This window comes from Xenopus tropicalis, chromosome 7 (genome assembly GCF_000004195.4).
Source record: "Xenopus tropicalis strain Nigerian chromosome 7, UCB_Xtro_10.0, whole genome shotgun sequence".
NCBI lineage: Eukaryota > Metazoa > Chordata > Amphibia > Anura > Pipidae > Xenopus > Xenopus tropicalis.
The window spans coordinates 111,645,289-111,717,377 of record NC_030683.2 but is presented as its reverse complement, the minus strand read 5'-3'; the positions used below and the strand labels follow the sequence as shown (position 1 = coordinate 111,717,377).

At 42.1% G+C, this 72,089-nt stretch overlaps 3 protein-coding genes and 1 pseudogene across 3 annotated transcripts; all 4 read left to right on the top strand.

The window, feature by feature from the left end:
• The first annotated feature begins 25,415 nt into the window (after positions 1 to 25,415).
• LOC100497569 (galactoside 2-alpha-L-fucosyltransferase 2) lies at positions 25,416 to 31,121 on the top strand. Its single transcript, XM_002944973.3, has 2 exons — positions 25,416 to 25,432; positions 30,269 to 31,121. The coding sequence occupies exon 2, from the start codon at positions 30,276 to 30,278 to the stop codon at positions 31,119 to 31,121; it is 846 nt and encodes a 281-aa protein (XP_002945019.2). The 5' UTR covers positions 25,416 to 25,432; positions 30,269 to 30,275.
• Positions 31,122 to 47,195: 16,074 nt separating this feature from the next.
• On the top strand, positions 47,196 to 48,108 carry LOC100487974 (annotated as a pseudogene).
• An 8,915-nt stretch (positions 48,109 to 57,023) lies between these two features.
• On the top strand, positions 57,024 to 62,259 carry leng8 (leukocyte receptor cluster (LRC) member 8). The gene is made up of 7 exons (XM_031906443.1): positions 57,024 to 57,332; positions 57,439 to 57,715; positions 58,660 to 58,761; positions 58,847 to 58,915; positions 59,393 to 59,522; positions 59,606 to 59,813; positions 61,962 to 62,259. The coding sequence occupies exons 1-7, from the start codon at positions 57,316 to 57,318 to the stop codon at positions 62,122 to 62,124; spliced, it is 966 nt and encodes a 321-aa protein (XP_031762303.1). The 5' UTR covers positions 57,024 to 57,315; the 3' UTR covers positions 62,125 to 62,259.
• A 4,759-nt stretch (positions 62,260 to 67,018) lies between these two features.
• On the top strand, positions 67,019 to 69,026 carry LOC100498019 (prolactin). Its single transcript, XM_031906542.1, has 3 exons — positions 67,019 to 67,080; positions 67,483 to 67,693; positions 68,724 to 69,026. Exons 1-3 carry the CDS (start codon positions 67,019 to 67,021, stop codon positions 68,910 to 68,912), a joined length of 462 nt encoding a protein of 153 aa, XP_031762402.1. The 3' UTR covers positions 68,913 to 69,026.
• Positions 69,027 to 72,089: the final 3,063 nt, after the last annotated feature.

The window sequence follows — 72,089 nt, the reverse complement described above, 5'->3', positions numbered from 1 at the left end:
CACTCTACTGTGCATGCGCGCGCGAGCGAATACAGAAGGAGGAAGCGCTCACTACAGGTACCCCGGGCTGGTGCTGTTTTTTCAGGGGCACCAGCCCGGGGTACAAGGTAAGCGATTAAAGTCACTTGGGGGTGCCTAACATTTTGGCACCCCCAAGTGACTTTGCCTTTCCTTCTCCTTTAAGGGTGTGTCTTAATATGACATAATAAACTTATGAATGAAGGGTGATATGACTGCAGTGAGCACCAACCATTCGGGGTTTTGGTGTTCTACTACCATGAATATGGGTACGGTAAATCATCCAGGGATGGAGGTTCCGAAAACTCTGTTAATATAAAACATTTGCTTCTTATGTGGATGCATCATGTGACATTCATTTGTATTTGGTACAGGGTAAGTAGATAATCTCAGTAATTAAAAGGATTCTGTGGGGGAAAACAAGTTTTTTACAAATTGCACCAATTAATTGCACATGGGGCTAGTCATATTCTTACTTTGCCAGGGTGCCACAGCTATGTGATAAACTTCAGTCACACTTTGCTGCTGCGCTGCAAGTTGGAGTGATATCACCCCACCCCCGAGCAGCCAATCAGCAGAACAATGGGAAGGGAACAAGATAGCAGCTCCCAGTAGATATCAGAATAGCACTCAATAGTAAGAAATCCAATCGGGCTTGGGACTCCTCCAGTTACATGGGAGTAGGAGAAACAATAGGTTAGCTGAAAGCAGTTCTAATGTGTAGCGCTGGCTGAAAGCTCAGACTCAGGCACAATGCACTGAGATGGCGCCTACACACCAATATTACAACTACAAATACATTTGTTGGTTCATAAATAAAATATTAAATGGTAGAGTGAATTAATTGCAATGTGAACAGTGTAATATAGTAATACAAACAATACCATGCAAATCATGACAGAATCTCTTTAACTCATATGTGGCAGCCATATCTGGATCTCAGCATTTGTGCCCCGGAGAAGTGGATGCGCGGGTACCTGCATGATTGGTGCTCAGTTATACATATATGCCCTTGAGAGAGCCAGAAGGGCCATGCAGGGTATGCACATATTAATATCATGTACTACACATACAGATACAGCCAATCAGCAAGGCTACTTTGTAGAATAGGATTGCACCATTCTTATGGGAGGCTCCTTGTAGAAATGCCTAGGGACAAATGAACACAGTAATGTGCACGTTTACATGAAGTCACTGTAATTGTGGTGCCATTGTTTTAAGCTGTTAATTGGTAATACCAGAAACATACCATTGCCAGTGAATTGATAGAAGTTGTGCTGGCGCTTGTTCCATCCTAAAGATGTGCTGGTGTTGCTCAGAGTAGAGGAAACAGACTGTTACAGACTGAGGCCATTGTATTAGTGCCCAGTCCCACCCTCTGTAGCTAATGGCCCATCAGTGTCTCCGTTGGTGTTGGGAAAGTCACAACTAAAGTTCTGATTCTTTACCTATTCCTGTCAGTGGGGGGGAGGGGGGGGGAGGGGGCAAGTGTGTCCAGTGGGTCCTTCTGGTTCAGTTACACCCCCTGCAAAAAAAGTGTGTGTTCACATTTATATACCCACCAGACCTACCATAAGGGCAATGGCACAAGGGGAGATTAGTCGCCTGCGGTTAACTCTCATTACCACTGGTGACTAATCTCTCCGAAATGCCTAACTAATTCTTCACATATCTTAATCTACATTGTATACAGGCTGGGATAATCAACCCCCCCCCCTGCACTGGGCCCCACACACACATGTATATGGCTTTATAGGGGTACCAGAAACAGCTCTGTTCATTTAGTTCTCATTTAAATTCCCACAATTCAATTAAATTCAATTTTATCCTTTTAATTTTAAGACTAGATTAAAGGGGTCGTTTACAAACCATTTTGCCACAAGTCAGAAACTCCTGACAATATACTATACTGATATACTGATAATACACATATATATATATATAATTGAAACCAGCCCTCTATACATTTTTATCACTCCTAAGTAGGCCAAGCAAGTATTTTGCCTGGAGCCATCATAATGCCCTGCTGTGTAATGTTATAATGGAGCCTGCTCATGTGCATATCCCAGAAATGTACCATCACACTCTTTAGATATAAACGTGCATGGGGTGCATTATGTCTCCACATCATGGCTTGCAGTGGCTTCAGACACTGTATGGTCACTGTATGGTCACTCCATACTCACTACTTATAAAGCCAAAGATGGTTTTTAAAAAGATATTACTCTGTAATTGGACAATTTATTTATTGTGACTCTAAACTATCTTTTACTTCATGACATTACATCACTATTGTAATTATACAGTGAATAATGTACCCCCTACTGTACCCCCTGAGGAGTTCCATGCCCATATAAAAGCACGAGGCCAACAGAACTCCAAGGTGACTTCTAATATCTTCATATATTACAACAGGGGATGCATTATTATTTATTATCATATACAAGTTTCAGTGATTCATGTGACAGAAGTTACATCACCAGATACTGATTATAACTGATGACATCACTAAGCACTGTTTATAAGGATAGAATTTACATTATATTCATGGCTAGTGTGTATTATATGCATATAATATGAGATCAGACCCAAACTCTATTGTACTGATACAAGTCTAGTACTAGTTCTAGTGCAGGTCTTGCCTTTTAAAAGCAACTTTGGCTATTTGGGTTTCCCATATCCACGTGCCTTACCGGACTGCCTGCAAAGCATCTGGCGGCAGTGGTGTGTGTGGCCCCTACACCATTTATGGTTTTTACAGATGGGAGAGGGAGGTTAGTTAAGATTAAACTGTTAGTTTAAGAGGTTTCAGCTGGCCCAGCCCTTTGGGGGTGATGGCGATTCACTCGTGAATGTGAGTCCCAGGTTTGCCCTGTTGGTGTGGGCTTAGCAGACATCTCTTCAGTGGGAGATGTTTAGTTAGAGGCCTACGCCTTATAACCTCCTTTTCTGTTTCTTCTAATATGGGGCCAATGTTCCCTCTAATTTCTTTTTGGCTGTATGTGCAAAAAATTTCATTTGTGCACACTATAAAAAACTGGTGTGCGTAGTACAAAATGATGTGTTTTCACACAAAATGTATTTGTGTGCTGGTCTTGAAATTTGTGTGCGCACGTGCGAGCGCAAAGCTTAGAGGGAACATTGTCTGGGGGCATATTTTTTTTTTTCTTTTATGGAGGAATTTAGGTTGCACAAGTCTTTCCCAGGGTTGAGGTAATTTACATTGAAAAAAACCAACCTTTGCTGTTAATTGGCTACCTCAGAGGTAACGCTCAAGAGGGCTGATTCACTAAAGTGCGTTAATTTTTATCGCACGCTTTTTTGCGCTAAAATTGACTCGAAAATGCGCGATTCACTACAGTATTACCGCATGCGTTCATTTGCGCGCAGAAATAACACTAACGCATGATTCACAAACACTTAGAAGCACTAAATATCGCATTTGTCTGTGCGAAAATTAACACCTACTTGGGGCAGGTGGTAATTATAGAAAAGTACAGTTAATGAGCTTTTGGCAACACAATAAGGACTTTGCAGTGGGATTTATTAAGTCTGTGTTGGCCCCAGAGTGATGCAGCCGCCAGTTTGCAGGGAAATGGGCATTTTCAGTACAGTAATTTTCCAAAAGTAATGCCGCTCGTGTCCCCTTTGCCTCTCCCCCTACCAGCACCGCTCGTGTCCCCTTTGCCTCTCCCCCTACCGGCACCGCTCGTGTCCCCCTTGCCTCTCCCCCCTACCAGCACCGCTCGTGTCCCCCTTGCCTCTCCCCCCTACCGGCACCGCTCGTGTCCCCCTTGCCTCTCCCCCCTACCAGCACCGCCGCTTGAATCCCTGTTGCCTCTCCCCCCTACCAGCACCGCTCGTGTCCCCCTTGCCTCTCCCCCCTACCAGCACCGCCGCTTGCATCCCCGTTGCCTCTCCCCCCTACCAGCACCGCTTGTGTCCCCCTTGCCTCCCCCCTTTCCTTCTCCTTTAAGACTAAAACATTTCACCACTCATCTGAGTGGCTTCTTCAGTGCAAATTAGCGGTAGGGAATTCCCCAGCATTTAAACCCTTGAGGGTAGTTCAGTCACTGACATCCAATCACAATGGTTCCATTGAACTTATTCAGTTAGGGGTTGGCTGAAACTCTAAGGAAAGTGTGATCCACAATGGTACCATGATTCTCATTGATGCAGGTGTTACTCTTCCAAAGTACATGGCTGGAAGTGTGAACTGTTGTGAAACTGCCGGGGTAGGGATGTCAAAGCGGCATTGTATGTTGCTAACAAGCCGTGTCACAGGCGACCTCCTCTGTTCTCCTCTCCTTCTCAATCTGAAATAAACACGTTACTGTCCTCAAAGGAGGTTCCTTGAGGTGCAGATAGGTGTAGAGACATATTGAAAACCTATATTGTGCCAATGGATTTTACTCATCCAAATATAGAAGGAATGCGCTTTAAAAAGTAGTGTTTTGGGCTGATTTATTGAAAATTTCTCCAAAAACCCTACTAGTCCCACCCATCTGTTCCACTTCCTGCTGCCTCCACTCACAGGGTGTGCAGGGGGGCTGGCGGCACTCAGATATTCTTATTTTTATCTTCCAGGAGCAGTGGTGCTTCAGAGCCAGTGTAGCTCAGTATGTTTGCAAATACATCTTGGTTTGTCCATGTAGCAGGGTAATGAATAACACGGTTATTTATCATCAATAAGGATAACAATCTAACTTCAGATACTGAGGTTCACATTTTTGTCTCTTTACTCCAGGGTGCGCAGTGGTTTTAATATCCTTTTATATGTGTCAATGCAAATGTAGTTATCTGGGTATGTTCTGGGGTCATCACTGGTGCATTATAGGGCCTTGCTTTTTGGTAAGCCTATAGCTCAGGTCTGGACAGTTTTTCTCATGTTTAGTATGTGGCCAGTCAGCTATATATATATATATATATATGCTCTGGGGCCATATCTTGTTAAATTATTGTCCTATATTGCAGTCTATCAGTGCACGCTATCAGCAGGACAATGCGACTGTAGCTAAAGTGGCAGATCCATCCAGAGAGACTGCACATGTAACACCTCAGTCTTCATCCAGATTTTGTGTTTGCTTTTGCTTCCTCATGATAAAATCAGATGTTACTACTGTGGTTGCGTAACCCTTATTACTGACAATGATATTGACCTGAGACATTAAAATTATGGCACGCCACTGGATTTTAGCGTGTGTGCTACTTGAATGTATTTGAGTTTGCTGTTTATACCGCTAGAGTACTACTTGCTAGTTGTTGTTTGTCAGGCCATGGGTTGATTTCATGGCAGTATCTTTGAGTGAATGTCGTCTTAATGAAAATTTTTGCACCAAGTTTTTAGTTCTTGCCTTTTAGGAAAGTCCGGCTTATGACATTGCTGCCTATGGGCTTGTGCTTTGTGGTAGTAGGGGTCTGTTCCTCTCTGAAGCAATAGATGGATGGCTTTATATCCTCCTACCTAGATTTAATACTTTACTTATCTTAGATACTTGTTAAAGAATCATTGTACTTAGTGGATGCTATTGGTTATTGTTTAGGGATGGAGCCCTGGGTTAAGGGGGTCACCCAGACATAAAAAGCTGTATAATAAAAAATCCTTTTCAAATTAAACATGAAACCCAAATCCTTTTGTTAATTAAAACTACAGGTATGGGATCTGCTACCCAGAATTCTCGGGACCTGGGCTCTTCCGGATAAGGGATCTTTCCATAGTTTGGATCTCCAATGAGGATTAATTACATCTTAATTTGGATCAAGTACAAGGTACTGTTTTAATATTACAGAGAAAAGGGAATAATCTCTAAAAATTAGAATCGTTTGTTGAAAATGGAGTCTATGGGAGATGGCCTTTCCGTAATTTGGAACTTTCTGGATAACAGGTTTTCGGATAAGGGATCCTATACCTGTACTATAACTGTTATAAAGGTATTTAAAAATCTCAGCTGCCAATCATACATTGCTTGCCCCGCTTCTGTGCCTTAGGCATATAGGTGGGGCAGGCAGATAGTTTCACTTTCCATTCAGCACTTCAGGTGTCACTGACCTCCTAATTCCCACTCCCTCTGGTACATAACATTTTAGATTAATGCAAAGCTTGTCTTTACAAAATGGCACCTGCCTGCTTGCTGTGATTGTAAAATCTGAGACTTAAGGAAACAAGATTTATAACATTTACAACTCATAAGTGACGTTTAAGGAGGTATAAGATAAGATATAGATATGTAGGGACCCATAGGGTTAAGCTCCCTATGGTGTTATACCTTATTCTTATCTTATCTGTATTGTTATAGGGCAGAGCCCTCTGATATCAGGTTACTGTTATTAGGCTGCCCTCTATAGGTTTAGCCCAGGTTGACCACTCCCCTTGGCAGACTATATAGTGTCTTGCACAAGGAAGTGGCTTCCTCTTTTGGCTGCATGCTGTGTTCTGGACAGATCCCAACTGAGCCTGGACCAGAACATAGGCCCAGAAGCCATTTGTACCCTAGGGGACCACCTACCCTAGTGCTAAGTCGGGGACAGGGCCCCGTGAACGAGGTAAAGCCAGCACAGACAGATTTGTTAATAGCACCCTCTAGGAGTGGTGATCGTAGTCAGTCTATTTAGTAAGGGCAGTCTATAGCCCCAACCAGGAGTTGTAACAAAGGGTTTAGTCCACCCCGGCTCTGTAGTCGTTCTTTAGGGACCGGTTTTATTAGACGCCAGGTACCAGTGTTAGGAGCTCTCCCCTGGACCACAGTCGGCCGGAACACTCCCTTCTGAAAGGTCTATATCTCAGGTGTTAACTAATCCTCTGTGCATCCTCCAAGTGGGTTATTCTGTGCCTAAAGTGTCACATCTGCTGTACTATCTGTGACCATCATACACTGCTGTGTCTGTGAGTATAACCCTGCTGCACTATTTGGTTGTGCTTTGAATAAACTTGTACTATAGTTGATCAGCAAGAATCCTCTGGTGTCCATCTTTTACCACTTGCACACCACACCTCAGCTAGTTGTAGTTCCACTACACCCTCGCTCCATCCTGATTCTCCCATATAGCGGAGGCTCACCCCTTTGTATTAAATGTCGCAAATGTAACCCATGCTCTCTATTCACTACTAGCCTGGGTTTATTCTAAATTGGGTCAGAAAAGCGTTACAGATAAGTTATACTTCTTGGCGTAATTTGTGTTATATGCTCTGAGATACCTCGCAGGCCTTACAACATATGTTCGTTGTGGCTGTAGTCAGTCTATGTGAGGTGGCTGAACTGATGGATAAAATGAGGTTGGGCGACTGGGCACGCTGTAGGGTTTGGGTGCAGGGTACCATTTCAGACTTGGCACGAGTGTGTAGGAGTCACTGATGGTATGGTTTGCCCAGATATTGAACTCCCTTGTGCTGTCCTGTTTGTCTAGTTTCTATTCCATGTTAGTCCCAGGTAGGCCCATTTTGACTCCAAATTATATTGTTTTGATGGTGATGAACATTTTTTTTTTTTTTTTGCCAGGGGCTTGATTTTTTTTCGCGAAACTGGTGCAAAAATTTGCCATGACAAAAAAAAGTTCTGCAGTAGCTGCATTCAGTGAATTTTCCTGCTGTTTCGCAAATTTTTCAGCAGTTTTGTGAATTTTGCTGCAAACAAAAACGGGACAGATTCGCTTATCACTATTGTTTGGCTGTCCAGCAAGGTATTTTTTGGCCAGTTGCTCTTTAATTCCCCCGTGGTATTCTTGTTTAGGATCCCGAGCAGGGGAGATAAGTGAATTCTGTATCCACATGCTTTCTTGCATGGTGCAAGGCTTTATGGTCCAGGAAAGATGTCTGTATTTATTTGGGGGACTTTTTCACTATGCAGATGCATATGTGTTGGTATGTGGGGATAGGATGGCTATCTGCAATTTATTATACAGGTCTTGTAATGTAGAATGTTAGTGATGGTATGTATCCCTGCTAAGTCTTCTCTTGCACGTTCCCCACTACTGGAGCTATTTCAATATTGCTCTTTCGGGGGGAACACAGTTGTTACAGGTGTGCTGGTACGTAGCGGGAGTGAGAAGCTGATTCTCTGTATTACTATCCTCTCCTCTTTCATTGGAGTTAACAGTTCTCTTCCTTCAGGTGAGAGTACCAGGCATGTTTAACACTCAGGGGTGAATTTATGAACATTGGAATGGACAGGGACATGAAATTGGACAGGAAAAGGGAAAATTATCATATTTTCCATGTCTGCAGTTTCCCAGCCCTTTTTCGGTGGTGTCTAGAAGCTTGTCACTAGACACCAGATTGGGCCGAGATCAGGTCTAGGCTGCCAGGGTGCACGAGAGCCAAGGGCCCACCGGGTGCCCCGGCGGCTCAGACCGACTGTGCCCCTATGATGCAAGTTCATTTAATAAAAATGTTTTTAGGGGTAACTCACAGAGGGGAAAAAGAACAAGTTGCCCTGTGCTTGTGGACATAAATTACCCCTGACTCCTTGGAGATAACACCAATGGTAGAATTGAACTTAAGTCCCCAAAGACCTCAGTGGTCTGCCCACTGCAAAGCAGATTTCTACTGTGCTGCCCTAGAGAGCAATGGAGATCTGCAGTAGCATTGCAAGGCAGGACAAGTTGGCTGTAAGGGGACACATTTTAGCATGGATGGGCTTCACGTCAACACTTTTTGAAATTTTGTCTTATGTACCAATATCTGAGCCCCCTGGGCAGGCAAAATTGATAAAGAGGACCTGGTTACACTGGTTAAGGGGGATGAAAAGGCAAGGTTGGTGGTCATTTAGTTGTAAGGGGCCCTTCAGCATTGAACACTTCTGTGGGGAAATTGTATACAAATTCCTTTCCCTACACTCTCTGCCTGTGAAAATAATCACTACCGGTGCTCAGGGACAGAGCTGGATTGGGGGCCCACCGGAATTCCAATTTTAAGGGCTCTCCATACAAACTAAAGTGCTATCCCCTGGCACCCAAGCTCACACTGCTACCCCAATGCTTGATTGCGGCAGCACATACTTCCCTCCTCCCCCTTAATTATGCACTGTGAATGGGTCCGGGTGGCAGAGGGGGCCTGGGTCAGTGGGGGCCCATGAAGGCCAGGGACCAGCTAAATGTGGAGTAGCTGAAAACCCTGAAGTTATAGAAATAGTAGAGGAGAGGTCCAGTGAAAGACAACGGAACCTTTGAAGTGGAATTTATTGTACTGTTTCAGCTATAAAATGGTATTCAGACTAAACTTTTTATAGCAAAGGATGCACCTTTATGATGCATATATTTTCCTCCTTGCTTTGGTGCAAAGTCTGCAGCACAAACAGAAGGTCATAGTGCCCCCCCAGCCTCCATCTATTCAGCCCTACTCTAATGAATTGCTGTATAATATGGCTGAAATGTATCTTCCTTTTGCTGGAAGTAATGTACAGTAACTAACATTATATTTTTGCTAGACTAATAGTTAGGTGCCTTAGGGGCACATTTACTAATCCATGAACGTCCGAAAAGCATCCGAATGCGTTTTTTTCGTAATGATCAGTATTTTGCGTTTTTTTCGTAAATTTTCGCGACTTTTTCGTAGTGTTATGACTTGCGCGAATTGTCACAACTTTTTCATAGCCATCGCGCCGAGTACGAACGTTTCAGATTCATTCAAGCTTCAGTATCGTGACTTTCCTTGGGCCAGACTGGAGCTGCAGAGTGCCATTGAGCCCTATGGGTGACTTTCCTTGGGCCGGGTTGGAGCTGCAGAGTGCCATTGAGCCCTATGGGAGACTTTCCTTGGGCCGGGTTGGAGCTGCAGAGTGCCATTGAGCCCTATGGGAGACTTTCCTTGGGCCGGGTTGGAGCTGCAGAGTGCCATTGAGCCCTATGGGTGACTTTCCTTGGGCCGGGTTGGAGCTGCAGAGTGCCATTGAGCCCTATGGGAGACTTTCCTTGGGCCGGGTTGGAGCTGCAGAGTGCCATTGAGCCCTATGGGAGACTTTCCTTGGGCCGGGTTGGAGCTGCAGAGTGCCATTGAGCCCTATGGGAGACTTTCCTTGGGCCGGGTTGGAGCTGCAGAGTGCCATTGAGCCCTATGGGAGACTTTCCTTGGGCCGGGTTGGAGCTGCAGAGTGCCATTGAGCCCTATGGGAGGCTTTCCTTTGGCCGGGTTGGAGCTGCAGAGTGCCATTGAGCCCTATGGGAGGCTTTCCTTGGGCCGGGTTGGAGCTGCAGAGTGCCATTGAGCCCTATGGGAGACTTTCCTTGGGCCGGGTTGGAGCTGCAGAGTGCCATTGAGCCCTATGGGAGACTTTCCTTGGGCCGGGTTGGAGCTGCAGAGTGCCATTGAGCCCTATGGGAGACTTTCCTTGGGCCGGGTTGGAGCTGCAGAGTGCCGTTGAGCCCTATGGGAGACTTTCCTTGGGCCAGGTTGGAGCTGCAGAGTGCCATTGAGCCCTATGGGAGGCTTTCCTTGGGCCGGGTTGGAGCTGCAGAGTGCCATTGAGCCCTATGGGAGACTTTCCTTAGGCCGGGTTGGAGCTGCAGAGTGCCATTGAACCCTATGGGAGGCTTTCCTTGGGCCGGGTTGGAGCTGCAGAGTGCCATTGAGCCCTATGGGAGACTTTCCTTGGGCCAGGTTGGAGCTGCAGAGTGCCATTGAGCCCTATGGGAGACTTTCCTTGGGCCGGGTTGGAGCTGCAGAGTGCCATTGAGCCCTATGGGAGACTTTCCTTGGGCCGGGTTGGAGCTGCAGAGTGCCATTGAGCCCTATGGGAGACTTTCCTTGGGCCGGGTTGGAGCTGCAGAGTGCCATTGAGCCCTATGGGAGACTTTCCTTGGGCCGGGTTGGAGCTGCAGAGTGCCATTGAGCCCTATGGGAGACTTTCCTTGGGCCGGGTTGGAGCTGCAGAGTGCCATTGAGCCCTATGGGAGACTTTCCTTGGGCCGGGTTGGAGCTGCAGAGTGCCATTGAGCCCTATGGGAGACTTTCCTTGGGCCGGGTTGGAGCTGCAGAGTGCCATTGAGCCCTATGGGAGACTTTCCTTGGGCCGGGTTGGAGCTGCAGAGCGCCATTGAGCCCTATGGGAGACTTTCCTTGGGCCGGGTTGGAGCTGCAGAGTGCCATTGAGCCCTATGGGAGACTTTCCTTGGGCCGGGTTGGAGCTGCAGAGTGCCATTGAGCCCTATGGGAGACATTCCTTGGGCCGGGTTGGAGCTGCAGAGTGCCATTGAGCCCTATGGGAGGCTTTCCTTGGGCCGGGTTGGAGCTGCAGAGTTCCATTGAGCCCTATGGGAGACTTTCCTCGGGCCAGGTTGGAGCTGCAGAGTGCCATTGAGCCCTATGGGAGGCTTTCCTTGGGCCGGGTTGGAGCTGCAGAGTGCCATTGAGCCCTATGGGAGACTTTCCTTGCTGCCTCCACTCACAGGGTGTGCAGGGGGGCTGGCGGCACTCAGATATTCTTATTTTTATCCTCCAGGAGCAGTGGTGCTTCAGAGCCAGTGTAGCTCAGTATGTTTGCAAATACATCTTGGTTTGTCCATGTAGCAGGGTAATGAATAACACGGTTATTTATCATCAATAAGGATAACAATCTAACTTCAGATACTGAGGTTCACATTTTTGTCTCTTTACTCCAGGGTGCGCAGTGGTTTTAATATCCTTTTATATGTGTCAATGCAAATGTAGTTATCTGGGTATGTTCTGGGGTCATCACTGGTGCATTATAGGGCCTTGCTTTTTGGTAAGCCTATAGCTCAGGTCTGGACAGTTTTTCACATGTTTAGTATGTGGCCAGTCAGCTATATATATATATATATATATGCTCTGGGGCCATATCTTGTTAAATTATTGTCCTATATTGCAGTCTATCAGTGCACGCTATCAGCAGGACAATGCGACTGTAGCTAAAGTGGCAGATCCATCCAGAGAGACTGCACATGTAACACCTCAGTCTTCATCCAGATTTTGTTTGCTTTTGCTTCCTCATGATAAAATCAGATGTTACTACTGTGGTTGCGTAACCCTTATTACTGACAATGATATTGACCTGAGACATTAAAATTATGGCACGCCACTGGATTTTAGCGTGTGTGCTACTTGAATGTATTTGAGTTTGCTGTTTATACCGCTAGAGTACTACTTGCTAGTTGTTGTTTGTCAGGCCATGGGTTGATTTCATGGCAGTATCTTTGAGTGAATGTCGTCTTAATGAAAATTTTTGCACCAAGTTTTTAGTTCTTGCCTTTTAGGAAAGTCCGGCTTATGACATTGCTGCCTATGGGCTTGTGCTTTGTGGTAGTAGGGGTCTGTTCCTCTCTGAAGCAATAGATGGATGGCTTTATATTATGAGAACATAATTTTGCCCCTTTATAGGTCCCTGGTAAGGCCTCACCTTGAGTATGCAGTGCAGTTTTGGGCTCCAGTCCTTAAGAAGGATATTAATGAGCTGGAGAAAGTGCAGAGACGTGCAACTAAACTGGTTAAGGGGATGGAAGATTTAAACTATGAGGTGAGACTGTCGAGGTTGGGGTTCTTTTCTCTGGAAAAGAGGCGCTTGCGAGGGGACATGATTACTCTGTACAAGTACATTAGAGGGGATTATAGGCAGATGGGGGATGTTCTTTTTTCCCATAAAAACAATCAACGCACCAGAGGTCACCCCTTTATATTAGAGGAAAGGAGCTTCCATTTGAAGCAGCGTAGGTGGTTTTTCACGGTGAGGGCAGTGAGGTTGTGGAATGCCCTTCCTAGTGATGTGGTAATGGCAGGTTCTGTTAATGCCTATAAGAGGGGCCTGGAAGAGTTCTTGATCAATCAGAATATCCAAGGCTATTGTGATACTAATATCTACAGTTAGTACTAGTGGTTGTATTTATAGTTTATGTATGTGAGTGTATAGATTGGTAGGTGTGGGTTAGGTGTGCTGGTTTTACTTGGATGGGTTGAACTTGATGGACACTGGTCTTTTTTCAACCCTATGTAACTATGTAACTATATCCTCCTACCTAGATTTAATACTTTACTTATCTTAGATACTTGTTAAAGAATCATTGTACTTAGTGGATGCTATTAGTTTTTGTTTAGGGAGGGAACCCTGGGTTAAGGGGGTCACCCAGACATAAAAAGCTGTATAATAAAAAATCCTTTTCAAATTAAACATGAAACCCAAATCCTTTTGTTAATTAAAACTACAGGTATGGGATCTGCTACCCAGAATTCTCGGGACCTGGGCTCTTCCGGATAAGGGATCTTTCCATAGTTTGGATCTCCAATGAGGATTAATTACATCTTAATTTGGATCAAGTACAAGGTACTGTTTTAATATTACAGAGAAAAGGGAATAATCTCTAAAAATTAGAATCGTTTGTTGAAAATGGAGTCTATGGGAGATGGCCTTTCCGTAATTTGGAACTTTCTGGATAACAGGTTTTCGGATAAGGGATCCTATACCTGTACTATAACTGTTATAAAGGTATTTAAAAATCTAAGCTGCCAATCATACATTGCTTGCCCCGCTTCTGTGCCTTAGGCATATAGGTGGGGCAGGCAGATAGTTTCACTTTCCATTCAGCACTTCAGGTGTCACTGACCTCCTAATTCCCACTCCCTCTGGTACATAACATTTTAGATTAATGCAAAGCTTGTCTTTACAAAATGGCACCTGCCTGCTTGCTGTGATTGTAAAATCTGAGACTTAAGGAAACAAGATTTATAACATTTACAACTCATAAGTGACGTTTAAGGAGGTATAAGATAAGATATAGATAAGTTATACTTCTTGGCGTAATTTGTGTTATATGCTCTGAGATACCTCGCAGGCCTTACAACATATGTTCGTTGTGGCTGTAGTCAGTCTATGTGAGGTGGCTGAACTGATGGATAAAATGAGGTTGGGCGACTGGGCACGCTGTAGGGTTTGGGTGCAGGGTACCATTTCAGACTTGGCACGAGTGTGTAGGAGTCACTGATGGTATGGTTTGCCCAGATATTGAACTCCCTTGTGCTGTCCTGTTTGTCTAGTTTCTATTCCATGTTAGTCCCAGGTAGGCCCATTTTGACTCCAAATTATATTGTTTTGGTAGTGATGAACATTTTTTTTTTTTTTTTGCCAGGGGCTTGATTTTTTTTCGCGAAACTGGTGCAAAAATTTGCCATGAAAAAAAAGGAAAATCTTGCAGTCGCATCAAAAAAGTTCTGCAGTAGCTGCATTCAGTGAATTTTCCTGCTGTTTCGCAAATTTTTCAGCAGTTTTGTGAATTTTGCTGCAAACAAAAACGGGACAGATTCGCTTATCACTATTGTTTGGCTGTCCAGCAAGGTATTTTTTGGCCAGTTGCTCTTTAATTCCCCCGTGGTATTCTTGTTTAGGATCCCGAGCAGGGGAGATAAGTGAATTCTGTATCCACATGCTTTCTTGCATGGTGCAAGGCTTTATGGTCCAGGAAAGATGTCTGTATTTATTTGGGGGACTTTTTCACTATGCAGATGCATATGTGTTGGTATGTGGGGATAGGATGGCTATCTGCAATTTATTATACAGGTCTTGTAATGTAGAATGTTAGTGATGGTATGTATCCCTGCTAAGTCTTCTCTTGCACGTTCCCCACTACTGGAGCTATTTCAATATTGCTCTTTCGGGGGGAACACAGTTGTTACAGGTGTGCTGGTACGTAGCGGGAGTGAGAAGCTGATTCTCTGTATTACTATCCTCTCCTCTTTCATTGGAGTTAACAGTTCTCTTCCTTCAGGTGAGAGTACCAGGCATGTTTAACACTCAGGGGTGAATTTATGAACATTGGAATGGACAGGGACATGAAATTGGACAGGAAAAGGGAAAATTATCATATTTTCCATGTCTGCAGTTTCCCAGCCCTTTTTCGGTGGTGTCTAGAAGCTTGTCACTAGACACCAGATTGGGCCGAGATCAGGTCTAGGCTGCCAGGGTGCACGAGAGCCAAGGGCCCACCGGGTTTTTTCCTGGTGCCCCGGCGGCTCAGACCGACTGTGCCCCTATGATGCAAGTTCATTTAATAAAAATGTTTTTAGGGGTAACTCACAGAGGGGAAAAAGAACAAGTTGCCCTGTGCTTGTGGACATAAATTACCCCTGACTCCTTGGAGATAACACCAATGGTAGAATTGAACTTAAGTCCCCAAAGACCTCAGTGGTCTGCCCACTGCAAAGCAGATTTCTACTGTGCTGCCCTAGAGAGCAATGGAGATCTGCAGTAGCATTGCAAGGCAGGACAAGTTGGCTGTAAGGGGACACATTTTAGCATGGATGGGCTTCACGTCAACACTTTTTGAAATTTTGTCTTATGTACCAATATCTGAGCCCCCTGGGCAGGCAAAATTGATAAAGAGGACCTGGTTACACTGGTTAAGGGGGATGAAAAGGCAAGGTTGGTGGTCATTTAGTTGTAAGGGGCCCTTCAGCATTGAACACTTCTGTGGGGAAATTGTATACAAATTCCTTTCCCTACACTCTCTGCCTGTGAAAATAATCACTACCGGTGCTCAGGGACAGAGCTGGATTGGGGGCCCACCGGAATTCCAATTTTAAGGGCTCTCCATACAAACTAAAGTGCTATCCCCTGGCACCCAAGCTCACACTGCTACCCCAATGCTTGATTGCGGCAGCACATACTTCCCTCCTCCCCCTTAATTATGCACTGTGAATGGGTCCGGGTGGCAGAGGGGGCCTGGGTCAGTGGGGGCCCATGAAGGCCAGGGACCAGCTAAATGTGGAGTAGCTGAAAACCCTGAAGTTATAGAAATAGTAGAGGAGAGGTCCAGTGAAAGAAAACAGAACCTTTGAAGTGGAATTTATTGTACTGTTTCAGCTATAAAATGGTATTCAGACTAAACTTTTTATAGCAAAGGATGCACCTTTATGATGCATATATTTTCCTCCTTGCTTTGGTGCAAAGTCTGCAGCACAAACAGAAGGTCATAGTGCCCCCCCAGCCTCCATCTATTCAGCCCTACTCTAATGAATTGCTGTATAATATGGCTGAAATGTATCTTCCTTTTGCTGGAAGTAATGTACAGTAACTAACATTATATTTTTGCTAGACTAATAATTAGGTGCCTTAGGGGCACATTTACTAATCCATGAACGTCCGAAAAGCATCCGAATGCGTTTTTTTCGTAATGATCAGTATTTTGCGTTTTTTTCGTAAATTTTCGCGACTTTTTCGTAGTGTTACGACTTGCGCGAATTGTCACGACTTTTTCATAGCCATCGCGCCGAGTATGAACGTTTCAGATTCATTCAAGCTTCAGTATCGTGACTTTCCTTGGGCCAGGCTGGAGCTGCAGAGTGCCATTGAGCCCTATGGGTGACTTTCCTTGGGCTGGGTTGGAGCTGCAGAGTGCCATTGAGCCCTATGGGAGACTTTCCTTGGGCTGGGTTGGAGCTGCAGAGTGCCATTGAGCCCTATGGGAGACTTTCCTTGGGCCGGGTTGGAGCTGCAGAGTGCCATTGAGCCCTATGCGAGACTTTCCTTGGGCCGGGTGGGAGCTGCAGAGTGCCATTGAGCCCTATGGGAGACTTTCCTTGGGCTGGGTGGGAGCTGCAGAGTGCCATTGAGCCCTATGGGAGACTTTCCTTGGGCCGGGTGGGAGCTGCAGAGTGCCATTGAGCCCTATGGGAGACTTTCCTTGGGCCGGGTTGGAGCTGCAGAGTGCCATTGAGCCCTATGGGAGACTTTCCTTGGGCCGGGTTGGAGCTGCAGAGTGCCATTGAGTCCTATGGGAGGCTTTCCTTGGGCCGGGTTGGAGCTGCAGAGTGCCATTGAGCCCTATGGGAGACTTTCCTTGGGCCGGGTTGGAGCTGCAGAGTGCCATTTAGCCCTATGGGAGGCTTTCCTTGGGCCGGGTTGGAGCTGCAGAGTGCCTTTGAGCCCTATGGGAGACTTTCCTTGGGCCGGGTTGGAGCTGCAGAGTGCCATTGAGCCCTATGGGAGACTTTCCTTGGGCCGGGTTGGAGCTGCAGAGTGCCGTTGAGCCCTATGGGAGACTTTCCTTGGGCCAGGTTGGAGCTGCAGAGTGCCATTGAGCCCTATGGGAGGCTTTCCTTGGGCCGGGTTGGGGCTGCAGAGTGCCATTGAGCCCTATGGGAGACTTTCCTTGGGCCAGGTTGGAGCTGCAGAGTGCCATTGAGCCCTATGGGAGACTTTCCTTGGGCCGGGTTGGGGCTGCAGAGTGCCATTGAGCCCTATGGGAGACTTTCCTTGGGCCGGGTTGGAGCTGCAGAGTGCCATTGAGCCCTATGGGAGACTTTCCTTGGGCCGGGTTGGAGCTGCAGAGTGCCATTGAGCCCTATGGAAGACTTTCCTTGGGCCGGGTTGGAGCTGCAGAGTGCCATTGAGCCCTATGGGAGACTTTCCTTGGGCCAGGTTGGAGCTGCAGAGTGCCATTGAGCCCTATGGGAGGCTTTCCTTGGGCCGGGTTGGAGCTGCAGAGTGCCATTGAGCCCTATGGGAGACTTTCCTTGGGCCGGGTTGGAGCTGCAGAGTGCCATTGAGCCCTATGGGAGGCTTTCCTTGGGCCGGGTTGGAGCTGCAGAGTGCCTTTGAGCCCTATGGGAGACTTTCCTTGGGCCGGGTTGGAGCTGCAGAGTGCCATTGAGCCCTATGGGAGACTTTCCTTGGGCCGGGTTGGAGCTGCAGAGTGCCATTGAGCCCTATGGGAGACTTTCCTTGGGCCGGGTTGGAGCTGCAGAGTGCCGTTGAGCCCTATGGGAGACTTTCCTTGGGCCAGGTTGGAGCTGCAGAGTGCCATTGAGCCCTATGGGAGGCTTTCCTTGGGCCGGGTTGGGGCTGCAGAGTGCCATTGAGCCCTATGGGAGACTTTCCTTGGGCCAGGTTGGAGCTGCAGAGTGCCATTGAGCCCTATGGGAGACTTTCCTTGGGCCGGGTTGGGGCTGCAGAGTGCCATTGAGCCCTATGGGAGACTTTCCTTGGGCCGGGTTGGAGCTGCAGAGTGCCATTGAGCCCTATGGGAGACTTTCCTTGGGCCGGGTTGGAGCTGCAGAGTGCCATTGAGCCCTATGGGAGACTTTCCTTGGGCCGGGTTGGAGCTGCAGAGTGCCATTGAGCCCTATGGGAGACTTTCCTTGGGCCAGGTTGGAGCTGCAGAGTGCCATTGAGCCCTATGGGAGACTTTCCTTGGGCCGGGTTGGAGCTGCAGAGTGCCATTGAGCCCTATGGGAGACTTTCCTTGGGCCAGGTTGGAGCTGCAGAGTGCCATTGAGCCCTATGGGAGACTTTCCTTGGGCCGGGTTGGAGCTGCAGAGTGCCATTGAGCCCTATGGGAGACTTTCCTTGGGCCAGGTTGGAGCTGCAGGGTGCCATTGAGTCCTATGGGAGGCTTCCAAAATCATGCAAAGTCTGAAAGTTTTGCCCGCCGTTTACGAGTGCTCAATACGAAAAAGTCGTGACAATATACGAGCACATCGTAACGGCTACGAAAAAGTCACGACAATTCACGAAAAAGTCATAACGGCAATAAAAAAATCGAAAAAAATACGAAAAAGTCGCAAAATGTTCCTTTCCAATCCGAATTTTTCCCATTCGGATTCGTGGATTAGTAAATGTGCCCCTTAGTCTTAACCGTAAGGGGCAGATTTTCTAAAACTCAAATTTATCTAATTTTATTTTATTTTTTTTATACCATGCACAAACTCGTTTCCACAAATTAAAAAAATCCGAAGTGAAAAAGCATGTGTGCTAAACAGTCGCAGAAAACCACAACTTTTTCAAGTTGTCGCAAAAAAAACCCAGCATCAATATCCAAAAAACTTAAAAAGTTTGAAGCAAAGAAAAATTTTTCAGGGATAGGACAACTTGCCATTGACTTCTACATGGCACTGACAGGTTTTACCAGGAGGGTTTTTGCATCAGGAAATGTTGCAGAAAAAACACCTAATTAAGCTCGTAAAAATTTTTCAAGGCTTGTACATGTTAATAAATGCCCCGAGAAGTGTGTTCTTATCTGATTTATATATGTAAATGTTTATAGGAAAGGTGAAGGGGAACTTGGGAGGTGTTTACTGATTTATAGCAATCCCAGTGATAAAACTGCAATAATTCCTCATTTCGTATAACTGTCGGTTTAAGAACGGAACTGAAGAGATTCCAAAAGGTACACGATACCCATAGATCAGAGGAGAGCAAAAGGTAAGAACATATGGAAAACACAAATACATGCAGCTACATTATTTTGATGTTCTGTGACCATATAATCCATGAAAAATATAGTATCTTGGGGCAAGAATGTATCTTCCTAATATTATTTCTAAATGCAAATACTAAGGGGATTATTTATCAATTATATTTTTTTAACCCATGATTAGAGGGATTTTTAAGTACTGGTTTAAAATATGTAAATTTTCTATATTTATTAAGTGGAGAAAATGAGAATGTGAAACATAGGCATCTAAAAGCTTGCAAGGTCATGGAGTAGTCGATGGGAGCTGTCCTAGGCAATTTTTTCAACTATTTAGTAAATCTGTTTTTTTTAGCTTTGCAGCCCATTAAAATCATGTGAATATTACAAATTCAAGGTATTCCTTTTTTTTCTTTTGTACAGTTTTGTTTGATCACTTTTTTTTCTTTAGATTTTTTAATAAATAAGGTAAAATTCATTTTTTTAAATTCAAAGTTAATCAAAGTAAAAATATAAAAATGACACAAATACTAATTCACCAGAAATCCTGAAAAAAGTGCTCAAAATCAGCTAAATTCCAAACCATTCTATGCATTCCTAAGAAAAAAAAAAAAAGAAAGTGTTGTAAAGTAATTAAAATATAATGTACTAGTACAGCTGGGGTGTTTGCTACAGAAACCCTACTATAGTTTATATAAATACCCCGCTGTGTAGCCCCGGGGGCAGCCATTCCTGTACTGGTACAGCTGGGGTGTTTGCTACAGAAACCCTACTATAGTTTATATAAATACCCTGCTGTGTAGCCCCGGGGGCAGCCATTCCTGCACTGGTACAGCTGGGGTGTTTGCTAGAGAAACCCTACTATAGTTTATATAAATACCCCGCTGTGTAGCCCCGGGGCAGCCATTCCTGCACTGGTACAGCTGGGGTGTTTGCTACAGAAACCCTACTATAGTTTATATAAATACCCCGCTGTGTAGCCCCGGGGGCAGCCATTCCTGCACTGGTACAGCTGGGGTGTTTGCTACAGAAACCCTACTATAGTTTATATAAATACCCCGCTGTGTAGCCCCGGGGGCAGCCGTTCCTGCACTGGTACAGCTGGGGTGTTTGCTACAGAAACCCTACTATAGTTTATATAAATACCCCGCTGTGTAGCCCCGGGGGCAGCCGTTCCGGCACTGGTACAACTGGGGTGTTTGCTACAGAAACCCTACTATAGTTTATATAAATACCCCGCTGTGTAGCCCCGGGGGCAGCCATTCCTGCACTGGTACAGCTGGGGTGTTTGCTGCAGAAACACTACTATAGTTTATATAAATACCCCGCTGTGTAGCCCCGGGGGCAGCCATTCCTGCACTGTTACAGCTGGGGTGTTTGCTACAGAAACCCTACTATAGTTTATATAAACACCCCGCTGTGTAGCCCCGGGGGCAGCCATTCCTGCACTGGTACAGCTGGGGTGTTTGCTACAGAAACCCTACTATAGTTTATATAAATACCCCGCTGTGTAGCCCCGGGGCAGCCATTCCTGCACTGGTACAGCTGGGATGTTTGCTACAGAAACTCTACTATAGTTTATATAAATACCCCGCTGTGTAGCCCCGGGGGCAGCCATTCCTGCACTGGTACAGCTGGGGTGTTTGCTACAGAAACCCTACTATAGTTTATATAAATACCCCGCTGTGTAGCCCCGGGGGCAGCCATTCCTGCACTGGTACAGCTGGGGTGTTTGCTACAGAAACCCTACTATAGTTTATATAAATACCCCGCTGTGTAGCCCCGGGGGCAGCCATTCCTGCACTGTTACAGCTGGGGTGTTTGCTACAGAAACCCTACTATAGTTTATATAAATACCCCGCTGTGTAGCCCCGGGGGCAGCCATTCCTGCACTGGTACAGCTGGGGTGTTTGCTACAGAAACCCTACTATAGTTTATATAAATACCCTGCTGTGTAGCCCCGGGGGCAGCCATTCAATAGGAGAAAAGGCTCATGTTACAAAGCAAATAATCACTACAGAGTATAATGTTTTTCTATGGAGCTTTTCTGTTATCTGCTATTGAACCTGTGCCATTTAGCCGTATTTCAGTTGTCTCCATTGCTACACAGCAGTGTGTTTACATGCACAAAACATTCATTTTTTTTGTGTTACTGTTCCTTTAAGTATATAATACACGGAAATAGCAATTACCGTGTCCGAAAAAAACCCACTGCATCTGTTCCGGTGACCAATGTTCATCGGAACAGATGCAACTGGATTCAGTGTAACCTTTCACTGGCCACATTTAATTCAATGAGATTTTAGTCTTGAAAACCAACTGACCTACTACTGTCTGAAATCGTAAAAAAAAATACTGAGCTATTTTTTCTTCAAACCTGTATTTTGCAGTAAAAACATTTTTAGAGTAATTCTTGTCTATGATTCCCCCCTTCACTTCACTCAGAGCTAATGGAGTAAAGGGATAATTTGCAGGAAAGGAAAAACTCCACCCAAACACAACTTGAGCTCTTTGAAAAGTAAATATAATTTCAAGGAAATTTTTAATTTACATCAATTATAAAAATATGTAGCCTTTAATGTAATAATATGGTTGGGAACAGTTCATAAGTCACGCCCCCTGTTCCCCTGCTGATCTGGCTGACTGCTTTGAGACTCAAAATGTAACAGTAGTCGCCTGTCCTCAGCCTGCATCCCCCAATCCCACAATTCCCTGCACATGTGATGTTGATAAGGAAAGGAACATGTGCAATGCATTGTGGGTTATGTAGTTCCTGCATGCTGTCTGTAAACTATGGAAAGGTTGTTACAATTTGTAACATCAATGTTTTAGTCCCTCCTCCCCTGACAGGATTTCAAATGATGCAGAAAGAGAAGAACTGTATTGTAGCTGGATTTCAGCATATAAAAATGGTATTTATTCATACTTTTTGAAGGAACAGATTACAGCGATTGGTATATTACGGGTTTCTGTGTTGTGTAGGTCTCTATAGTCTCTTTAGATTTTTCTTTAGTAGAACCGTTTAACCACGCAACAAAGAGTCAGCTTTACCATTATTAAAAGCTAGTTTGTACGTTACATGGAAGTTAAAATGAGAAAAGCCCATCTGGCCTGGCGAGGTCTTAATCTTTTAGCTGACTTAAAGGGCACCTATCACCTCTATACTGTTTCCCCCACCAGAGGTGTGGCCTAATAGAGCCTGCACTTCTTATAGAGGAAACAATAGTTTTTTTTTTTTTTTTAAATCTGCCCCTGCCAGAACTGGGCTACCCGCACCGGGAGGGAGCCCCTGGTGAGAAAGCAGACCCTGTGGCCTGGCCCTCCTGGGCCTCCCTTTTACTTTGGGGTCCGCTTCTTTTATAGTTATGCCACTGGTATCTCTGCCACCTTATCCTTGTTTTCTCTAGAAGACTGGGCCCCCAGAGAGGGGATTGACCAGGTCCTGCCAATGTACAAAGACTTTCAAGGTTTTGTCAACAGGCCTTGATGAGAATAGTACACAAAAGGCATGTCACAGGGGCAGATATCTAAAGAACACATATGGAGGGGGTTGCACTTCATTCGTTATCACAGGACTTGCAGTCCCCACTTACAATATTGATTAGGATTTTCATTCTCAGATGTGCCCACCTAGCGGCGCCTGGCAGAGAATAAAAATGGGGAAGGTACTTATTACCCCACAGCTGGGTATGGGGGACAGCAAATAGGTATTCAATCGCACAGCCTAGCATTCAGGCTTGATGCATCAATCCCCACAAGGCACACCGCTGAGCCCATCCACACGATCCCAGGTAGAGAGGAGAGCACCATAAAGCAGAGCTCTGCTAAAAAGCCTTTATTTTAAGCCACAATACACAACATGTTTCGGGCAATATAACCCCCTTTATCAAGTGTACACTGTTCACTGTATAACTATATTTATAGGTGGTGTGGAGACTTAACAGGAGGAGGTTTTTTTTATTTTTATGTCAAAATAAAAAAGTTGAAAGTAAACAGTTTTTGGTTGGAGATCCTCTTTAATTATGCATTTGTGGAAGAAACGAAATGTTGCTGTTACGATATTTACTGTTATCATTGTCTTATAATATTCTTATCTGTTAGCAATGAGCTATACACTGCATTGTATGATCATCAGTGTCTCTACAAAAGCACAGACGCCACATAAGGCTGATTCTATATAAGTTCCAACCTGTAATTCCTCCCTTTTATTTAACTGTCTGTTTAAGAATTTGAAGAGTTTCCACCAGAAAATGCAAATTTTTTTTTTACAAAAAAATTGACAAGAGAACTTATCTTTTTTTTCCAGAGGCAGAGATTTAGACTTTTTAGAGTATAAAACTCATATGAGACATACTGGCACAGAAAAATGTTAAATGTGAAACCTCTACAACAAAGGTTCTTGGGTTGAACTTCGGGTGGTGTCTGAAGCATATAGGGGAGACTCAACTAAATTTGTAGAGAATTTTTCCTTACTTTCATGCACATTCCTGGAAGCCAAATTGTGTAATATATTGCTGCCCTAAAATTAAAATATTTTTTTTAGCTGGGGGGGGGGGGGTTGGCAACAAAGGGTGGTCTGTGATGTAGAAGGGGAGGGAAGATGACAAAAAGGGGCAGAGTTATGAGGTCATGGATGTTACAGAAGGTTCGGGCAGAACGAAAAATGAAAAGGAACGGTAATTTTGTGGTGAGTTCTGGGAGGATCAGGGGTTTAAGGGGGTGGGGCCAGGGACTGAAATTCAGGGTATTACACATTTTAAAGGAGAAGGAAAGGCTAATAAAGAGTTAATCTCAAGCTGCAGGCATACCTTCAGTTGTCTCAATAGTGCCCTTAAGTCTCCCCATATTTCACCTGTTCAGAAGATCTGAAGCCAAACAGGAAGAAAAAACGCTGAACTGTGTAAAGAAAGTTCCCATAATGCCTCACTCCTGCACAGACACCCAGACCAAGTGAACATGCTCAGTTAGTAAGACTATGAGTCAGCTTCCTGCTGATTGGCTCAGATCCACATTCCTAAGGGGGGGGTGAGTTCTTAGCTTTCTTGAGGGAGGGGGGAGCAGGAAAGAGCAGAGAACAGAAAGCTGTGTGTCTCTGGCACAGGAATTACAGACACAACAAATCTTTTGCAGGAGAAGTCAGTGCAGCGTTTCTGTGAGTGCTTACGGCTGTATTTACATAGACCTTTCTGATAAAGCTTACTTAGTTTTTACCTTTCTTTCTCCTTTAATATTGACCTTGGCCTTGGCTCATGGGTTACCGGCTAGGCCAGTAAAATACCAGCCGGGAGGCAACCCTGTGCCCTGACCAAATGTTGGTCTCTAACATCATTCAAGCCCAAAAACCAGAGATCTAGAAGCAGCAAGTGCAGTCTTCCCGCACAGTGGTCAAAACTGTTTAGAACTTGATATTGCCCCATTTAGAAATATGTTTTGTAATAATCTTGCACTGACATATAATAATACACTTTTTTTTTTTAACGCATATTCATATAAGCAGAGTGCAACCAACCTTCTTTTATCTTTCTTTGGATCTACAGCAATGTAATGTAATTCTTTTTTGTGGAATTTATATTTTTCTATACAGTTAATATATTACATGGCACTGTATTATTTTACAATATTTTTACAATTAGCTTCCTCTTATTTAAAGTAACACTCAGTTTGGGACTGGGGTATGCAGGGCTTATCTGGGCTGCCACACCAAGGGCCCCCACACTCCAGGGGCCCCCTGCTGACCAACCAGCTGCACAACCCCCACACCAAGCCTGCAAACTTTATGCTTAACTACATCGCTATCGAGGAAGTGGTTCAGCGGGGGAGCGCCAATGCTTCAGATTGGGTCTGGGTCGGACCAGACCAACGCTGGTAACACTATTTCACATTCTTCTTTTCTGTTACTTATGTTTTTAAAAATCCAAATGAATAAAGATTATTTTAAAAAAAACCTTTTTCTGACAGTCAGGATCTTACAGGTTTATTAAAGAAGAAGCTTGTTATAGTTGATCAGAATGTACTTGTTTGAGTCACAAAGCAGTCAGCCAGATCAGCAGGGGAACAGGGGGCGGGGCTTAGGGAACTGTTCAAAACCATATTATTACATTAAAAATCATGAAAAGGCAGCATATTAATTTATTAAATTATGTATATTGCAAAGTGGCTTGAAATTACTTTTACTTTAAAAAAATCTAAAGTTATGTTTAGGTGGAGTTCCCCTTTAACTCAGGGTTTCTGTTACAATAGCTTGAGCCCAAAAGCATAAATCTGTCCCGAGAAATTCAGCCAAATCCGTGTCCTGCTTCTGACCAATAATAAACAGTTACTATGGTGTGGGCCAATTAGATTTGATTCACCAAAATTAAAGCAACTGAGTGTGTGCTTTGTCACAAATGGAGCACAACTGCATTGAATATTTTCTCAATCTGCCTGCCATCATATTTGGGGTTCACTGGTGTCATTCAGGGGGATCTGCGTGTGAGTGGCATGCACACAATTGTTTCGGCCGGTGACATGCCAGTTTAAAAGCAGCACAAGGCAACCCTAGTAGGCACAGAGGCAGAACTGGCATGCAGAAGAGATCTATACCTAAATAACCACCAGTGCCAGGCCAAGCCGGCCAGCCTCCTCATCCCCAACCTGAATGAATGCATTCTGATGGCGCTTGGGGCTAGGGCGGCAAAACATTGGTGGGCATTGTTGGGGACAAGGGCCCAGAGTAGGGGCAGGTGACACAAACGCTACGTGCCAAGCACCCCTCTCACACCATTGTGCCCTAGGTACGTGCCTCTTCTGCCTGCCCCTAGTTCTAACACTGCTGCCCACACAACAGATACACTTCTCATAACCTTTATTCATATACAAGGTAAAGAGTCTGGCTACACTAATTATGTTGGTTTGAAAAACCCAACATACTGTTCTTCCCATTCTTATTCTTATTCTTAGCGCCCCCATTTTCTAAACGCTACTCCTCCTACAGTTTTAGGGGTACAACACCCAAACTCCCCACACTTCTTCACCCCAATAGCGGAGCAGGTTGCTTGTGCTTTTCTAAGAGATCCTGCCCCCCGTCTTTTTGTGGTGCCGCTCTGAACACCCCAATTTTAACATTTGACTTTGACAGGGAAGATTTTCAAACTGCTGCCAATCGTACAGCTTTGAGGCTGCACCCCCCAAACTTGAATCACATAGTCATGGGGTCACCCCGAATGAAAATATGATATTACAGGTTTAATGCCAGGGTTCTGAAACTTTGCATATTTTGTCACTGGGTCACCATGTCACAGTATTAATACCAGGGTACCCAAACTCTTTACAAGGGACTGCATTTTTAGGTTTGAAAAAATGGGTGGAGCCACAAACAGCCAATCAGATTTCATCTATTAAATTTTTTTGGTTTAAATGTAAAATTCTGCCATTCTTATACTATTTACGCCACTACAAAATAGTGTGTGCACAATTGCAGCTGTTTTGCACTTTAACTCTATAAGTGCCAGCAGAATTTCACATTTTGGTTCCCCTCAGTGCCAGACATTTTGTAAACATTCTGTGCTCTCTTATTTTAGGGTCGCAGCATTAGGAGGGTTGAGAAAAACTGCTTTAGATTTTAAAGCCAAAAATCATGAAACATTAGGTTTACCCCAGAAAACCATACATTTCTGAAAAGTACAGATTCTGCAAAATCAAAATGGGTAACCATGTCTCTCAGCTCATAAGTACCAAACAGCAATGCTTTTCTAAATTTGGCAGTTTCTATAAAAATTATGAAAATTCTAAGAAATTGTCTCAAAGCTTTCATTTTCAAGCATCGTAATATTAGGTACCGAGAAAACACATGATAAATATGAAAGCCAAGGGTCCACTGAACAGTTTCATGCCCATTGTGCATAGGATCACCAAAGTACCTGGCATCAAAATAGACACCCATGTCTTTCTACTCCAAACTACGGAGTCCCAATGGCTTCCCAAAATTGGTGGTTTTGATGAAATACCTGAAAATCTTATCAAACCTTCCACTTTCAAGCACCTTATCTCCAACATAATATTAGGTACCAGGAAATAACATCCTAAATATGAAAGCCAAGGGTCCGCTGAACAGTTTGATGCCCATTGTGCATAGGATCACCAAAGTCTCTGGCATTTAGAGACCCCAAAAGGAAGTTAGTGCATACATATTTCATGCCATATAAGGTAGTACAAATAAATGTGGTAAAAGTGGGAAATAAAAAAGTTGAACAGAGAAAACCTCATATTTTCAGAAAATACATATTCTGCCAAATGTAAAATGGGTAAATATGTCTTTGTATGGCAAAGCACCAAAAAGCAAAGCTATAAGCTAAATGTAGCAATTTTTATGTAATTTCTGAAAATTGTCTCAAAGCTTGTATTTTATCTTATTCTATATCCTACATTTCGTAAGGTATTAACATAAAAAAATTCTAAATATGAATGCCACAGGCAGTTTGATACCCAATATGCATTGATTTACCAAACCATGTGGCGTACAGAGGCACCCAAATTAAAATAGTGCATATGAATTTTCACGTCTGACGCTGTGAACGCTGCAATATAAGCTCCCGGTGTGTGTATTATGTGCTATAAAAAAATATATAAAAGTACGTAGACCCTAGAAAACCATATATTTTCCAAACGTAAACATTCAGACAAAAACCAAAATGGATAAATACATCTTTCTACTGCAAACTACCAAACTACAAAGCTATGTTAAACATAACATTGTTTATGAAATTTCTGAAATTTTACCCCATTATGTACCCCCACATTTTATAACAAATCAACATAAAACACTCTTAATATGACTGCCAGGGGCCTACTGAACAGTTTGATGTCCAATATGCATAGATTTACCAAACTATGTGGGGTACAGAGGCACCCAGATCGATATATAGCAGACAACATTTCCATGGGCAAAGACAAATAACAAAGAACAAGAGTATTTTGGTTGGGCAAATTAGTTTTACAGACAAAATCAAGGGAATAACACCTATGCATAACTGAAAATGCAATACAATGGCTAAAAATGCAATAAAATAAATACAAATGCACTAAAATCACAGAAAATGTAATAAAAGCACCGAAATAACATACAAAAGGTATTGCCCAGTTAGTGAATACGCTATCCGAAATGGCAAAAAAAAAACAAAAAAACCCCACAAAATTGTGTGTACCACTGGCAAAATGCGTGTTGTGTACGTGTGTGTGCACACAAGTAAGTATGTATGTGTGCTGTGACTGTGTGAAACCCCACCAGCGCCCCCCAAAATGTATGTGTGAAAGTGTAAGTATAACTGTATATTAGTGTAATAAGTGTGTGTTTGTGTATTTGTGTGGTTCTTTTACACTTACCTGGGGTTGGCAGGCAGGCAGATCATCGTGGTGGAGGCAGGAAGGACCCAGGAACAATAGCAGCTGTCTTCTCTGCAGATCCAGTGAGTGGGCAGTGCAGGAGGAGAGGGGGAGAGCAGAAAATGAAAGGCACCTAGTAACGATGTGCCTGTCATTTCCTATGGCAATCGCGCCCCAGGGGCCACTCGTTCCCCACCTTTGCTCATTGCCTAGGGGCTGGGGAATGAGTGGGGGGGCTTTAAAAGCCACTCCTCTGCTCCCAAACCAGGAAGTGCAGCACAACGTAGAACCTACGTTCTGTGGCACTTGGGTACTTTTATACACAGATCGAAGATTCTACGTTGGGTGGCACTTTAAGGGTGAATGTATGTATGTATATTTCTATTAATATGGTGCTACTGTGGTACACAGTTCTGTACACAACTGCAGAACAATACAACAACAGGGGTCATTACAATAATAAATACAAAGAACAATAACACATATAAATAAAATGTACATTAAAGATTGCACAGAGAGAAGTGACCAAGAGACAAAAGGATGAAGAGCTTACAATCAAGGCATTCCAATCAGTTTGATATTTTCACTGTATCGCAACACTTTCTTTAAAGGGTGTTTAAAGGAAAACTAAACCCCCAAACAATGTAGGCCTCTATAAAAATATATTACATTAACAGCTCCTCCTTATCTAAATAAACCATTTTCATAAAAATATACTTTATTCACAGTATGTGCCACTGGGTAATCCTAAATAGAAAACTGCCATTTTAAGTACTCAGGGCCGTCCCGAGGGATTATAGGATTCACAGTGCACACAAACAAGCCAAGGCACACATACATGCTAGGCCCAATCAGCCAATTAATGGGCAGAGTTCTGCCTTTTACTCCCACACTACTTCCTGTTACAGTTAGAGCTGCATTATTTCCTGTCAGCTGATCTCTGAGGGAGCACACAGCCCATCACTAAATGGCGGCTCAAGGGAAAGGATGTAAAAGGACAATATTTACTGATACCTGTATATATATTCCAGTTTGGTAAGATTCTTTAATAGGCCACTTAATATGATATATATATTATCATTTGGTTATGTATTCATTCTGGGAGCATAGTTTTTCTTTAACAAACTGACACATTTATGAAAGACTATACAGCACATTCAGTTCTTCAGAATGTGTTGAGGGTCTGACACCCCCTCCGACCCAATCTTAAGCTGGGATAAAGGATTCTAAAAAACATTTCCAAGTCAGAAAGTAAATGTTTACTGCCACAAGGCAAGTTGAGAGTCTTGCCTTAAGCACCTGTGTTACCTGTGCTCCCTGCACTAGGGACGTGCTCCATCCTTGCCCCCCTCAAATGCTGAAAAGTTAAGGAAAGGGGCATCGGAAAGGCTGTCAGGGGGTTGCAAACACCCTCAGATCATCACTGTAAATCTGAAATGCAGATTATTGTTTTACTAAGAGGCAACCATAATTACAGCTCAGTTAAAAAAGGAACAGTGATAAATCTGCCCCTCAGTATATAAAGTGCATATTTAATCTTTAGCCAATGTACTTTTCTTTCTGTTTAAGGTTAGAAACAACAGCCTGGAAGTATGAATTCCAAGAACATTTTTGGTGTAATAGTCATCATATCACTCAATATATCCTCCTACATATATTATTCTAACAGCAAAGAAGAAAGACAGACATTGTCTATTAATAATTACACTCATATTGAATCTTCTGATGATCACAGTAAAGAGCATTTGATCACCAACCAACTTAGTGCAGGCATGTGGACAGCAAACCCATTGGGGCGTTTAGGAAATCTGATGATGGAATATGCAACCCTCTATGCTCTTGCAAAGCTAAATGGTCACCAAGCTTACCTTGTTCCTAAAATGCACGAGCAGCTATCACAAATGTTCAGAATCACCCTGCCTGTGTTGCACAGTGAGGTTGCTCAAAGGATAAAGTGGAAGGTCGTCGGGATTCATCACTGGATGCACCCAGAGTATAAACACATCCAAGGAGATTATGTTAAACTCAGTGGCTACCCTTGCTCATGGACTTTCTTCCATCACATCCAGGAGGAGATTCTCCGGGAATTCACGTTCCATGACTTTATTGCAGCGGAGACCAATGCCTACCTCTACAAAGTACAGGGAGATAGGAAAAATGTCACCTTCATTGGCGTTCATGTCCGCAGGGGAGACTATGTTAAGATTATGCCTGGCAGATTAGCGGTCGTCGGTGACGAGGCCTACTTCAAAAAGGCCATGGACTACTTCAGAGCAAAGTATGAAAACCCTTTCTTTATTATAACCAGTAATGGCATGGATTGGTGCAAGGAGAATATTGATAATTCCACTGGGGATGTTCACTTTGCTGGAGATGGGAAAGAAGGTTCCCCTATCAGAGACTTTTCCCTTCTTGCTCACTGTAACCACACTATTATGAGCATAGGGACATTTGGCTTCTGGGCAGGATACTTGGTGGGAGGAGAGACAGTTTATCTTGCAAATTTCAGTTTACCAGAATCACATTCTTACAAAACATTCAAGTTTGAAAATTTTTATCTTCCTGACTGGATTGGGATTCCTGCAGACCTGTCTTCTCTCAGAAAAAAGACACCATAAAATGAAATGTCTATCTATCTGTTTATCTGTCTGACTTTTAGCCCTCCATGTATCAATACCCAGTCGCCTGGTGATCAGTGTTGTCTCACAGTTCACTATCCTACTCATTCTGGGGAACCAAACCCATAGTACTTCTCCTCGTTGGAGTACAGAATTGTCCCCTCCAGCCACCATACACCCACCTCACCCTCTCAGAGCATGCTATATCATGGGGGGTCTCACACTTCTAGTTCTCATGGAGGGCTATTTGCTACATTTTTTACAAGTTTTTTTTTCTTTAATAAATTTGGACTATTTGAGGTTTCAGAAAAATACTTGCTCAAATGTTTGCATTTCTACCACGTTTTTACTCATATCAAGTTGCATGTAATCAATTAATGAGTGTTTTCGATGCTTTGCCTGAACAGGGGGAGGGGGGAGCAGCAGAAGGGAGAGAGGAGAGAACTGCACAGACTCTGGCCCTGGGAATTAAGGATTTTCTCTTACAGCCAGATGTAATTCCATGAGAATAACGTATTTCACTGATTATCACATGACAACTTGCCCACGGGTTTTCACATAACGCACCAAAAAATAAAATTTTTCATGAAATTGAATAAATGGGGCCAGATTCAATTTGAGGACAAAAGTTTATCTTTTAATTCAATTTCAGATTTTTCTATGGAGTTCAATGGAGTTTAACATGATCAACCAAAAGAAAAGTTTTCTCAAGTTAATTGAATCTGGCCCAATGGATTCCATTCCATAAGAAAAATAGGCCTTGGTTTTTCTCATGGCAAGTCATTTGAAGTTGAAATTGAATTTCAAATTGAATCTAGTCCTAATTGGGAGTTCAACATAGGGCCAGATTCAACTTTATAAGAAAAGCTTATCTCTTTGTATATCAAATGAAAACTCTGTTGAAGTCTATGGGACAAAACTGGAACTGAATTAAGAGAACCATAAAACCATTTTTTCATGGAATCAAATCTGGCCCAGAGAACAGAAGGCACAAGTGAACCTGCAGAACAATGGGAAGGGAGCAAGGTAGCAGCTCCCTGACACCTATATCGCTAAAAATGCTCCCACGCCCCGCCTAGTGGTAGATATCAGATGTTGAAGTCCTGCTCATGACTCCTCCAGTTACACTCAGTATGAGAAACAATAGGTTACCTGAAAGCAGTTCTAATACTGTATGTAACGCTGGCTCCTTCTGAAAGCTCAGACTCAGGCACAATGCACTGAGATGGCGCCTACACACCAATATTACTGCTAAAAAAATAAAGTACATTTATTGGTACAAAAATAACATTTTAAATGGTAGAATGAATTATTTGCAATGTGATGTGACAGCTTGACATACTTACATTTAATTTTTTTTTTTTCCACTTAGTAAGTAGAAAGTAACCAAAGGAATGCTGCCAAGTGCAGTCACTTAAAGTAAGTGTTTGCACATTTATTATGGGTTTATTGTGATATAGGGGAAATGCCTTTGGATAAATTAGCACAGTAACGCGTGAGTCACGTAAAGTCAGTGCAATTCTGTTAATTGGTAATACCAGAAAAATACCATTGCCAGTGAATTGATAGAAGTTGTGCTGGCGCTTGCCCCATCCTAAAGATGTGCTGGTGTTGCTCAGAGTAGAGGAAATAATGAGACTGTTACAGACTGAGGCCATTGTATTAGTGTTAGTGCCCAATCCCACCCTCTGTAGCTAATGGCCACTCCCCTCAGTGTCTCGGCAGTAAAAAAAAGCTCAAACTTCTGCTTGAATCTGACATTATATGCGTGGATTGTACCAAATGTGCTAAAACTCACCCGTAAATAATTCTAATATAGGCAGCATTTCATTGTAGGTTGCAGGTAGATCCAAGTTCAAACCAAAGGTACTGACTTTATTTTCAAGCTGTTGAACAGTGAGCCTTTGGCCCTCCCAGCATTGCAGAACTACAGCTATTGTTTCTGAGGGGACTCGGGGGGTTGTCATTCTTATTTCTTTGTCAGAGGCTTCAGCGCTTGGTTGTTTTCAGTAAAATTAAAAGTAAATTCTGCATTTTTGGAATGTTTCCCTGCTCTCCTCTCTGCTGGTAAATGGCAAACATACTACTCTAGGTGACACCCATGATGTACAGTCTGTGCCTTTACACTGCTTAGCTGGCAACTTTTCCTTACAGAGAGGCAAGGTAATTGGCACTGTTATGGCAATTTCAGATACCGAAATAAAGGTTTATTGGACAGGTACGTGGGTTATGAGCAAAGAACAAACAGAACAAAGAAAACACAGGGTTTTTTATAGACTTTGTGACAGTAGCTTATGTCATTAGAAATATATAAGCATAGGGGTTACCAGTTTACCAGTGTATGCGCGTAGAAATATCTATTCACAACGCGGAAAACAAGGTATTTGCCAAATAGGTGGTTCTGTCTTCAAGGCTATAGTTGACGTAAGTAAGGCTAGCTTGGGAACAGAATCCATCCAAGTCATGGGGGGGCCTGTGGGTGAATCTGCCCACACAGAATGTATTCCTAATCAGTACCTTATTTAAAATTGTCTGGACAGCATCAGACTTACCAACTGGCACCCTGGCGTTTTGTTAGTTTAATTAAAGATAAAAAACAGCTTTTCTTAGCTCATTTAAATTCCCACAAAGTATTCACCATTTTATTCTTTGGCTTTAATTATGTTCTCAAATTAATTTGAAGAGCTTATGGGGGTCATTTATAAACCCTGGGCAAATTGACACCTGGGCAGTATCCCATTGGGGTCGATCTGTTGTTTGCGTTTTTTGTTCTACCTGCAGTTGGCTGAAAAAGAGCTAATCACTGATTGGTTGCAATGGGATGCTGCCCATCTATTAATGAGCCCAGATAAAATTCAGACCAGTGTATTTGGGGGTTCAGATTCTGCTGAATCCCGAGTGCTGAGACAAACTATATCTGAACCATTAAGTCACATCACTCAGCATGATATTTTTTTTTAATGTTGCCAAAATGCCTTCCCACAACCAATTAAGTGAATTGCTTTGGAAAATGAAGTGCTGCATATGCCTTCCTACTGACAATTTACTGTGTTGTTGGTGGAAAGATACCGGGGAGATTAGTTGCCCATGGTAGCCGAGATTTAACTGCGGGCGGCTAATGTCCCTTTGTGGCATTGCCCTATATACAGATATGTTTTGGGTGGGTTTTTTAGTGATGCCAAAGCTACATGACCTACCTCTTGGTGACAACTGCAGTATGTAATACACTTTATCAAGGCAAGAGCCAAGGGTTGGCAGCACAGACTATTGCCTAGGGTGCTCCTGTGTTGGAAAAGAGAGCAATTACAGTTATTTAATTTAATATCAAATGACTTGCCAATTACAGCTCATTGTCCCTCCTTTCCCTTCCTGTGTCTTGGTCTGCAGACAATGGGTAATATTCTGGGAGAACCAGGAGGGGCACAGATCACCACCCTTGGATGCCAAAGCTCCTTGTCCCAGCTTTGTCTTGTAAGCCACAAAACACAAATGCATGCCCACCATTAATAGGGTCTGTGTGTATATACATTTTATATTAGAGGTTTCTGAAATACATCTTGCCCATGTTTAAATTCTTTGGAATGTGCCGATGTGCCAGAAATAATATTCCTGTGCCAGTTAACTGACTAAAACCTGTAATGCGGTCACGTAGGACCAGTTCTCTAGATGAAATGTCCTTTTTATTCTGAATAGGAGTTCATATGTTTCTAGACCAGCAACTGCATTGCAGTTTTGGTTTATAATTACTTTCTATCACAGTTATTTTAAGCTCCCTGATATTACAATGTATTGTGTAAATCATTACTGCTTTATGTGTGAATGTATGCATTATAATGCTCTTTATGGGGGCTATGTAATAAAAGGCACTAAATTTGCCCAGGTGCAGTAACCCATAGCAACCAATCAATAGGCAGAATTTACTGGTCAACTGTTTAAAAGGAAACATCTTACTGGTTGCTATGGGTAACTGCTACTGTGCAAACTTAGTGCCTTTTATTACATATGGGGGTATGTATTAGAGGTGACAGTACATGAGTATAAATGTGCCACGGGAGCTGTGTCACTGTCGCCCAGTGTAGCCTGACCTTCTGTTACTAGTCTGAAAGTCAGCCTGTTCAAATGGAAAATTACTTCATAATGGGAATAACTTTTGGAGATATTTAACTATTTTTATGTATAAAACAGTTATTCTACTGCACAGCGCTGTGTACATAAGTAGCGCTTTATAAATAAAGATATACATACATATATACATATATGGCATTTGAAAGTATTACATACATGGCATTTGAAATATTCTTCCAAGTTCAAATATGTTGTAAAGCATTTTATTAACATTACCAGTAGATATATATTTTTATTGAGCTTTCAATTTAAATCAGTGATTAAAATACATTTGGAGGTGGTGGAATTGAATGGAAAGGGAGATACTGGGATTAAGCAGTATGTTTCTGTTGGGATGTTTTTGGGGTTCTGGATTTGTTCCACCATTTTGCCAACTCCTGGCAATATACTACACTGATAAAATCTTTGGAAAATGGTATTGCTGTGAAATGCTATATCAGGAAGCCTGTCACTAGAGGCCAGATTGGGAGCGGGGTTGGGCTTTTAAAGATTTGGGAGGGTCTTTAGGATGGGAGCAGAGGCGGGGCTATACCCAGTCAGTGCCGACATGGAGTTGTCCAGGAAAGGCAAATCACAGTAAGTATGATACAAGTTTCCCTTATCACTTCATATAATGTACAATGTCCCTTTTTCCTCTTTTCCCATCCAGCTATTTTATAATATATTTATATAGCACCAACACATTTACACTGCAGTTTTGAGAGATCAGACACATCAGTCCCTGCCCCAGTGGAGCTTATCTAACTTTCCTATCACATCCAAACACGTTATGGTTATGTAACACTATTTTGACTTAAATTAGGCAAATCCTGGCTAGTAGCGTAGTGTAGAGCATGTGTTACATGCGACCCTTAATTCTTAGGCATGGGCCTCCGCTAAGTGGGAGATGTACTATGGAGCTGAGGGTGTAGTTGAACTACAACACAATGAGGTTGTGTGGTGCAGATAGTATAAATGGACGCCAGAGGATTCTTATGGTGAACTATAATACAGATTTATTGTTACACACCACAGGTGTTAAGCAGGGTAATCATATACTCACAAGCAGTTGATATAGACTGTCACAGCGGTTAATAGCAGTTGTGACCTTTAGAGACAGTATAGCCCACCATGGAGATATGCAGAGGTAGTAGCCGGGAGTCCCAAGATGGATGCCCTTTACTGGAACGGATCCCTCCAGCCAACGGTGGTTCAGGGGTTAATACTAGCCTGAATCCTATGTCTTAACTGTGGTCCCTACAGCAAGGCATACAGAACCTGGGGTAGGCTAAACCCTTAGAGTCTCCTTTGGTGGGGCTAATGGCTGCCCTTTCTAGCTAAAGCTGACTATGCTCACTTCTTCTACAGAGTGCTATTAAATGAATCTGCTGTGCTTACTTATCCTCGTTCACGGGGCCCTTTCCCCGACTTTCACTAGAGGTAAGATGTCCTCTAGGGTACAATGGCTTCTAGGGCCTACAGTCTGCTCCCAGGCTCAGATGGGGCTCTGCTTGGGACACAGCATGCAGCCAAAAAAGGAAGCCACGCCTCCTTGCTAGACACTATATCAGTCTGCAAAGGGAATTGGTCAACCTGCACTAAACCTATTAGGGATAGTGTTAGAACTGTAACTCAGTACAGGGGCTCTTACCCAATAACAATAGAGGTGTGAAGAGGCAGGGGATAAAGCCATAGGGAGCTTAACCCTATGGGTCCCTACAGTTAGTTTTATCAGCAGCCAGATAACTTGTCTGTATATTTTTAGGGCAGGGTTCCCAAACCGTTTTTTTACCCATGAGCCACATTCAAATGTAAAAAGTGTTGGGGAGCAACACAAGCATGAAAATTTTACCTGGGGTACCAAATAAGCGCTCTGTTTGGTTAGTCTCTATGTGGACTGGCAGCCTACAGGAGGCTTGCCTCCAAGCCAGGAATTCTAAAATAAGCACCTGCTTGTGACTCTCTTTTCACAGGATGAGCCTTCGCTATGTGGAAGGATATAGGTTAGCAATGGTGTACAGAATAGCCTCAGGGTTTCCTCCTTAAGTGGTCCAGATCCCCTACAGCAGACGTGGATCAGGGATTTAATTCAGCTTGATACCCTTGTCACTACTGTGGTCCCTTCACTAAGGCAGCAGAGCCTTTAGGAGACTACTCCTTAATTATCCTTTCCTGGTTGGAGCAAAGAAGCTGTTCTTTCTAGCAAGATGCTGTCTGTCTCACTTTCCTAGAAAGTGCTATTAAAGGAGAAGGAAAGGTAAAAACTCTTGAAGTCACAGAAAAGTCTTGAAAGCACGACTTTGACTTGTCGCACGCTAACCACAAGTTTTTCTAAAAACCAGCATCAAAAATCTGAAAAACTCCAAAAGTTCAAAGCAATTAAGTTTTTTTTCAGGGAAGGGACATCTGTCACTGATTTCTACATGACCTTGACAGATTTTATGTGGAGAGTCTTCAGATTCAGAATCATCACGGAACAAAATGTATAATAAATCTTGCAAAAGTTGCGGCTTTTTTCAAGTCAAAAACCCCGACCTGAAAACGTCACAGGTTAGTAAAAGCCCCCCCCCCCCCAAGTGACTTCTTATCTAATTTATATAGGTTGTAATTGTTTATAGGTAGGTGAAGGGGAACTTGGGAGGTGTTTACTGATTTATAGCAATCCCAGTGATAAAACTGCAATAATCTATCTTACCGTCAGTTAAAGAAACTTTGGGTTTGAAACAGAACTGAAGAGATTCCAAAATACACAATAGCCATAGATCAGAGGAAAGCAAAAGGTAAGAACATATGGAAATATCAGATATCTAGAATACAAAAGAATTCCCTGCAATTTAATATTTCTCCAATCACTGGTTTATTTAGATGAAGTAGTGTTTTACATTTGAGCTGGTTTGTGCAATATTTTTGTTTAGAGACCTACATTGCCTGGGGGTATAGTTTTTCAAAATGAAACAGAAGCAATTCAATTCAGTGTAACCTTTCACAAACCAGCCACATTTCTTTCAATGACATAAACGTATTTTAGTCTTTTCTCTTGAAAACCAACTAAACTACTACTGTCTGAAATTGTAAAACCTGTATTTTGTTTTGCAGCAAAAACATTTTTAGAGTGATTCTTAAACATCTCACAATTGCCAATTATTGCTATATTACAGGGTAACCCTTTTGAAATAAAAAATAACAAAAGTGGTATAAAGGTGATACCTTTATTGGCTAACTAAGATAACCATAGCAAGCTTTCAGAACATTTTAGTTCCTTTTTCAAGCTGATTACTAAAATGTTCTGAAAACTTGCTATGGTTATCCAATAAAGGTATCACCTTTATACCACTTTTGTTATTTTTTATTTCAAAAGGGTTACCCTGTAAACATTTTTGACTGGCTAACACGGTACACCCCCTTTTCCTGCTATATTACAGTAATTGTATTATAGATTTTAACTCTCATTTATATGATATACTGTATATATGTATATACATATAAATTCATAAATACAGATATATTACAGTTACAGATATATATATATAAGATCAATAGTAGATTGCCGGCACTCACGTCACTGGAAGGTATTGAGCCTGGGTGCAGTCCTCAAGAATTTCCCTCAACAATTACAAACGAACAGGATCCGCTCACACAGGACATAGGAGTAATTAAAGTGTTTATTGAAACAGGCACGGAACTAATGTTTCAGCTGGTATCCCCGGCTTTGTCAATGTTGGGATACTAGTTGAAATGTTGACAAAGGCTGGGATACCAGCCGAAATGTTAGTTCCTTCTCTGTTTCAATAAACAATTAAATTACTCCTAAGTCTTGTGAGTGGATCCTGTCCGTTTGTAATTATATATATATATATAAAAGAGTCCACACAACAGCACCACACTCCAAACTTGCTACCATGTAGCTGCCCCTGTGCACGGAATACTATATAGATACTTAATACAACACAACCAGGACCAAGGGTGTGGTTAAAATATATATTAGTTTTTTATAATTGGTTGTACATGCAATTAAAATACACTAATATTTATTTGAACCACAAGACCATTGGTGTTGGTTGTTTTGTATTCAGTATACATACACATATAGATAATATTATATAAAATAAATTAATAAAAATCAAATTACCTTTTTTTATTTTTGCAACTGTTTTAATAAAAAAGCAATCTCTTGCCTGCAATGTCTCCCTTTAGCTCTGAGTGGAGTGAAGGGGGGAATTACCTGGTACCAGTAAGGCTCTTAGTACGTGACTTTACTGCCCCTTTAAAGGGAAACTCCACCCAAACACAACTTAACCTCTTTGAAAAATAAAAGAATTTCAACAAATTTGCAATATACATATGTAGTAACCCTGATTTAGTGTTTGCCAATCAGGCAGTCTCTTTAGTTTTGGACACCTAAGAATAGTCCTAGTTCTGTGTATGAAAACTATTTCCCTTTCCCAATAAAAAGTAAATTCCCCTTGGAGTTTAAAGAATTCCCATTGGCTGTTGATTTCAATATAAAAGGAAGAGGATACATGTGCTCGAGGCGTTCCTGGGACCTCACCTCATTGAGAGGTGGTTACAGGATTAGTTAGCTTAATTTGTTTTATAATCACTCCAGGGGTGAAAGACAGGCACTGGATAGATAGTGAGCAGCTCAACGCTCTCAAAGGGTTGGAACCCTGCGGTGTAAAGGCCACCAGCTTAGGGATTCAATTGGTTGAACTCAGGGACACAGTGTGTGAGATTCCTGCAGAAGGGACTACTGTGGAGCCAGACTATGCTGGGGATTTGCACTAAGGCAGGGGACATCACCTATGTGAAACATGATTCATATTGATATTACCGGATGCCATATGCCTGAGGTGAATAAACAAAGATCATTATTTGCAGAAATCCTTGTGGCTTCATTCATCTGCTCAATCTATTCCAGGTAACCCATCATATAACCCTCTGGCTACTACCCACAAAAGGGGGGAGAATACTTAATGGTAATATTTATTTTACAGCCTGCCGGGAGTTGTCACCCTAACCAGTCAGTGCTCAAGATACATTGCACACAGCACACATCTCTACTGTTACTATTACAGCACACCCAAGGGTGGGCTACACATCACTTAAAAATATGCAGCCTTTTTATGATTTTTAATGTACTAATATGGTTAGGAACAGTTCCCTAAGCCTGTCCTCCTGTTCCCCTGCTGATCTGGCTGACTGCTTTGAGCCTGCATCTTCCAAATCCCACAATTCCCTGCACACATGATATCAATAAGAAAAGGAACATCACAGTGCAATGCATTGTGGTTTATGTAGTTCCTCCATCAACATCAATGTTTTAGTCCCTTCTCCCCTGCCAGGATTTCAAATGAGGCAGAAAGAGAAGAAGTGTTTTGCAGGGGAAAGAAGAAGGAAGGGGGAAGCACTCGCTACAGGTACCCTGGGCTGGTGCTGTTTACTTCTGACAGGGGCACAGCCCGGGGTACAAGGTAAGTGATTTATGTCACTTGGGGGTACCTAACATTTTGGCACCCCCAAGTGACTTAGCCTTTCCTTCTCCTTTAAGGTACTAAAGGTTCCAATGATCAGATTAGACAAGGGTCTGGTGTAAAGCCCCTTCCAACAGGTGTCTCCTCGCCTCAAAGGCAGATTTAATAGTCAGAAGTTCATGGTCACTGACATTATAATTGCTCAGATGAGAGCTTCCTAGAGAAAAAGCTGTGGAACGGAGTTGACCAGAAGAACCATATCCCTGAGTGCGGAAAGTTTAGATGGCTACCTCTAAAATGAAGGGTTGCGTAGAAGCAGGGTGAATCAAGATTGATGCTGAACTGAAGTGTAACAAAACTTTTTAGTGGAGCTGGTCAAACAAGTATTGTCGAAAGTCTCTAATAAACTCTCAATAAAAATTGGCAAACTCTCAACCAAAATTGGCAAAGTCATTAAACAGCTTTGTGATTAGTTGGGACAGACCAGTTCAAGATGGCAGAGACTTTGCAGGAATCCATTTAAAGAAGAATGGAAGGTAAAAAACTAAGAAAGCTTTATCAGAAAGGTCTATGTAAATACAGCCATAAGCATTAGCAGAAAATGTATCAAGAGAAACACAGGATTTCTTGTCTCCTTTTTTGTAAACATGTTCTTCTGTATCTGACTTCCTTTCTCTGAAAAATTCTTAATTCTAGGGCCCAGAGTCTGTGCAGCTCTCTCCTCTCTCTCTCTTCTCTTGCTCCCCCCTTCAATAAGAATTCATAAAACTCACTCCCCCCTCCCTTAGGAATGTGTAATCTGAGCTATAACGACTAGAGCTGCAAGCAGGAAGCTATGAACCCAAGCTAAAATGGCAGCTGCAATCTTAAACAAACAAAGAAAGCTTCTAGGGCTCTTTACTCAGGTATGATAAAGCTTTCTGCAGAATAAATATAGTGTTCTAGGTGGCACTAATGCGGCGAATCCACTGGCAGTAAAATGCCAAAATGACTTTCCTTCTCCTTTAAATAGTAAATCACAAGAAATCAATAGTTGATCTTCAAACCTTCTTAACATGAATTCCATGTTCTTCTAAAGAGGAACAAAGAAAAGTATATCATCCAGATAAACGACAAGAAAACGATCAATATTGTCCCTGAATATGTCATCTATAAAGTTCTGAAATGTATCAGGGGCATTGCAAAGTTCACACGGCATTACCAAATACTCAAAATGGCCATAACAAAATTTAAAAGCCGTTTTCTATTCGTCACCCTCCCAGATATGAACCAGATTATATGCACCTTGTAAATCCAGTTTGGTGATAATACTGGCTCTACAAAGTCTCTAACATTTCTGGAATTATGGGAAGGGGATAGCGGTTCTTAATTGTGATTTTACTGAGTTTGCAGTAATCAATACACAAAGGGAGCCATCTTTTATTACAATGATTCCTGCCTCTGCTGGGAAGTAGAGGGCCAGGTTTGGACAGGGAATAAATATTAGCTCCAGGACAGAGTTCAACTGCACAATTATAAACCCTATGGAGTGGTAATTCCTCCTTTTTCTCCGCAAACTCCTAATATAGTTCAGGATGCAGCAAGACTTAGCAAGATACCCAGGTGATGGAATGGTTATGTTTCAGCAACCATGAATAGCCCAAAATTAAAAGGTAGAGGGGAGTAGACACAATATAAAAAGATTATTTCAGTATGCTGATGCATCTTTATTACCACAGAAACAGACTCAAATTTAACCAGGCCAGGAGATATAGGTGAACCATCTGCTGTTTGAATAAGGAGAGTCTGTTCTTTAGATCTAAGCAGAATTTGATTAAGTTTAGCAAAGTTACTGCAGGCACCAGAATCATTAAGTACAGGGTCCCAACTTGTCTTCCTGGGAGCTGAACAAGAAATGGTGCTTGCTGCACAACCAGGACAGGAATGCAGTAAATGACCGGTTCCAGCACAGAACAGACAAAGGCTGAGGTGTCTCTGAGGTGATCCTACAATTCTTAGGTGTCCCAAATGCATGGGCTTAGGTTCCTCAGAAACTGGGGTATAAGTTGATCTTTTGAGTTGAAGGAGCTTTATGAAGCATTTCTCTCTTGATAGTTTGAACCACTCTCTTGGAGACTGCTCAAATTCTACCAGATTTGATGGATCCCTTTTCCTAACTGTAGTTTTCGGATCTCTCCAGTGGTGTTCAATAGTATTTAGATCTGCACTTATTCAGAACACTACAGTAGTTTATGTTTAACAATTCCTGAGAGCTTTTTGAAGTATGCTTTGGGAAATTATCCTGGTGGAAGGCCCATGATCTGAGATGGAGACCCAACTTTCTGACAGTGGGTTGAACATTGTGTTCCAAAATGTCTTGGTAATCTCCTGATTTCATGATGTCATGAACAAACTCAACTCAAGGCACCCAGTTCCAGGTGCAGCAAAGAAACAAGGAAACATTAGCAAACCTCATCTATATTTGACTGGAGGGCTTTACCTAAAATGTTGTGTTTGTTGCGAATGTTGTGCTTTACCTAAAAGTTGCACAGGACATTCTAACAAAAGGATTTTGGCTTGTTCAGGTGTGTTTTAAAAAAAACTCCAGAGGGGTTTTCTTATATATGTCAACAGTGGGGTCTGGTAATAATGTGGGGGTCAGGAAAAACTCATCCCAAACTCACCCAACCTGTTTACATGTCTTTCCGCTCTATATGCAACTTCTGTGTGCACCTTAGGGCTCTGGCACACGGGGAGATTAGTCGCCGCGACAAAAATCCCTGTTCGCGGGCGACTAATCTCCCCGGATTGCCATCCCACTGGCGAAAATGTAAATCGGCGGTGGGATGGCAAACGTGGCGGTGCGATTTCAGTGAAATCGCGCAAGTTGCCTCGAGAGGAAACGTGGGGGAGGAAATTGTCGTCGGCGACTAATCTCCCCGTGTGCCAGAGCCCTTAGGTTCCAAAATCCCATGGGTTTACCCTGCCTGGATCTCCTACCATACAACCTCCTTTCATTAAGTTGGCGACTCATGTTTACAGTTGAGAATGTTGTATTTGAAGGTCAGCAGGAATCTTGCACTTGATCTAGCTTCTTTCACCACAAATCAAACAAGCCTTTTTTACAGTATCTGATCGGTCTTTCTTTTGAGCCAGGTTGAGGGCAAAAGTATATTAAGGTCTCTGGAGATGGACTTGTAGCTATTCAGCTCTTCAAGACTCTCCTTTTTTTACTTTGTAGGGGATACGGGTCAAGAGATTTCCACTGCATTAAAATGTTTTTTTTATCGTAATACAGTAACTGTAAGTAGCACAACCCAGTGTAAGGCCCAAGTTGTAGGGTGTAGGGTGCCCTAGCAGACAGAGGTCGGAGGCAATGTTCCCTCTAATTCCTTCTCGGCTATATGTGCAAAAAAATTATTTTGTGCCTACATTTTAAATTTGTGTGTACATTTTTAAAAACAGTGTGCTCAGGTCAGAAAAAAGATACAAAATGTTGTGTTTTTGCACAACACCATAATTTGTTGTGTACATGCACAAGCCCACACTTTAAAGGGAACATTGGTCAGGGGATGGAATGTTGGAAAAAGCCATTTTTTCCTCTAAGAAATTCAAGACTGTACCCCAGAACTACTGAAACAACAGACAAAAAAATATGAAACAGGGAATCAATCTCGCACCTACATTTAGGTCAGATACATGCCCTATTCGGAATAGGTATTTAAATTTATCTCTCATAAAAACTGGCAGTTTTTGAAAAAAGCTTAAAGGAATACTGTCATGGGAAAACACTTTCACTTTCAGAAAACCCATCAGTTAATGGAGCTTCTCCAGCAGAATCCTGCATTGTAATCTGTTTTTCAATAACACAAACAGACTTTTTTAAATTTAATTTTGAAATTTCACATGGGGCCCTATTCTTCATTTCCCAGGGTGCCACAGCCATGTGACCTGTGCTCTGATAAACTTCAGTCACACTTTACTGCTGCGCTGCAAGTTGGAGATATATCCCCCCCCTCCCGGCAGCCAATCAGCAGAACAATGGGAAGGGAGCAAGATAGCAGCTTCCAGTAGGTATCAGAATAGCACTCAATAGTAAGAAATCCAAGTCCGGCTTGGGACTCCTCCAGTTACATGGGAGTAGGAGAAACAATAGGTTAGCTGAAAGCAGTTCTAATGTGTAGCGCTGGTTCCTTCTGAAAGCTCAGACTCAGGCACAATGCACTGAGATGGCGCCTACACACCAATATTACAGCTAAAAAATACATTTGTTGGTTCAAGAATAACAGTTTAAATGGTGAATTATTTGCTATGTAAACAGTGTAATTTAAAAATAAAAAGTACCCCATAAAAATCACGACAGAATCCCTTTAAGAGCATCCTTTCACCTCTTGTCCAAATCTGGCATGTCTCCCTCAGTGGCGCAACAAGAATGCCCCCCCAGCAGGTAAATATTTAGAGGGGCACAGTGCGCACAGCTGCCTACCCACTGCCCCCTCCTCATCCACTCACAAGCACACGCGTGTCTGTTGCTGATTGTTTGCAGCCGACATGCAAACTTTCCTGGGACAAGAGTGACTATAGAGGAAGCAGACTCTTTGGTTCGGCAAAATGTCAGCGGGTAGTGGGGGGACAAGGGCCCAGAGTAGGGGTAGGTGACAGACGCTACGTGCCTAGCACCCCTCTCACACCGTTGTGCCCTAGGTACGTGCCTCTTCTACCTGCCCCTAGTTCTAACCCTGCTGCTCACACAACAGATACACTTCTCATATCCTTTACTCATATATAAGGCAAAGAGTCACACTATACTAATTATATACTGAGACTATGATTAGATTTTATTTGTAACAATAATTTTTATTGGTAGTAACAATAAAAGCAGTGTTTAAATTACAGAGTGCCCTGGAGCAGGGTTATCTTTGCTATAACTGCCAGTTCTCTATTCCAGGAGCTAGGTGCATGTCTCTGTGCTCTGCAAGAACACAACGCAGTGTGCAAAGTGTGTGCGTGCAATTTCAGCTGTTTTGCACTTTTCACACTGCGTACTTTAATGTATGTATATTTTTATTTACATAGTGCTACTGAGGTACATAGTGCTGTACAGAACAATAAATGAATACAACAAATGGGGTCATTACAATAATAGATAAATACAAAGTACGGGTATGGGATCCCTTATCCAGAAACATGTTATCCAGAAAGCTCCGAATTACGGAAAGCCTGTCTCCCATAGACTCCATTTTAATCAAATAATTGGTCCCAAGCATTCTGGATAAGGGGTCCTATACCTGTACAATAATAATATAAATACAGAAAATATACATTAAAGATTCCACTGAGGCTCAGAGACCCTTGGGACAAAACTCCTAAGGCATTCCAATCAGATTGATATTTTCACTGTATAGCAACAGTTTCTTTAGTGTTGGGATAGACTTAAAAGAGTTTTAAAGGAAAACTATGTCCCCAAACAGCTCATCTCATAAAACCCTGCTTCATCTAAATAAACCATTTTCATTCAAATATACTTTTTTTCTCAGTTTGTGCCAAAGAACACTTCTCATTTCAAGTACTAAGGGCCGCCCCCCCGGGTTCATATGACACAAACAAGTTAGGTCACATTAGCCAAAGAATGGACCCAGTTTTTATACTCTCACACTTCTTCCTATTAGAGTGAGAGCTGCATTATTTCCTGTCAGCTGATCTCTGAGGGAGCACACAGCCCATCACTAAATGGCGGCTCAAGGGAAAAGATGTAAAAGGGCAATATTTACTGATATATATATTCCAGTTTGGTGAGATTCTTTATTAGGTCACTTAACATAATATAAACTATCTGTTGGTTAGGTATTCATAATGGGGGAAAAGTTTTCATTAATAAATCAACACATTCATCAAAGACTATACAGCACGTCAGTTCTTCAGAATGTTTTGAAGCTGAGCTCTGACACCACCTCCGACCCAATCTCAAGTGGGGATAAAGGATTCTAGAAAACATTTTTCCATATCAGAAAGTAAATGTTTTCTCTACAGGGGTGCAACTTTCACAAGGCAAGTTGAGAGTATTGCCTCAAGGGGCAGCACCCAGTGGGTTACCTGTGCTCCCTGCACTAGTGATGCGCCTCAACCTCGCCCCCATCCAATGATGAAAAGTTAAGCAATGCTAAAAAGGACATCGGAAAGGCTTTCGGGGGGATTGCTCACACCCTCAGATCGTCACTTCACAAATCTGAAATGCAGATTTTAATTTTACTGAGGGGCAACCATAATTGTAGCTCAGTAAAAAAAAAAAGGGACAATGATAAATCTGTCCCTCAGTATATACTGTAATTGGCATATTTAATCTTTAGTGAATAAAAGATGTAAATGTCCCTTTCTTTCTGTGTTTAAGGTTAGAAACAACAGCCTGGAAGTATGAATTCCAAGAACATTTTTGGTGTAATGGTCATCATATCACTCAGTATATCCTCCTACATATATTAATCTAACAGCAAAGAAGAAAGACAGACATTGTCTAGTAATAATTACACTCATATTGAATATTCTGATGATCACAGTAAAGAGCATTTGATCACCAACCAACTTAGTGCCGGCATGTGGACAGCAGACCCATTGGGGCGTTTAGGAAATGTGATGATGGAATATGCAACCCTCTATGCTCTTGCAAAGCTAAATGGTCACCAAGCTTACCTTGTTCCTAAAATGCACGAGCAGCTATCACAAATGTTCAGAATCACCCTGCCTGTGTTGCACAGTGAGGTTGCTCAAAGGATAAAGTGGAAGGTCGTCACGCTTCGTCGCTGGATTTACCCAGAGTACAAACACAAGGTGATAATGTTAAACTCAGTGGCTACCCTAGCTCATGGACTTACTTTCATCACATCCAAGAGGAGATTCTTCGGGAATTCACGTTCCATGACTTTATTGCAGCGGAGACCAATGCCTACCTCTACAAAGTACAGGGAGATAGGAAAAATGTCACCTTCATTGGCGTGCATGTCCGCAGGGGAGACTATGTTAAGCTTATGCCTGGCAGATTAGCGGTCGTCGGTGATGAGGACTACTTCAAAAAGGCCATGGACTACTTCAGAGCAAAGTATGAAAACCCTCTCTTTACTATAACCAGTAATGGTATGGATTGGTGCAAGGAGAATATTGATAATTCCACTGGCGATGTTCACTTTGCTGGAGATGGGAAAGAAGGTTCCCCTATCAGAGACTTTTCCCTTCTTGCTCACTGTAACCACACTATTATGAGCATAGGGACATTTGGCTTCTGGGCAGGATACTTGGTGGGAAGAGAGACAGTTTATCTTGCAAATTTCAGTTTACCAGAATCACGTTTTTACAAAACAATCAAGTTTGAAACTTTTTATCTTCCTGACTGGATTGGGATTCCTGCAGACCTGTCTTCTCTCAAAAAAAAGACGCCATAAAATGAACGGCCTAACAGCTAACAAGATTTTTTAAATTTAATATATTTAATACAGAGTCCTGAAATGCTTAGTGTAAGGGGGTACAAACACAAAAATTAACAATTACTAATCATGAAATAAAAACAATAGGGATGAAGTTTTATGTGCATCAATGGCTCCTTGAGAGAATAATATCTATCTGTCTATCTAGCATCTTTCCTGTCTAAAAACAAGGTTTAGTGCAATATCACACGGGGTGCTCAGTGCCTGATAAACGTCAGTCACACTTCAAAGTGAATTATTTGCTATGCAAACTGTATAATTTGGAAATGAAATATATACCATAAAAATCATAACAGTACAGGTATAGGATCCCTTATCTGGAAATCCATTATCCAGAAAGTTCCGAATTACGGAAAGGCCATCGCCCATAGACTCCATTATAAGCAAATAATTCTAATTTTTATAAATGGTTGCCTTTTTCTCTGTAATAATAAAACAGTACCTGCACTTGATCCCAACTAAGATATAATTACCCCTTATTGGGGGCAGAACAGTCCTATTGGGTTTATTTAATGGTTAAATGATTCCCTTTTCTCTGTAATAATAAAACAGTACCTGTACTTGATCCCAACTAAGATATAATTACCCCTTATTGGGGGCAGAACAGTCCTATTGGGTTTATTTAATGGTTAAATGATTCCCTTTTCTCTGTAATAATAAAACAGTACCTGTACTTGATCCCAACTAAGATATAATTACCCCTTATTGGGGGCAGAACAGCCCTATTGGGTTTATTTCATGGTTAAATGATTCCCTTTTCTCTGTAATAATAAAACAGTACCTGTACTTGATCCCAACTAAGATATAATTACCCCTATTGGGGGCAAAACAGCCCTATTGGGTTTATTTAATGGTTAAATGATTCCCTTTTCTCTGTAATAATAAAACAGTACCTGTACTTGATCCCAACTAAGATATAATTACCCCTTATTGGGGGCAGAACAGCCCTATTGGGTTTATTTAATGGTTAAATGATTCCCTTTTCTCTGTAATAATAAAACAGTACCTTGTACTTGATCCCAACTAAGATATAATTACCCCTTATTGGGGGCAAAACAAGCCTATTGGGTTTATTCAATATTTAAATGATGTTTAGCAGATTTTAGTTATGGATCCAAATTACAGAAAGCTCTCTTATCCGGAAAACCCCAGGTCCCAAGTATTCTGGATAACAGGTCCCATACCTGTATCCCTATAAGTAATGGTTTTCATAAGCAGAGCAGATGTACACTGGTACCACTCCGGAGATGAAGTTAGTAGGCTTACGTTCACCTATACCAGCTAGTGATCTGGATCTTATCCCTTTCTTTACTGTGGCTCTTTTCACTTTAAATGGGTTGTTCACCTTTGATTTAACTTTTACTATGATGTAGAGAGTAATATTTAAAGACAATTTGAAATTGATCTTCATTTTTTACTACTTTTAGTTTCTTAGTTGTTTAACTTTTTGCTCAGCAGCTCTCCAGTTTGTAGTTTAGCAGCTATGTGGTTGCTACGGTCTAAATTATGTTAGCAACCAGAGAGAAAAATAATCTATACAAAGTAACAATAGCAATAAAATTGTAGCCTCACAGAGCAATAGTTTTTTGGCTGCTGGGGTCAGTGACTCCCATTTGAAAGCTGCATGAAAAATACACAGCATGAAAAATATACCCCATAGGCCCAGTAACAGTACCCTATTAGGGGCGATCTATCTATCTATCTATCTATCTATCTATCTATCTATCTATCTATCTATCTATCTATCATCTATCTATCTATCTATCTATCTATCTATCATCTATCTATCTATATCTATCATCTATCTATCTATCTATCTATCTATCTATCTATCTATCTATCTATCTATCTATCTATCTATCTATCTCTCTTGCTGTGTCATGTAGGCAGAATTGAAGTTGTAGAAGGGTTTTATACCCAAAAGACCAAACAACATACCAAACGACAGACACACTTTACTCCATATATAAAGTAAAGAGTCTGGCTACACTATTCAGATACTGAGTGTATGGTTTAGATTTTACGTTTTTTGTAATGTAGCATTGGTTGGGATAATCATAGAAGAAAAGTACTGTATTCAGCACACAATTTATCATTATTAATGTATCCATTAATCTGACCAATAGATAAACCACTTTTTTTAACTTTTGATGCAGATGAACTCTTTCCAACTTGATTGTAGAATAGAAGCCATCCATTCCCATTACCTAAATGGACATTCTTAAAGGACATGTAAAGCCTACATTTGCCTACAATGTATGTCAGTTGGGCACACCTCCCCCACCAAAATGGCATTATTTGTACTGCATATATCCCCTCCGCTTGCCAGCACCATCACATTTTCCTAAAGCAAATAGCAGCTTTCACCATTTCATCAAGAATACAGGCTCACACAGGCAGAACTGTCTTTGATAACATTTCTGCTTTGTTTGAGCTGAGCTCAGGAGAGGAGGTTGGGAGAAAACAACTGAAGCTGACAGCTAGAGCTGAGTTTCTATGGGAACCAGCAATGCCATCTCTTTACTGGCTGCTAGACTGGGGGGCGTGTTTAGTAATCTGTGCTCAGAACAACTGAGCATGCCCACAAGCCAACAGCCAAAGCAAATTCCTGAGGCAGGGGGCCAAGTGGGTTATAGGAGGAGAAGCAAATCTAAGTGATTAAGGAGATGTTGCAGCCTTACTATTAACCTCTGGATCACCAGTATGGCAGGTATTGAAAGATTTCAAAGAGGCTGTTCACTGATTACATTTTTGTGTGGGGGGTTTACATGTCCTTTAATATTCCTATTGATCATTCATTGTACTTGAATCAGTGTACATGTATAGTTATTGTGGGTATGTGTATAGGAATCCCAATGAATGGTTACTTACAGTATAGGGACGGAGTGTAGGGATCACTAATATTCTTGCTGATTGGATGCTCTGCTTCACACTGGTACTGCCCAACATCTGATTGTGTGAACCTGGGAATGGTCATAGTTCTACTGTTTGCTCCATATATAACTCCAGAAGGAATGCTGCGATCAATTCTGCTCCAAAAGACTTTTGCTGTGTCTGAACTGAAAGAACATAGAAGGGTGACGTCTTTATATTCCTCCGGCTGCCCGCTGGCTATGCTGATCACTGGTTTAGTCAGTAGTTCTGTAGGTGAAACAACAACAACACAGGAACAGTTACAAGTTATTACACATGAATATTAGAGACAGAGAAATGAATGGAATAAATAAAGTATAATACTGTATATTCAGTGGTCAGAATAATATAGAATAACTTTTAAAATATAGACTTATCACTATAGCTGCTATAAGTAGCACTTTGTCACCTGATGCATTGAAATTTCTCATATAATCAATTTGGGTATTTGGTATTGTGAGGGCTTTTGAAACAATCATGCTGTCACTTTGCTCTGGGGGAGGTGTACAAAGATGGAGGAGGCTTACCAATATGTTGCCTTCCAGCGATTTTCCCATATAAGCTTCCTTGAAAGTGCTACAACTGTTAAAGGAACAGTTCAGTGTAAAAAGGAAACAGATTAAAACAGATAGACAGACTGTGCAAAATAAAAAAATTCCTGCTTTACAGCTCTCTAAGCTGTTAGCTGTCAGTGATCAATCGGTGACTTGGGGGGCATAACTGTTCAGTTACTTTGCTTTTGAATCTGACCTGCGGGCTCACAAACTAACTGAACAGTTATGTCCCATGTGCCCCCCCCTAAAGTCACTGAACTAAGAGGTTAGAAAGCAGAAAGTAGTGTTCTGGCTATTATGTTAGACATCTGCTCACTCCAGCCTTTATATATTACATTTTTGCCTAACTATATTACAAATATTTTTTTATTTTGCGCAGTCTATTTTACCCAGTTTCATTTTTACACTGAACTGTTCCTTTAAAGCTTCTTCCAGGAAGTCATAAGTTTGGGAGTCCCAAGACTCCAAAACATCTAATTTCCTTATATAATTCTCTCTAAATAAATAGAACTCTAAGGGCCCCATTTATCAATATAGAAATGGTTAAGATTACAAAAAAAAGGAGATTTTGTGATACTCATCGTTAAATCCTTTTCTCTCAGGGGGTCTGTGGGACACAGGGACCTTGGGTATAGTATCCACCAGCAGGAGCAGGACACTAGAAGAAGAGGAAGCCAGCCCCTCTGCCCTGCTACAATACCCCCTTCACTTTCTGCCAAAGTCAGTTTTGTCAACAAGATAACTAAGAACAAAAACTATGTACAGTAGGCAGAGAAAAATCCAGGTTAACCGCTTTCAGGGGGGGATGCCCTGTGTCCCACAGACCCCCTGAGAGAAAAGGAGGAGTATCACAAAATCTCCTTTTCTCTAGCAGATGTCTGTGGGACACAGGGACCTTGGGGACATACCAAAGCTGTCCCAATATAATGCCCTAAGGGTGGGTGGAAGCAGCTGACTGCTATCTTAAGGAATTGCAGCCTGAAGGACTTTCCTTCCAAAAATAGTGTCGGATGCTACCTCAAAGTTGTAGAATTTTGTGAAGGAATGTAGGGATGACCAGGTTGCAGCTATGCAGACCTGTTCGGCTGTAGCTTTGTTTCTAAAGGCACAGGAGGTGCCCATCCCCCTAGTAGAGAGAGCTCTGATACGCAGAGGTGGCGGTTTTCCTCTAGCAATGTATGCCCTTCGAATTGCCTCCTTGATCCATCTTGATAGCGTGGTCTTGGAGGCTTGTGCGCCTCTTTGAGGGCCCATATTTAAGATGAACAGTGAGTTGGTAGAACATATGTCCTTGGTACGGTGTAGGTAAAACTGAGGGCCCTGACTGGGTCAAGAGCGTGAAGAGCTACTTCCTTGGCAGAGGTTGGGTGAGGGAAAAAAGAAAGGGATGGTGATGTCCTGGTTGATATGGAATGCTGAAACCAACTTTGGGATGAAGGAAGGTAAAGTCCTGAGGACCGCGTGGTCTTCATGGAAACTAGATAAGGTTGCTGACAGGAGAGGGAGCTGAGTTTGGAAACTCTGCGAGCTGAGGTGATGGACATGGGAAAAACAGTCTTCCATGTTAGCCAGGCCATGGGTTTGAAATGGTGCTGTTTGTAGGGCGGTTAGGACTAGATTGAGATCCCATGGAGGAATGGGATTGCGAAAGGGGGGATGTAGTCGAGATACACCTTGTAGGAATGTTACCACATCTGGATGGTGGCCAAGTGCTGTTGGAAGACTGCTGAAAGCGCAGAGATGTGGGACTTGAGGGAACCCAGGGAGAGTCCTTTAGCAAGACCTGACTGTAGGAAGGATAGTAGCCGGGACACAGAGCTCCTGGAAGGGGTGTCCGTGGATGTGACACCAGTCCTGGTAGGTCTTCTTCTTTGGTTGAAACCGGTCATCTGGCCTCCATCATGGTCTGAACTACTTCCTTGGAGAATCCCCTGCGACTGAGGATTAGCGACTCAAGAGCCATGTCATCAAATTCAGAAATGATGGGTTGGGATGACGGATTGGACCTTGCGTTAGGAGGTCTGGATGTAGAAGAAGACGCCACTGTTTGTCCCTGCTGAGGGACAGGGGCAGGGGAACCAGGCCCTCTTGGGCCAGTGTAGAGCTATCAGGATTAGCCAGAGAGAATTTCCAGTCTGCTGTCAGTGCGTCTGCGGCCAGTGCCATGGGATCGCGACACCTGGCCATGAACTGGGGTACTTGGTGATTAGTTTGTGAGGCCATGAGGTCCAATTCCGGGAGTCCCCACCTCCTTACAATTTCCTGGAACACTTCAGGGTCTAGGGCCCACTCTCTGCCCAGGATAGGATCAGACTGACCTCCTTTAGGGCTTGTCGACTCCTCGTGCCCCCCTGATGATTGAGGTATGCCACTGTGGTGGCACTGTCTGACTGAATCTTGACAGCTTATCCCCTGAGTAGACTGCTAGTGAACCAGGGCTAGGCAGACTGCTCTGATCTCCAGGATATTGAGGGGCAGGCGGGCCTCTGACGCCGACCATGTTCCCTGTGCCGTGTGTTGGTGGAGGACTGCTCCCCACCCCTTCAGGCTGGTGTCCGTGGTCAGTAGGCACCACTGAAGTTTTAGGAGTGGACGTCCCTTTGAGAGGTGTGTTGTTTCGAGCCACCATGCAAAAGCAGTCTTGGTCCTGGGGCAGAGGGATAAGCTTGTGCGATTCCACTGGTCCAGGATGTTCCATTGCAGTGCACTCAGATGGAACTGAGCAAATGGGATGGCCTCAATAGCTGAAATCATTGTCCCCAGCACCTGCATAGTCAGGCGGATCAAAAGGGATGGTGTGCGCAGTAGAAGCCGTACCATGTTCTGTGTCTTGGAGATCTTTTCCGGCAGGAGGAGGACCTTCTGCAGCGTTGTTTACTGCCTTTGACTTGTATTATATTTCAGAGCTATTTGGATTATGGATTTCTGGACAGTAGATATCTGTATAATATTATCCTTCTAGCCAACAGATAATGCATATGAAATGAATAAAGATAGTTGTTGTGTAATAACTGCAGTTATGAGGAATGGAACCTGTGTTTGGAAGTGATTCTTGCGCACCAGCCCTTCCAAAGTTTTTTTAACAGGGGGACCCAGTGCTGTGTTCATATGCCACTGGGAGAGAGTAAGCTTAGGCTGATGCCCCACACAGAGATTAGTCACCCACGATAGATTTCTGCTACCAAGTGATCTCTCCTTAATGGCTTTCCACTAGCAGCAAAGGGAGTTGGAGCGGGTGCGGCCTATGCATCACTTTGCTTTTCCAAATCCGAAAATTTCCTTCTGCGGGCAACTTCGGAAAACCAAAGTAATGCGTAGGCCTTTCCACCGGTGATTCCCTTTGTTGTCAGTGGAAAGGGATTTAGGAGAGCTACCTGTGGTAGCAAAGATCTATCGCGTGCGACTAATCTCTGCGTGGTACATCAGCCTTAGTGGGCATGCAAAGTACAGATACTTTAAAAAGGCAAGAGATGGAAAGAAGAAAGCAGGATTATGGGGGAAATTAAACATGTAGGGTGGGGGTGAGAAGGGATCCAATCAAAATGATTAATGGTGGAAGTCTCTTTGTATAATGCAAAGTGCACAGAAAGGCCCCAGTGATTCCAATGCCTTACCCATACAAGCAACATAGTCCTGTAGCTTAAAGAACTAAGAAACTGAAGCTTTATTCAATACATTATACAGGTATGAAAATAAGGCTGGGTACTAGTGATTTGGGACCATTTGATCTTTGCTCCTGAGGAAGTGTACCGGCAAGTACACGAAACGCATTGGGCTTTTGTGGACATTGAGCTCCTGTATCACACTACCTTTGTAAGTTTTATTCTTTATTCAGTTGTTTTTTTAATAAATAATATTGCACCAGTGGCGGTTCTTCTCTTTGTGTGCCTCATTGAGGTTACAGCCACAGCCTGCAAGAGGATAACCATTCTTGGTCTGCACGTTGATACAGTTGCGTTCCACTTCAAGGATACAATATCCGTTCATTTGGCTACATTCTGCAAATGAATACATCACGTTTGTTTTGCTTCAACAACACTGCCATCTGGTAAGCAGTTAGTGGTACTGCACCCTGGTGTGAATGTTAATCTATTGAGCACAAGTAACACTTTATACGGGGTTAAGGAATCACTTTATATAAACGTTGCCACACTATTATTTTTTCTTTGCTTTTGTTTTGTTCCCTTTTTTATGCGCTCTGGATTTCCATATCGTTGATTATACGGGTATGAAACCTGCTATCCAGATTTCTCAGGACCTGGGGTTGTTCAGATAAGGGATCTTACTGTAATTTGGATCACTACACCATAAGTCTGCTATAAATCATTTAAACATTAAACAAACCCAATAAGATTGCTTTGCCTCCAATAAGGATTCATTATATATTAGTTGGGATCAAGTACAAAGTAAATGATTTTTATAAAATGTAAATTTTTTGATAAAAAAAAAAATCTAAGGGAGACGGTCTTTCTATAATTCACAGGTTTCTGGATAATGGATCCATATGTGTGTATTAAAACATCCCCCACACTCAATAGTTCTTATGCCTTTCATGCCTTCCCAGCACTTGACTGGCTTTAGGCTATTGAAGTTCCAAACCAAAAGCTTAATCCACCCCCCTAAATTTAAAAACCAAGCATCATTGCTTCCCTACATACACATTTAGGAATTTAGCAGCATTTGTCACCAATAGATAATCTGGTAGAGTTACCTTGCATCTGTTCTGTATGTAATTAAATACATTTATAACCAACAAATAGATACTAACAAATCTAACAAATATATAGCAAGTAACATCAAAAGAATTGTTTAAAGTGTGTGGTATCCTTGTCTGTAAAAGTAAATAATAAAAAAAGACAAACTCCTTTATGGAGTCGACACAAAACATCTCTAGTGGCAGTTTCTATTTGCTGGGCAGAAAATTATAATTTTTAGCAATTACAGGAATGGTAAACCTTCAGGTTAGCTTTTAGTATGTTATAGAATTGCTTATTCTTAGCAAATTTTCAGTTGGTCTTCCATTTTCATTTGTTATAGTTTTTGATTTATTTGCTTTCCCTATCGGACTATTTCAAGCTTTCAAATGGGATGGGGGTCCACTGACATCACTAAAGTTGCAGCCAAAAAACTATTGCTCTATAAGGCTACAATTTTATTGCTACTGTTACACAGCCTTTTTGGGACTAGCTCATCCATATGGGCTAGAAATTGTGTCTTTTACAAAGATGTTGCTGATTCCACAAATAGAAAGGAAATCATGGTGTACTCACAGGGACCTTTCCCCCTGCTCTACCTCAGGATCAGCTTCATGCAAACCTTTCATGTTTTTCATTGTGAAGTGATGGATTTGTGCCCCACCCACTATGGAAAACAAGTCCCATAATCCTTCACTTCATAATGTAACAAGGTGAGGTAGGGGTTGCATGACACTCTGTCCAAAGCAAATAATTTTTTACATGAATACCTTTCCAGTGAAGTATCTTTAGAAAGCAATACTTCTTCTTTAATCTAGAACATACCACTTCCACTAATATGGGGCTTTTGGCTCAAATTAGATTCAGCAACCTGATGGTTAACTGAATCCAGGAAGTGCCTAGACCGTTATGGTCAGTGACACTCTAGATCTTTAAAGCTGTTAAACTGAAAGCCTGGATAGAGTATACAACTGCTGATTTCCCAATCTGTTAAAAATCGAAAAATGTCACTTTCAAAATTGTAAGTTTGCATTCATTTTCTATGTTAAAATCCCCTTCAAGTTATGCGTAGCCCTCAAAACTGTTGGATTCATAACCTTTACTACTTTTATTTCTGCTTCCGCTAGAAGTGATCAAGCCTTCAACAAGAAAAACCGAAAGATAAACACTGTGACCATGGACCCAGAAAAGAAGGAAAAGTGTGCAGCTCATTTTCACCATGGTGACAGACCCAGGAAGCTGCCAGCTAAGCCTCTTGTATTGCAGATCAATAACATGGATCATAGCGCATCTGAAAATTTGGACTGGAATGAGATAAAAATTGTCGGCACCTCACAAGATATTACTAAAAATTACTTTCGGTTAACTTGTGCTCCTGATCCATCCACTGTGCGACCAGTGCCAGTAAGCCTCAAAGTCTTGCTTGTGTTTATAGGGATCTAAACATGCCTCCTATTATTTCTCTCATGGGAAAACCAAGTCATTTAGCTGTTGGCATTTATTATATTTTACTAATTAATCTCATTTTCATTCTGCCTTTGTTCAACCTGTGTTTTATATTTCATTGGTTTGTCAGGGTCCTTGGAAACCAAAAAGTAGATGAGGCTAGATTTGTATTTATTTCAGTAACATACGGAGCTGTTTTTACTTCCTGGTTAGGAATCTCAGTGTCATTTGGCAGTGCATCTTTGAAATTTTGTTTTCATTTTCCCTTCTAAAGTATTTTGCTCAGAGTTCCGTTTCCTCAAAATATGGCTATGGACCAGTTAAGGATAACTAGGGCAGTTTATGTATTCAGTTAAATCACATCATAACTGGTCTTTGGCTTAAGCTTTTAGTAAAATCCAATAGTAAGCATTCAGCTGAAACCCAACCCTAACTGGCCTGTAGGCTAAGCAGCGTTGTTTGTAGACTCAGATCTTGACAAACTATGAGGTTGAAGGGTGAAGACACACAGAGCTACTAGTAGCAGATACTTGCCACGGCTACTAAAATAGACAATGCTGATCATTTACTGATAACTGTCTGTGTGTTTTAGCCGAGGCAATTTTCAGTATTGTCTATGGCAGGGTATTTTCTGGAGCTTAGTAGCCATAAAAAAGTAGCAGCCTACTAGTAGCTTCGTGTGTCTTCACTCTTAAGGCACATTCATTACTGAAAACTATTGGTACTATTTTTTGTTGGTACCACTTTAAAGGATATATTGTCTGTTGGTCTCTCAGCTTTACTTCTCCTTTAACATCATGTGCAGGGATGATTTTGTCACATAGCCATTCAAAAACTGGTGTTCTCTTTACAGTATCACTGGCAAACAATAAAACTGTATTTTGTTCCTTGTGTTTTTTCAGGTATTGAAAAAGTCGCTAGCAATGGTGAAAGCAGACTTTAAGAACAAGCAGGACTATGCATTTGCCCGTAATCAAATGAAATCCATACGGCAGGATTTAATGGTATTGTGTTTTAATCTGGAAGCCCAATAAAGTTTGTCTTTTCTTACCAATACCTATTCATGACTGTTTACATCTTTTTCCTTAGGTCCAAGGAATTCGTACAGAGTTCACTGTGGAAGTGTATGAAACCCATGCACGGATAGCACTTGAAAAGGTAGGGTAATAGTCCGTTGCAGTAATCATTGTGTTACAAAACACAGTATTAGGCCCAGGGCACACTGTGCTGATTCTCAGTCTGCGGATAAATGCTGCCCCTTCACTTGAATTGGCTCTCTGTCTGTGTGGAATCACTGTCAGCCCCAGTGGTTCCAGGTGCAGGCACAGAGCTTAGCAGCTGATTCTCCGCCTACATTTATTCATAGGCAGAGAGCCAGTGTGCCCTCATCCTTATAGGTATAGCTCACCTTTAAAATAACATTTAGCGAAACTTTGAAATTGGTGGTTTGTGTTTCTTTTTTTTTTTTTTTTTAATAAAAGTTATAGGAGGAGTGTCTATGTTCTTAATTATTCTTATTTAGTGTCTGTCCTTCTGTCCAGAGGTGCTTGTGTATGAAACATGAAGTAGGGTTAAATAAATGACAATGATTGGTGATTAATGGGGCTTGCATTTTTTCCATTCCTTGTGCTTTAGGGAGACCATGAGGAATTTAACAAGTGCCAAGCACAACTGAAAGCTCTATATGCAGAGAATCTTGCCGGGAACGTTGGAGAGTTCACAGCTTACCGGATCTTGTATTATATCTTCACAGAAAACTCTGGAGGTAAGTCTGCTCACTCTGTTGTGCAATGAGATTTCTGCACAGCATGGAAGAACCACACTCACGTTTCCCTACTTTGCCTTTAGATCTAACAACAGAGCTGGCACACCTGACAAAAGAACTGAAGGCCGATGCCTGTGTTGCACACGCACTCTCACTTAGAGAAGCATGGGCTCTTAAAAATTACCATCGCTTTTTCAAGCTCTACAGAGAATCTCCACGAATGTCTGGGTATCTCATCGATAAGTTTGCCGAGAGGGAGAGAAAAGCTGCCCTTAAGGCCATGATTAAAACGTATGTGAAGGCAATCCTGTTCGGGAAGCTTATGCAAACATTTTTTAGCAGTTGTTTTTTACTTAGTGTTTCATTGTGTTTTTATGGATGCAGTATAGTTTTTGCCACTGGTTTAAGGAAGGTGGATTACAGATATAATATAATATATCATATATATATATATATAAATATATAGTCACAGGCAGGAGTTCTCAAGTCTAGGCCTCACTTCAGGGAAAGTTTTTTTTGGAGCCTGGGTTCATCCCTACATTCCTAAGGGAGTTAATACCTCTTAACATTTCTGCCAGAAACGCCCAATAATAATATATAGTTAAAAGAGCCATTCCATCATGCATTTTTTATTTTATTTTTAGACTTAATATTTGCAGGGTTAACACTGTAAATGTAAATTTAAATAACACATTCTGGTGCCGTTTTTAATTGTTATATGTTCCTTATAAAAAGAGAGTGCTTTCATAAAATTGTGGGGATGCTCATATAAGGGGGGGTCAGATCTTTGCTTAGAACCAGAAGCCTTTCAAATATGTTGACCATACGCCCATTTGAGCAAAGCAGTTATGAACAAACTATCTTACTTGGTTTAATGGCAGCTAGTGCCTTTTGCAAAGTGGGTGTATCTTTTAAATATTTTGTTTTGGTCTCAAAAGCGATGCAAAGACTTTGCTGATTTAAACTGAAGCACCTTTTATATATAAGAAGCCGGTATTGACATAAAAGAAACTAAAGAACACTAGCTACATAGTTACGATTCTTTCCCTTAATTTATCATTTTATAATTTGTAATAAGTCGTGTCATGATTCTGCCACTCCTGTCCGGCCGCAGCAGCTACGATAACTGCCGCCAACGCCAGGCGCTTTAGATCTGACTACTGCAGCGACTGAATTCATGGGTGGAGCTTCAGGCAGCATCGTGACATTGCCTTTTTTTTTTTTTTATGTGACTGATGTTCTTCAGACACATTATGTCTGTACATGTTTCTTACATTTAAGGGAAGAACAAGAACTGTAAGGTAAATAACACTTGTTAAGTTGGAAAGGTTAGCTGGAATCTTGTTTTTCTTACATGTATACACAACCGTTTGTGCTCCCTTGGTAAGTATGCCATGAAATAAGCAGATAGAACATTATTAATGGTACACTTTACTTTTAACCCTTTTTCTTTATTCCAGGTACTCAGTATACTTGAGATTTCTACTTTTGACAAAGTATAAGTACACACTTGTTAATTTTCAACACGTGCTCTACCCCTCACTGCAATGTGTCAGCTGATTTATATATTATCTGACATAACTCCTTTATTCTTCTATTATCTTCCCTTGGCGTATGGTTATGTATTGGTGACTGTACAAGGCAAGGGGTATAGCATTTAATTCTGTCTGTCATATTAAAATGGAAACCCCAAGCCCCCGTTCTATAAATATTAATTGCTGAATGGGGCCAAGGAAGAGTGAAAAGTATATAGGGCTTTTTGTTCTGACATTTTATACATGTCATATAAAGGTGAAGACAAACAGAGCTAATAGTAGCAGCTACTTGTTGTGGCTACTAAAATAGAAAATACTGATCCATTTACTGATAACTGTCTGTGTGTTTTAGCAGAGGCAATTCTAAGTATTGTCTATGGCAGGGGATTTTCTTGTGTTTATTAGCTGTGAAAAAGCAGCTGCTACTATAGTAGTGTGTCTTCACCCTAAAGGTGGCCATACACGCACCGATAATATCGTACAAAACCTCGTTTCGTACGATATTCGGTGCGTGTATGGTATGTCGGCGAGTGGACTGATATCGCAGGAAGCTGCTGGTATCGGCCGACTCGCCGATCAGACCAGTTTGAAAATTTTGATCGGGCGATGGTCGCACGAAACATCGTCAGATTGCCACGTGTATGGCCAGCTTTAGAGAACACATATACACAAAATGGTGTTGGTAACCTAAAGCACCAAAGCTATTGAAAGAATGTGTTCAATTCTAAAGTTTTAAATATGTTATAAAGTGAATCTGTATAGTATAATTGGCTGTCTACAAAAGGTGGGTATGGGTTTTGCATAGTGATTGGGTGTCGCTGATTAGCTGATTATTTTACTTAAGATTATTTTAACATGTTTTTACTCCTTTTCCCCCCATTACTTCTCTCTGTTCATTCTTTAGTTTTCGGCCGGATCTCCCAGTTTCCTACATTCAGTCAGAACTGGCCTTCGCGAATGAGGAAGAGTGCCAGAGTTTCCTGTCTTCTCTATCTCTGGTGTTTGCAGGGAACGACGCCAGCAAGATCGATTGCAAGCTGAGCTTGGCGGTCTTGCCAAACTTCTAAATCAGTGCCTTTTATCAGTCCTGACTTGAGTTTGTTGTGGTCCCTTTCCCTCCCCCTGTTCCAGTTAAGACACTTAACTGCAGTTGTTTATTGCAATTATTTAATAAAAGTTACCATGTGTATATATAAAAACAATCATAACTAGTATTAAAGCGTGAATTTAAAAGTGTGAATTTAAACATTAAACAGTAGTCAAATAACTTATATCCTCCAAAGAGGTCTGACCCTGAGCCCAGGCCCGGAGCCTGTGTCCTGTCTACTAACCAAGTCCCATTCTGGGATTATCCATCTCCCTGGGGACCCCAGGCCTACCCGGTTACCCACTCACTTTACTAACTGCAACTTTTTAATTTCCTCTGGGGCTCAAAGTCGACCCCACCCCCCATGCTGCGACTAATGACTCCAACCTGTTAGGGAGGGAGGGATGCTGTCAGCTCCTGCTCCTCTTGCCCACCAAAGTTTTAGTGAGCTCACATCCGGGGAGGGTCTTCTTTTTAATCCCTGCCCTTACCTGTAACCCTGGGATATCCGGAAGAGGGGAAAGAAAGGGAGGGAAGTTGCCTCCTAGCTTAGTCATGCCCTTCTTCCCTTTTGTTTTACTCGGGTCATTGGCTTCCTTCCTTTAATGTGGCTTAGAACACATTTCATGCTCACACCAAGTGTGTAATAGGATTATAAGATGCGCTCCTGCGTGATATGGTCACTGTTTACAAGTGCCTGCCTCTGGATCAGAGGATGGAATGGTGTGGCCAATGCCTGTGAATCCCTTTCGGACGGGTGGATTTGCTTGTCAGAACAGTAGATTTCATTCAAAGTTCCATAATCTCTGTGATTTCCCTTATCTCGGCAAGAATACTATATTTTACTGTGTATATAATTTTATATATATATATATATATATATATATATTTAATTGTATATAGAACGTTCACGAGAATCGCCCTCAATAAGTCAAAAAATTATTTGGTAAACAACAGTATTAGGTTCCAGTGATTCTAAAGCAGTACAATCTGAAATTTCAAGGGAACTGTAAGGTCTCGGACGCCACTTAGCATTCATCAGACAAAGGCGCCATATGAGCAGGGTTCAGTAGCCCACCCTTCAGAATACTGTTATGGAAAAGAATAGTTTGGAAGCATTGCAGATGGAAATAAGTCACACTACCTTAAAGGAACAGTAACACCAAAAAATGTTATTAGCGAATATATATGAAATATTTCATATATGGATGGGGCCACAGCTCTGGGGGGTGCAAATATTTCATATATGGATGGGGCCACAGCTCTCGGGTGTCCTGATACTATTATTACATATATCTGCGGGGAGCCACAAGGTCAGAGGTCTGCAAATATTTCATATATGGAGGGGGCCACAGCTCTGGGGTGTCCTGATACTATTTTTTACATTTTTCAGTGGGGGCCACAAGGTCTGGGGTCGGCTGATCCTGTCAGTGTCTGGGGTCGGCTGATCCTGTCAGTGTCTGGGGTCGGCTGATCCTGTCAGTGTCTGGGGTCGGCTGATCCTGTCAGTGTCTGGGGTCGGCTGATCCTGTCAGTGTCTGGGGTCGGCTGATCCTGTCAGTGTCGGCTAATCCTGTCATTGTCTGGGGTCTGCTATTATTATAAGTGTGCTGCAGGGGAATACACATTTGGGGTTGGTAAATCCTATTACTGCATCTGATGGGGGTCACAGCTCTCGGGTGTCCTGATACTATTATTACATATATCTGCGGGGAACCACAAGGTCTGGGGTCTACAAATATTTCATATATGGATGGGGCCACAGCTCTGGGGTCTGCAAATTTTTCATATATGGATGGGGCCACAGCTCTGGGGTCTGCAAATTTTTCATATATGGATGGGGCCACAGCTCTGGGGTGTCCTGATACTATTATTACATATATCTGCGGGGAGCCACAAGGTCTGGGGTCTACAAATATTTCATATATGGATGGGGTCACAGCTCTCGGGTGTCCTAATACTATTATTACATATTTCAGCGGCGAGCCACAAGGTCTGGGGTCTGCAAATATTTCATATATGGATGGGGCCACAGCTCCCAAAAAAATGCCAAAAAACCCAGTTTAGGTGTCAAAATACAAGTTGCAGGGAGTTGCATGTAAAAAACTCCCAGCGATTGCAGAACGTAATACTGATGGGCAGGGACACTGTAGGGTTGGATGCAGGGAGTTGTTGTAGGAGAAAATACCAACCAAACCCAGTTTAGGTGTCAAAGTACAAGTTACAAAGAGTTGCATGTAAAAAACTCTCAGCGATTGCAGAACGTAATACTGATGGGCAGGGACACTGTAGGATTGGATGCAGGGAGTTGTTGCAGGAGAAAATACCAAAAAAACCCAGTTTAGGTGTCAAAGTACAAGTTACAAGGAGTTGCGTGTAAAAAACTCTCATAGCGATTGCAGAACGTAACACTGATGGGCAGGGACACTGTAGGATTGGATGCAGGGAGTTGGGAGGGACGGGCGGACCGGGAGCAGAACAGCAGATCAGGACCCCAGCAGGATTGACGTGGGCGCCAAAATGACATCATCAAAATCGCCGCCCACGTCTCACGCCCAGGCTTCTCTTAGTGGTTGCCGCGGTTCTATAGGAAGAAGCTCGGGCCGGCGGCCCCAGCTACAGACAGCCTGTTTCTGCTAGCCAGAAGCCCTGTAATTGGAAGGGGCTTCAGCCTCTGTATAGCAATTGCCCAGCGTTCTTCATTAGTCGGTAAAAAATAAACGTTATTTTATTCAATTTTATAGTATTAGCTACATTTTAGTATAAAGTTAAAAATGATGGTATATGTCTCCTTTAAAATATAATGTTATTATCAAGAACGAATAGGGCTTGTAATAATGCATGGGAAGGTTGGCAGGAATATTAGGTCACAAGGGCAGAGTTCAGGGTGCAGATGTCATTGGTGGTTCAGGGTCACATGAGGTCGTTTGCGGGCTATATATTGGGACCGCCGCTTATAAGGATGTTCCTTTCCTTACTGACATCACATGTGCAGGGAATTGTGGGATTGGGACGATGCAGGCTGAAGGCAGGCTGAGGACAGGCGACTACTGTTACATTTTATTTGAGTCACAAAGTAGTCAGCCAGATCAGCAGGGGAACAGGGGCGGGACTTAGGGAACTGTTCCAAACCATATTATTATATTAAAAGCTGCATATTTTTTAATTGATGTACATCGCAAAGTTATTTATGTTAATTTTTTCAAATAGCTTAAGTTGTGTTTGGGTGGAGTTCCCCTTTAAAGTAGGCAGCTGGGACTGGGGCATCAGCTTTGCCTACTAAATGCTTGTCTACATCCAAGGGCATCAAAAGAACATACATAAATAGCTGCATCCCATTCAACCAAACAAGCAGTCTCTGTTAAAAGGCCGTGTTACAGATGCCTGGATATACATTAAGGGGCTGATTTACTAACCCACGAATCCGACCCGAATTGGAAAAGTTCCGACTTGAAAACTAACATTTTGCGACTTTTTCGTATGTTTTGCGATTTTTTCGGCGTCTTTACGAATTTTTCGTTACCAATACGATTTTTGCGTAAAAACGCGAGTTTTTCGTAGCCTTTACGAAAGTTGCGTAAAATCTTTCGATTTTTCCGTAGCGTTAAAACTTACGCGAAAAGTTGCGCCTTTTTCGTAGCGTTAAAACTTAAAAGGTGCGAAGTTTCGCGTAAGTTTTAACGCTACGAAAAAAGCGCAACTTTCGTAATGGCTACGAAAAACTCACGTTTTTACACAAAAATCGTATTGTAACGAAAAATTCGTAAAGACGCCGAAAAAATCGCAAAACATACGAAAAAATCGCAAAATACCGATCTTTACGAAAAAACCGCAATCGGACTCATTTCGACCCGTTCGTGGGTTAGTAAATCAGCCCCTAAGAGTTAATAAAGCTTAGCTAGATTTTAACAATGAAAGAATTTATAACCCACAAAGCCCAGGATTTGAAGGAAGGATGAATAAACATTTGGCTAAAGGACAGAGTATGTTAATGAGTGGTTTGAAGGGATTCTGTCATGGAAAATAAGTTTTTTACAAATTACATAAGTTAATAGCACTCCTCCAGTAAAATCCTACAGTTACCCTTTTAGAATTATACCAGAACCAGCAACTGGAATGTTCACTTTCAAATAGACAAGGAAATCAATTAACTGGACCTCTATGGTTCCAGGATCAACGGTTCTCCCAGGGCCGCCAGCTTTTGGGCAAATCCATGAGCAGCTGTCACACCTCCTCGCAACTGTGTGTTACCCCTGTGTGGCTCCCTGGCATCTGTAGCACAACAAGGCAGGGAATATGTAGATAGGGTCAGGGTACAATATAAATCACTAACCCTATAAATGTATTGGGATATTTGTGTAACCTTTGTGTTTATATGACTTCAGGGACTGACACAGGGGACAAAAAATGCCCAGTTGGCTGCATGGCTTCCCTGAGCTTGCAGATACACAGATACACCTAAGCGCACAAGGGGCTATTAGAAAACATTACATGGGTGTCCAGTCCCAAGGGCAGCAGAAGACTCACCAATATTGTGCATAAGTTGGATTAAGTGGGTTTACTTTTAAAGCTTCCATCCCCTATATCAGTCCCCAACCAGTGGCTTGGGAGAACAAACAAACCATGTGTACTGCCAACCAGAGTCTGCTGTAGGCTGCCAGTTCACAAGGGGGTACCAAACAGCCAATCACAGCCCATGTTTGGCACCTCCAGGTACATTTTCCATGCTTGCGTTGCTCCCCAACTGTTTGAATGTGGCTCATTAGTAAAAAAAAAAAAAAAAAAAAAAAGTTTGGGGGTCCCTGCCCTAAATATAGGCTCTAATTCTGTAATTCATTGATAAGAATATGGGCTGAATTGTGCAGGGTCTAGTCATGGTTAAAGAGGCTGCTACATGTATTTTTAGCAATTTGTGGGATAAAGGAGCAGTTGCAAAGTCAGTATACAGTAGGTCTAGTAACCCTCATTAACCAGATTCTTGCTTTTAAGCAGGGGACCAATTAATGCTGCTTGGGGATTGGTTCTTATGGGTCCCCTGTTTAAGTTAAGGGATGTAATTCATCAATGAATTCTGTATTATATACTGTTTGTACTATATAATGCAAAGGGCATTTATGGTTTGATTTCCAAACAATTGTTTGCAGAGAAAATAACTTCTATTCATCAAAAGTAGCTAATGTACCAATATAGCTCCCCTGATAAATGGCCTCTTGCTCTACAGATTCATTCATTCAGATTCAGACTGAGGCCTATGCACATACCCATGGAAATGCCAACACTTACATAATAAGGAACAACTATAATAGTGCCCATAGGCACTCACCTGTGCGTTCATAAGATCAAAGCGCTTTCAGCTGTTACTCACCTTCTTTATTTTGGTTCCACAGCACGACGACCTGATTGACCTGGTGCAGAAGTTGCTGCGCTCATGGAACCAACCCCTGCAGCATTTGGCGCTGGAGGCTCCAGACAACATGGCGAGTAAAGTGAAAGAAGTAGAGGAACACGCTAAGATCCTGCAGGGAGGGATTGATAGGATTGCTGGAAGGGTAAGCAGCTATCCACCCAATACAAAGGGCATTGATATTCTGTTTGTCAACTGGGGGGGATTTATATTATGATATTATTAAAGGGGCAACACCAACCTGTAACCAACATGAGTTTAAAAAGGGATTGTGCCGAAAATGCTAAAAAATTCATAGTTATGGTAGTAGATAGTATTAGGCTGTGACACTGAGGTCCTAAGCTGCTCCACCAATAGCAGCCACAACAATTAGGGGCAGATTTATCAAAATGGGAGATTAGTGCTCACCACAGAAAAATTCACCCACTTTCTATTCATCCCTATGGGATTTTTAAAAGTGTATTTATTAAATGGTGAACTCTAGCTTTCACCCATTGGTGAATACGCTTCTAAAAATCCCATTGTAATGAATAGAAAGCGGGTGAATTTTTCTGTAGTGAGCTCTAATCTCATATTTTGATAAATCTGTTCAGATTTATCAACATTCTTATTTTCGTGGTTTTAAAGGTTTATGAAACCACAACTGAACTCATTTTCTCTAAAACAATGAATACCAAGTGATTTAAAAAAGCCTTTTAAAAAAGCATGAACTAAAAAGACGTAAAGAAAAGAAAGAAAGATGTAAAAATGCAAAAAACTAATTTTTCATATTGTCGCACAAATGAACATGTCAAAAAAACCCAAAACCTCTAAATCCATGAAACAAATAAAAATCTTCCAGTTGACCTTGACTTCTACATGCCCTGGACAGATTTGTCACAGTTTTGCTGCATAATAAATAGCAAAAAAAAATCACAGCTTTTTCCGTGAATCATATATTTGCACAAAAAAATACGGCCTTTAATAAATGACCCCCTAAGATCGTTCTACGACTACAATATAGATAATGAATGCAAGGATCTGATTTGAATTTTTTTATGGATCACAGTAGTGGTGCAATGTCACCCCTATGTTTGTAAATTAGCTTATATATATATTACTTTTGCCATTAATCACACCAGCCAGGATATGTGATACTATGGGTCTAGCAAAACTAACAGTGCCCTTAACTTTAGATGCAAAGCAATCTGGGAGATGACTTCTACCCTCAGTGGTTCGGCCCGTTGGATCCCAGGATGCCAAAAGGAGATTCGGAGAGTTACGCCCTCTATCACTTGCTGCACTGTTTCCGGAGGGATTCCAACAAGATAGACAACTACCTGAAGATCCTGCGGTGCCGCATGGTGCATGCCAGCAACTGCTAAAGGCGCCACTTGGGCGTCACTCTGTCTGCAATGTCACCTCTATGGTTAGACATCCTAGCTCTGTTCTTTTACTGCACTTACTCCTTATCTAGGGATGTGCCCGACTGAATTACATCAGGGGACATATTTATTATGTGTAAGCCAGCATCAGATCTTTGCTTTTGTTTTCTAACTTGTAGGTAAATGTATAAAACTTATTGCTGACTGGTTGCTATGGGCAACATCACTAGTGATGTTGGCTTACACACTATAATAAATATGCCCCCAACTGTTCTAAACCTGAAGCCTTCAAATCAACCAAACTGACACTATGACCCATTAATAAATATTTTACTGTAATTGTTTCCACCCTAATTCCCATGCCCCAACCTCTAAAATGTGATGATATCAGATATAAATATACAGGCCGGCCTTTATCCATTATCCTTATCTAAGTCCTATGAGTAGGATGAGATCAATCACTGCATTCCCGCTGGTTTTGGAGGCACAGAGGGTTCTTCCTCTTGGAAAACCCAAAATCCCATGTGCTCATGGACTTTTTTCTGCACAACATTATGATTTGCAAGACATAGGCTGAGAGTGAAAATAGTGCAGCCGATCATTGTTGGCTTTCCCATAGCAAATTAATTCCACCATAGTGTCCCCCCAGTGAGACAATTTGACCCCTGTGGGGTACAGTGTCTTATATGGGACATTTTTATGAGTGTCACTGCTGGGAACAAGTATGGACCATTGTAGGGCCACCCCCAGGTATGGATTTTAGCCTTCACCACTGAATGGCAGAAGGACACTGACAGTCATAAATAAAAAATGGTGCCTTTTTAGCAGTGCTTTTTTGCATTCCCCCCAACTGTTTTATTGGAAAGTGCTGCTGGGGGGTTTATGCTCCACGTAGAGGTGTTTTTGTTCTGCACATCAGTCTTAATGCTCAAATGATCCAAAAATCCTAGTAGAGATATGACAACAAATTATATAACCAGGTTGCCCCCTGCAGTTTGGGTCAAAATCTAAACATAGAAGCAGAATCAACCCTTTCGGTAACACTGAGCCACAGCGTCAGGCTTCTGGTAGAGAATAGCAATGCGCCACAGACCCCTTAAGGCTTATATCACAATTGGCAGTAAGAAAACAGTGTGAATTGCTGTGGGCTGCTTCCCTTTATAATTAAAAGAAGCCTGTGTGGCTGCAAATGCCACCAAAAAGTATTATTTATACAGCACAGACACATTCTGAAGTGCTTTATAGAGATTAAATGTATTCACATCAGTCCCTGCCCTAGTGGAGCTTACAATCTAAGGTCCCTATCACATTTACTAGGAGCCAACCTGCCTGTAGGTTGGGAGGAAAAGCAGAGTAGCCGGAGGAACCCCAAGTAGGCACAGGGATAACATGCAAGCTCCTTGCAGATGGCCCTGCCTGGAATTGAACCCAGTACCCCCACCCAGTGCTGCAAGGCGCAATGCTAACCATCCTAGTGGTGCCTTTAAACATATACACATCTTTTCAGGATTTTGCCACTTTATGTGAGATAACGTATAAAACATAGCACCTCTATACAAGCTAATGGCATAATGATGTACATAAAGATGTTTTATAGTTCTGTGAGGCAAATGATACCTGTTGGCAGCAATAAATTCTATGCAGTCTCTCTTGCTTCACCTTTATTTCCATATAAATAAAAGGGACAAAGGAGTTTGAATATTGATTCTGTAATGATCTTTTTAATGGACAAACACACATCTTGCTGATAGATGTAACAGTGAGTTGTCACAGACCATAGATTTATTGCATTTGCATTTATTACTGACTGACCAGTGAGTCGATGGCAAGAAAATATTTAGTAAATATTGCCCTTTATTCTAACATCACATCCCAGTAACAGCTCGTTCACGGAGACTCTGGCAGAACCTTAGATAATATAAAGTTGATCATTAGTTTGCCCAAATTTAATTTGCATTATGAAGACCAATTACTTTTTGGTTATATAGCATAAGTGAGTATGGCATAGCTGTCTACTTTTAAAAAGGGAAGACCTAGCCAATCCTATGCCTCGGTGGTTGTCAGGCTTATTCAGATCAAGAACCCGAGGCCCATAGTTGAGTCAGGCCCCTTTTGCTCACAGAGAGAGGTTAAAGACTTTAGTATCTGCAACATTAAATATGTGTTCACCTAACATTTTACTCTAACTGCCCTTCAAGATGGGTTCCATGGGCCCAGCTAAGGTTCTGAAGCCCCCAAGGGGGGCACCCTCACCGTTTGGGAACCTTTGTGTTTAAATGAAATATGAAGGATGGTTAATTATAAAATTATGTCTTAAGGCTAAGACTTATTTGACAGACAGAACCCCACTTCTGATAATGGTATAGCAGACTACCAGCTCAACATTTAGCAGTTGCGAAAGTCAGAGTTTGGCCACTGTATTAAGAAAATGAGCAGTACCCCAGCTTCTAAGGGTGCTACTAAGGGTGCTGCTAAGGGTGCAATGGTCTGCACTGCTGCCTTAAAGCACTATGGTACAAGGTTCAGTTTACAGAACCTAAACTGGTCTCTGTATTACCCAAACCCCCATATGCAATAAAAGGCACTAAGTTTGCCCAGTAGCAGGAACCCATAGCAACCACTAAGATATCTGAAGTCCCTTAAGATGTTAGAATAAAGAATATGGATTATTAGAAGCTTTAAATAAGCAGAACAGGCCCAGTTCCATGACACAAAATATTTATTATATAGGGGCCGATTCACTAAAGTGCGATAAAACGTGCGCTATTTATAGCGTGTGTTAAAAATGTTATCGTGTCTAAATTATCGCGTCTTAACGCACGATTCACTATAAGCATACTTGCGCTATTTTACACGCGATATGGCATGCATTATTTAACTCGTGATGACTATTTCCATGCGGTATTTGACGGTGCATGCGCTAAATAACGCACGCGCTTAGTAGCCGCATATAAATAGTAGCTTATAAATAGTGTATATAAATTGTCACCGCATATAAATAGTAGCCACATATAAATGGTAGCATATACAGTGGCTTGCAAAAGTATTCGGCCCCCTTGAACTTTTCCATATTTTGTCACATTACAGCCACAAACATGAATCAATTTTATTGGAATTCCACGTGAAAGACCAATACAAAGTGGTGTATACGTGAGAAGTGGAAGGAAAATCATACAT

Excerpts from the sequence above, each read along its gene's own strand:
- LOC100498019 (XM_031906542.1), top strand. The coding sequence starts at position 67,019 with ATGGTTAAAGAGGCTGCTACATGTATTTTTAGCAATTTGTGGGATAAA. Across the intron at positions 67,081-67,482 it reads GATAAAGGAGCAGTTGCAAA|ATCAAAGCGCTTTCAGCTGT; the intron begins GTCAGTATACAG and ends TGCGTTCATAAG. Across the intron at positions 67,694-68,723 it reads TTGATAGGATTGCTGGAAGG|ATGCAAAGCAATCTGGGAGA; the intron begins GTAAGCAGCTAT and ends CCTTAACTTTAG.
- LOC100497569 (XM_002944973.3), top strand. The coding sequence starts at position 30,276 with ATGTGGACAGCAAACCCATTGGGGCGTTTAGGAAATCTGATGATGGAA.
- leng8 (XM_031906443.1), top strand. Across the intron at positions 58,916-59,392 it reads CACGGATAGCACTTGAAAAG|GGAGACCATGAGGAATTTAA; the intron begins GTAGGGTAATAG and ends CTTGTGCTTTAG. Across the intron at positions 59,523-59,605 it reads CTTCACAGAAAACTCTGGAG|ATCTAACAACAGAGCTGGCA; the intron begins GTAAGTCTGCTC and ends CTTTGCCTTTAG.